General features: G+C 37.7%; 1 protein-coding gene across 2 annotated transcripts; it reads left to right on the top strand.

The window, feature by feature from the left end:
• Positions 1 to 42,770: 42,770 nt before the first annotated feature.
• LOC129449035 (uncharacterized) lies at positions 42,771 to 45,684 on the top strand. 2 transcript variants are annotated; one of them, XM_055211787.2, is made up of 5 exons: positions 42,771 to 42,827; positions 43,051 to 43,110; positions 43,219 to 43,410; positions 43,511 to 43,949; positions 45,433 to 45,684. In XM_055211787.2, the coding sequence occupies exons 1-4, from the start codon at positions 42,809 to 42,811 to the stop codon at positions 43,918 to 43,920; spliced, it is 681 nt and encodes a 226-aa protein (XP_055067762.2). In that variant the 5' UTR covers positions 42,771 to 42,808; the 3' UTR covers positions 43,921 to 43,949; positions 45,433 to 45,684. The 2 variants fall into 2 exon arrangements, with proteins under 2 accessions (XP_055067762.2, XP_055067761.2); XM_055211786.2 differs by having other exon boundaries at positions 43,511 to 45,684.
• Positions 45,685 to 72,089: the final 26,405 nt, after the last annotated feature.

Here is a 72,089-nt window from a genome sequence, read left to right as displayed (position 1 = left end):
ATGTTTTCTCTTCCGCCATTGAAGTCAATGGCAGCCCATAGAACCGTATGTAGGAAAGTTATGAAATTTGGCATACATGTAGAGGACAGTCTCAGAAGTTACTATAGCAACATTGGTGTGTCTGACTCAAACCCTCTAGCGCCACCAACAGTCCAAAAATCCACTTATGTTCATGCTCATAACTTCTGACCCTCGAGTCCTAGAAACTAGATTCTTGTTTCCTCTGAATCCTTTGCTCATGATGATTCAAATGCACACATTGATGCCATTTGTGTCATGCAAATCTTTCCGCCATTTTGAATTTTCCGTAAAACCTACTTTTTCGAACTCCTCCTAGAGCGTTCGTCCGATTTGCATGTCCTTTGGTATATAGCATCTAGAGACACCCCAGACAAAAAGTTATCAAAAGCTTTTTGATAGATCAATGCGTTCTCGTATACAGTAACAACATACAAGGCGGCGAGCACGCAAAAACGGACGTGAGGCCGTATCTTCGCAAAACTTTAATGTATCGACACGAAACTTGGTAAATGTCATTACAGTCATGACCTGAGGGTGCCTGCAACGTTTCGTCACAGCGCCACCTAGTGGTCACGAGATTCGAAAAATGCCTATTTTTGCTTATAACTACTTCAAACTTGAGTCTAAAATCATGAAGGTGGTCTTGTTAGATTCCTTGAGGCATGCCGAGTCAAACGATACCAAACGGTTTTCGGTCGGCCATTTTGGGTGTCGGCCATTTTGAATTTTCTCATTAAGTTCAGTATTTCACAAAGAGAATGGCGTATCGCTACGAAATTTGGCATGGTTCATCAGTGACATGTTCTGAGCGCACCTATAAATCTTTAAGACAGCGCCACCTAGTGGTCAGGATATGTAAATAAATTGTTTAAAATCTTTATTTCATTTGATTAAATTGCCACTATGACAAAAGAATTCACTTTATTGATTCCTGGGCTCATGCTGAGTCCGACTGTACCAAATATGTCTGAGTCAAACCTACTTCCTGTCGGCCATTTTGAATTATATTGAACACCTACTTTTTCGAACTCCTCCTAGAGCGCTCGTGTGATTGGCTTGATTTTTGGTAAGCATCGTCTAGAGACATTCTAGACAAAAAGTTATCAAAAGCTTTTCGGTAGACCTATCCGTTGTCGTATAACGCATCAAAGAATGCGAGGGCGAGCACGCCAATATGTGTTTGAGCCTGTATCTTTGCAAAACTTTTAGGTATTAATATGAGACTTGGTATATGTCATAATAGTGATGACCTGAGGGTGCATGCACCATTTCGTCACACTGCCCCCTACTGGTCACAAGATATAAAAAATGTCTATTTTTGTTTATAACTACTGCAAACTTGAATGTAAAATTATGAGACTGGTCTTGTTAGATTTCTTGAGGCATGCCGAGTCAAACGATACCAAATGGTTTTTGGTCGGCCATTTTGTGTGTCGGCCATTTTGAATTTTTTCTTTAAGTTCAAGTATTTCAGAAACGCAATTGCGTATTGTTATGAAACTTGGTATGGTTCATCAGCAACATGTTCTGGGAGGACTTGTAAACTTTTCGGTGCCCCCTAGTGGTCAAGAGATTTGAAGCTAAATCTCTGCATCTCTTTATCGTATTTACACCAAATTTGGTGGGTGTCATCACAATCAAGACCTGAATCACAATTTATTTTTTGGTCAGTGCCCCCTAGTGGTCAAGTCATTTAAGGCTATATCTCTGCATCTCTTTATTGTATTTACACCAAATTTGGTGGGTGTCATCACAATCAAGACCTGAGTCACAATTTATTGTTTGGTTAGTGCCCCCTAGTGGTCAAGTCATTTAAGGCTATATCTCTGTATTGCTTTATCGTATTTACACTAAATTGAGTATGTGTCATCACAGTCATGACCTGAGGCACCATCTATTGTTTCGGCTCCGCCCCACCTAGTGGTCTCAAGATACAAAAAAATTGCTATTTTTTCATAAAAATATTGCAAACTTAGATGTGAAATCATGACAGTCATCACGTATGAATCATTTTTTGCCATGTTTGGCTTGACCCCGGTATCGCTGCTTGCAGCTATATTTATAATATAAAATGTGTGTGTGAACACCTCATTATGACAACTCCACTACAGAGATAATAAGAGGTAAAAACCAAGGTGTGGATGTGCACAAGCATTTGAATGGAGCTTCAAATCTTCTACCTGCAAAGATGCTCATAATACATACAGGAATTTCTAAAGCAGGGCTTGTAAAAACATAAAGCAGTGAAATTTCTGACCACCTTATCATTCATGCTGCAGGTGTGTAATTGGAAAAAAAAACCATGGCTGTAGGGAAGAGGTAAACAGAGATTGGGGATGAAATAGATTTCAAATTGTGAAACCACCCATATTGCTGTAAATTTCTTTCTAAACTTGTTGCAACAATTGATCATCTGGCTTGCTGAAATCATACACCTTTCTCTATGAATGTTGATCTTGAAATGTTCACTAAAGTGAATCTGTCCGTTCAACGAGTGTTTGAGTTTAGAAAAATTGGTGAATAGCTATACCCAGACTGATTTCACTCACCCCCCAACTTTACTCTGTACTGTAGTTTGTTTGTTGGACAAAATGGCGAATAGCAACTGTCTGGGACGCATAACATCAGTGTTATGATTGGTCAAGTTGCCTGGCGAAGGGTCAGTTGTGGCGTAGTTTTGCATCGGGACAAATTGGGCATTGTTCAATAGATGGCAATGATCATGATGCAATGCATAAGACACTTCCAGTGCAGACAGCTTCATCGATTATAACAGGAGCTATTAGCTCTTGAAAACACTCCTCATGTCTGGAGTAAGCAGAGTGTTTTGGTATTAATGATTTATGAACTTTTTTAATCTGCTCTTAGCATCAAGGGAAGCTTGTCGCCTCCTGTGCATAAGTGAATAAAGTGAAGCTGTTACTAATAAGGTCCACAGTCAAAGTAACAACTGTTTATGCATCTAATTGACACATCAAGGTCTTGGCTCAGAAGGAGCCTTTAGGGCTTTGCATGTCAGTGCAGATTATCTTGAGTGGGAGATCTTTAATTTATCTCTCATAGACTCTCACAGGAACATTCATGTTCTGAGAGAGAATAGCATTATGCAATAGTCATCAGGGGATCATAGCTGAGCTTCTCAATGTAAAGATTTTACTGTGCTCTCAACAATTAATCTTGTTTTTTCAAGTAAAATTAAATAGTGATTAAAAAATGTAATTAATTAGGAATATAAGACTCAAAACAAATTGTCAGCAGATTTCCGTAAAGAAATTGAAAAAAATAAATGTGCAGCATTCAATATATACATAAATATAAATCTATACACTGTCAGAAAAAATGATCCCAAGCTATCAATGGTCCTAATATGTACAATTTAGGTACAGATATGTACATTTGAGGTCCTAATATGCACTTTTTGGTAACAGTAGGCTATGTTCCTTTCAAGTAAGATGAACTTTTTAGGTGCAAATGTGTACAGGTATTCTGACACTGTGCAGGTATGGAAATATTTTTAATTAGACTACGGGTGCGTTGAATGCTTGAATCTGATTGGCTGATGAACGTTCTGAGGTGTGCAATTATTTTCTGGGAAACGCACGGCAAACATAGTTCCAGGCAGCTCTCTTGACCGAATTACAGTTCCATATCACTTTGCATAGCTACTGTAACTGTAATAACGGACTAACAAAAACAACATGACAGACGATTTTCCGAGGCAATAACAGCGCTGTTTAGAGACGCACAGATATAGCCTCATTCACACAATCTCTCTCTCTCTCGCTCGCCTTCTCTCTCTTGCTCGCTCGCTCGCCCTCTCTCTCTCTCTCTCTCTCTCTCTCACTCGCTAGCCTTTTCTTTCTTTCTCTATCTCTCTGTGTCTTTGTCGCTCTCTTTCTAATAACTACATTAGAATGCCATCAATGGCTCAAGCCTTCATTTCCAGATTTAAAATTGCGTTTTGAAACAAGCAAAAGAGCCGTTGGATGCGGAAGAAATAGTCCTACTCACAATAGCGATTTAAGTACAAAACCCGGACGAATCCCTTTAAATATATATTATGTGGTCGATGTCTTGAGGTGTGGTAACCGTAGTATAAGCAGAATAATTGACTCCGGGCCATTGAATTATTGAAAAATTATGCAAACCCGTCATGGCCGCATCACCACTTCGGGTGTGCATTATTTCTCGAATAAGTCAACAGCCCATTGTCAATTATTCCTTACTTATATATTTAAAGACATTTATGGGTGCCAGGTGGAGGTAACAATTAACACATTTAAAGCAAAGAAATGTCTTGCCACTACTTTTTTGATGATTCTGATTCCAAGCCATATTTATTACCTTCAGTTTGAAGCTTTGCAGTAGTGCACTAGTTACTATAACACTTTATATAGCTCTTTGCAACTTCTACTTTAATGAAAGCACTTACATAAACAGCGGCACTTTGGCAGTACTCTATACTGTTTTTTGGAAGTAATGTATATATAAAGAAATATTCACTGGGGTGGAGAAACAAGTAAAACTTGCACTTGGCTTATGGCAACATGTGTTATTGAGCATCTTATCAGTTTGTAAGGTGAATTCTTTAAAGAAAATTGTAAAGAGATACATTGTAAATGGCAACAGGGAATTCTTACAAGCAGACATTACTAAAGTAACTTAAGTAAGTGCTCCAAGCACGAGTCAATAAAGTAAAGTCAATAAACAAAGGCTGATGCGATTCAAAGGTGGTCGGTGCCGAAGTTCTGTGAACTCAATTCCAATGTGGTGGCCTGCACATCAAAGGCAAAACTAGGACTTTCATCTATAGTTAAACATGAATCATTCATAGCAAGTTGTCATTCCTCCCCTCCGGCTGGCTCATCCCTACCACCTCTGCTCAGTCTCATTTTTTTAAATGCTATGAAAATAACTCTTTAAACTCTTTTCTTTTTCAAAAATGATTGCTTCGGGTGTTTCCGGTGGATATTTTCTTATTAGTTAAATTTTCAAGACTGCCTGCCACACTAAGCCGTCAGTTTCAGCGTGTATTTTTTAAACTTTTGTGCTTTAACCAGATATTGGCTTGTCAACAAGGGAAGCTTTTTACACTCAGTGTAAATAGGCACTCCAATTTGTTTCAGTGGTCCGTTTAACCACTAGGCAGACCAATTAATAAACACAGACTTTAAAGAGCAACTATGGTCTGATTCACGATTTTACATTTCCTTTGGTGTGTATATTGTTAACAATATGCAAAATGTACATACCCCAAAGTAAACAATGACGCGAGATAACGCTTCCAACATAAATCTCTTTTCTTGGACTACAACAAACACACGGATTGTAGGCAACAGTTTACTTCCTGTGCCTGTTGACGTAGACAAAACTGACATTATTATAATTCCTTACGCTTTCCCTGCTGAAAAAAACAGCATCAAACCAGCATGGACCAGCATGGGAATTATGCTGGTCTATGCTGGTTTAGCTGGTGGTCACAGCATACCAGCACCAAAACACAACATATGCTGGTATGACCAGCATGGGATGCTGGTGCTAATGCTGGTTTAGCTGGTGCTAATGCTGGTTTGTTGCTGGTTTAGCTGGTGCTAATGCTGGTGCTGATGCTGGTGCTGATGCTGGTTTGATGCTGGTTTCGCTGGTGTTCACTAGCAAGCCAGCACCAAAACACAACATATGCTGGTCTTGCTGGTATGCTGGTTTTTTCAGCAGGGTTGACTCACAGCCTGTAAGTTAACTTCTGTTAGCACTGCATTGTGACCAAATCTTTCAAACATGGTAAGGAGCACCACATTTCCGGCTGACATCAGAGGTATTCAGGCCAATCACAACGTACAGATTAGCTGGCAAATCAGAGACACAGAGTTTTTCAAATCCATGCGTTTCAAGAGATCTGGAGCTACAAAAATGTACGGTATGTGGACAATAATGTGTTTTTAACCATAAACCACGCAAACACATTGTATTATACCAAATACACAATATAATGTTGTTTTTAAGCAATGAAATGGGTGCACTTTAAGAATAGTTGCATGTTATGCATAATAGTGACTACAACGTATTTTTTTGTGTTGGAGTGGCATGCAGTATTTTAAGTTTTGGTGTTTGGGCTGTGTTATGCAGATCTGGCAACCCTGGCTGATTTTGCCAATCTTAAACATTTTCACATTGTCAATAAATGCAATTTCCATCAGTGCTTCTTTAAACCTCTACCAAAATAGTAGTATATCAGCTAATATCAGCCTCTCTAAAGCCCCTTTAAAACTTTCGTTGTCATGGAAATCATCACTCATCTTTCGTGCTCAAGAATCAACACTCAAGAAGCAGCAGGTACACTGAACTTTTGAATGGTTTCATGCTGTTGTCGTTCCTGTGTAAATGCATTTTTGTTTGACTTAACAGTGTTTTCCCCATGCATCTTGTTCCTAAAATGTTTACACTGGCGCAACAACAGTTGTTTTTTGGCCTTTGTAGGGTCAGCGTGGCACCCCGTTGGCATTGTTTACACTGTCTAAACATGCTCAGTTGGCGTTTGTTGAGTCTTGTAATGTCTAAGCAGGGTGGCATGATTTTAACAAACTCTGACCATGACGCTGACACGATGAGATTGACATCTCTGCCAACTACATGCACACGGCACAGTCACTGCCTTGGAGCGGGAGAAATAAGCACCCAGTTTTACTTTTATAACAATAATTTGTTACTTACACAAACAGAAAGTAGGGTAAATATACAGTATCTAGATTAAGAAACGTTGACATTGAGATGACCGTCAAAAACTGTCCTGACCAACCTGAATTCATCCTACATTCATTTTACATCAATGTAGTCAAAACATCAGACATCCAACTGTGTTTAACATGTTCAAAATATATGCAATACATATTGTCTTTAGCAGAGTAATATTATAATTTTTAGTAGATCAGAGATTGGAGACCTAAAATGGCTTTAAGACCAATAGCTCAGCAGTGTGTTAAAAAATTTGCCTCTGTAGACTCACATCCTTCCCTTAATTCAATGTTTTAACTTATTTTAGCTGTAAAGTAACTTCATTTGATGCATAACGTAACAATGTAATTTTATATTTCAAGTGATTTCATAATTATTAAAATAAAATATATGTAACAGTATACGTGCCCATAATATGAAAACTAAATTGTAACTATTAAAAGCATTGCTGAAAGTAAATTAAACTTAACTGATATTAAAACTGAAGTATAAAATAATATTAAAATAACGATGATTTGGAAATGCAGGACTATAATTTGCTTTGCAGTGTTAGGGCATAGTTTGTTCGAACAAGAACTCATTAGGATTACACAACCCTTCATCTTTCATCTGGATACACCAGAGGACAGAACTTACTTACTCACAGTCACCTGATGTGTGTGTGTGTGTGTGTGTATGTGTGTGTACACACGTGTGTGCATGCGTGAGGGAAGAGAGAGAGAGTTTAGAGAAGTATCTTCATGCATCTGATAGTTGCTCGTGTGGTTATTCTTTCCCAGATGATATGCAAATACTCAATGATTGATTCAGCAGGAAGGCTAAGTACTTTATTTTTTTTACATGTGGGAGGTTGTGGGGAGAAACTAGTGCAGAAAGAGCCTGTGGATCTAGTTAGTAATCACAGCTTGATGTTTCTCTCCTAAACACAAAGCAGGAGATACAGTGCATGCAAAATACCTTTAGGAAGGGAGCCTATCTTTAAATCTTCTGTGAAGTCTATTGCATGTGGGTTTTATCAAACGGATGGCTATTTTTATGCACTTAGCTGCAAAGTTTAAAGGGCACCTATTATGCAGAATTCACTTTTGTTTATGTGTGTTGCAGGGCCGTGCACAGGGGGGTGGCCTGGTGGCTAGACCCACTGCCCCTCTTCCCTCATCGGCTGAGGTGCCCTTCTCACCAATCGCCAAGCTCGCTCAAAGTGTTACCCCTCTGCTAAAAATTCACTGATTCAGATAATCCACTTCATGTGAGAATATCTCTCAGGGGATTTTATTTTTTACACCTCGTCACTTAATGCCTTTTCTCTGATCGGATAGCTATCCGATCGTAAAAAGACCAGGTGTAAATGCCATTCGAAACGTTTTTGGAGATGGATTTAAATCTGATCACTTAAACCACTTCACAAGGTGGTCTGGGATGCATTTCAGATGAAACTGGACAAGTGTAAATACATCTGGTTGATGAAACCACATATGCCAGCGCATAACTCCTCTCAAACGTGACCACGCCACCCGGAATTTAGCCGGCAAAGAGGCAAACAAACAAAGACGACACACTTGTTGCTTTATGGAGTGACAAAAAAGATTTCTAGAACCAATAAAAGAGTCAAATGACATGCCAGTTTGATTGTGTTGTTAATGTGATGTCACACTGTTGAAGCCCTGTCCACAGCCAATGACTGTGGTCCTGTATTACCATATTTCCACCCTCAGCAATTTTAGGCTCATTAAAGTGAAAATCCATTCAGCTGATCTCTGGGTCTGGCGCTACCACTTTTAGCAGCTTAGCATAATCCATTGAATCTGATTAGATCATTAGCACTGTGCTAAAAAATAACCAAACAGTTTTCATATTTTTCCTATTTGAAACTTTATTCTTCTGTAGTTACATCGTCTGACAGAAAATTAAAAGTTGCTATTTTCTAGGCAGATACGGCCTCGTGCCGGAGGCATTCACAGCCGTGATGATATAGAGCTATATCACACGACTCCGAGAGCGATATTGCTTTTATACAACAGTTCGACGGCACATGTTTGAAAAACGAAAACTAGAAAACAACAACGGAGTTATTTTAAAAGCCTCTTTGTTTGAGAACTACTTCTTCCACCACGGATTTGAGGGCGGCCAGAATGACAGGTAACACTTTCGGCTGCTTTGAATCTCATAATAACTCAATGGACGGATAGGCGTTTCTTTATATTAACGTTTCTTGGTCACAAAGTGTAGTTTTAAGATTAGTTCAGTCGAGAATATCTGAAGAGTTTGGTTCAAAAACGCGATAAACGCCATTTTTGAAAAAAATTAGTTACTGCCAAAATCAGTATTATATCAAGTCAGTAGTTAAAAGTTAATTCTTAATTTTACGCAAAATCCAATATCTGCCGTGTCATTCTGTCATCTTTTCTCCCTTTTTTCCCAAAATGCGATAAACGCCACTCCTCCTTTTTTACAGAACGCAATAAATCCATTCCTGAAATTACAGCCCACCAGTCACGCAATGTAAACAAACAATGGCGCCGCGCTGAGTACACGGAGTCCTAGTTTTCCTCATCTACTTTGAACTTCGTAATCAACAAACAAAACCAAATTATACTTTAATTGCATTGCTAAACCTGTGATGGTTTTCTGTGACGGGAAAGAAACGTAAGCCATCAACATCTAATAATTTCCGCGAGAGGCACTCGGGTGCTTGTTCTCCCGACAGCATCAAGCTTCTCATGCTAAAACATTGACCCCAGAGGATCTTATGAAAACTTTACATTATTTTACTCAAAGTCAACGAAAATCGAGCAGGACCAAAACATTTTACAGCTGATCGCTGTGAAAATGTAAAGAGACGACGTCAAGTATAACCGCAGCAATGACAGTGTTCTTAATATAACAAAGTAAGTGTTTTGGTTAATTCCAATAATGTTTATTTTTTAATCATAGTATACCACTAGTCAACTAAATAAATATAAAATGGTAAAGATGAATGCACATTTATATATTGATTTAATAGATTTATAGCATTTTGAAATAAAAAACTGTCGGGGATTTATTGGATTTTGTGGAAAAAAGAATTCGTTTTTATAACAAATCTTTGAAAATCAATTATGGATTTGAATTATTTTATGTTTTTATAACCTAAAGATGCTATGTGAAAGTTTGTAACAGAAAATAGTGGTTTTCATCTTGTTTCTTTCTTTGTATAGAAAATACGTTTTTACCGAAATTTGTCAAAATGGATTTATTGCATTTTGGAACCAAACTCTTCATATATGTATTATATTTAAATCTATAGTCGATTAGTAAAGATAGCACCTGTTTGAACGTTTGCTTAGTGAGATTCGTTACGTATGAGAACCAAAGCATGAGCGGACGTTAGTGTTCAATCACCCCGCTGACCACCGCCCTCTCTGGGCTACATCTCTGACAGGGATTCCCTGGCTCTCATGTTGGCCTTGAGATCAATGAGATCAAATCAGCAGTATTTGGTGTCATGATAAAACTATTACTTGTTTTCTTATTCATAATTAGTGTCTTTTGTGTTGTTATTGTTTTGGCACGAGGTAAAAGTTAATAAAACTATACTTATATAATGTTACTATTGGTTTACCATTTAATCTTAACGCGATACGAGCACTCGGTTATTATTAGACTTCGTTCTTGTCAGCACTATATAAAACAGTTTTTACTAAGTATGAGAGAGATTTTTTTTGCATGCTGCTTATAAATACCAGTGGCGATATCTCATAACATGTTTTAATAGTCACGTCGCGATTAAATAAATGATCAATGTCCACATTTAAAAGCTGCGGTGCTTACCTGCAGTTCCACGGTGTTTTTGCGTTCTGATAAGAGATATAGTTCCAGTAAAAAATAAGTGTTTACATTCTCTTTCCAAGTGTCCACACGATGTGACAAGACATTACTCCCATTAAGTTTAAGGTAACATCCAAGAGCGCTGATCTTTGATGGAATAATAACTTGGGATTCACATACTGATTTATGAGCTAGTGAACTGAGACACACGGAGAGTGATTCAAAACAGCGCGTTTGTTGTGTCCTTGTGTGCCTGCAGTTTTTCCATTCAAAGATGAGCCTGTTTAAGACCTCCATTCACTAGGTGGCGGAATGATACGAAAGGTGAAGCGGTTACTGTGCTTAGCCATAGCTCTTAGCCAATCAGATTCGAGAACCAGAAAGAACTGTTGTATAATCAAGAGCCGTTTTCCAATGCCAATGATACTTCCTTGGCAGGACTAGTCCTTACAAGTCACTTCTTCAAAGGCTAGGCGAGGCTCCTTTTAAGAATTCAGAGAACACATTAATGGAACAGGCTAGCAAGTGCACGTCATTGCGTCATTGCGCGTTTGAAAGGTGTGCTTTCAGTGCTACGCGCATAGGATTGTGGGTGATTTCAGCGCGTGAAGAGCGCGAAGGATACACATATGCATCCTTTCCTGTATATGGGATATTTCTCGAACGAAGGACTCAGTCCTTGGCTGAAATTTCGAGGATCCTCGACATTGGAACAGTCCTTTGACGGACATCGATGACGTAGCATCCTCGAAATTCCGGCTTCCGAGGATCCTTCCTTGACATTGAGAAACGGCTAAGGACATTGCTGCTGTAACATGGCTGTAGGAGGCGCAATGATATAACGCAGCCAAAAATAGTCCCTTTAGTAACTTTCAATAGCAGGGGACTATTTTCGGGCACTGCATAAATATTGTTTCAGACAGTATTCACAGGAATCAGATGTATTTTAACTGCAAGTGCTCACTGAACCTTTTGGTAATGGTGTGAGGTGCATTTAAAGGTAGAGACACAAAAAAGTGTGTTTACGTTTCCACCAACACAGGGGCTTTTTGGACATGCTATAATAAATGATCTATGGGGTATTTTGAGCTGAATTTTCACAGACACGTTCTGGGCACACCTGATACTTATATTACATCTTGTAAAAATGCGCATAATAGGTGCCCTTTAAAGCCCTTGTTTTTTATTGACAAGTGTCCTTTGATGCTGTTTAGGACAGATAAGACTTTATAAATGCCTAGAAATTGTGCCTGCATGCATTTCTGGCTGTTGTAGAAAGTGGTTGAGTGATTGGATCACAAAACGTTTTGGATCCTGTTTACTCCTGTATTTAGCACTGTCCACTTGTGATGGATCTTTTAAAATAATTGTGCAGTTTCTTGAAATTGTTTATTACTGAATTAGTTTATGATTCAGAAAGAAAACTTTATGTGAATCTCATTGAGTTAAACCATGAATTATTTCAGTTAAATGACACCATGGTGCAAAACTGTATCAACAACAAATCTTGGTAAAGGCTTTTGATTTGTCATTAATTACCATCTGATTAACAAAACAATATTCAGTACTTTTAGAATAATGGTTAATGAATTATGTTATGTTATGTTAATGAATTAGCTTCAATATCATCAATTTAAATAAGACTTGAATAGCAAATCTTTTTCAGTGTCAAATAAAATACTTAATTGTGGTGTGTAATTTATTATTGCTAATTATGATTGATGGTGATTAAAATCAGATTATTATAAGAACAATAAAGGCAGGAAAAGAGACAACAAAAAACAGAAAGAAGAAAATACTTAATGCTGTGTGTGTGAGAGAGAGAGAGAGAGAGAGAGAGAGAGAGAGAGAGAGAGAGAGAGAGAGAGAGAATTGCATGTGATAAAACTGTCATAAAGAGCTAAACCTCACTAGGGGAGATTAGTGACGGTAGAGCGGCAGCAAGAAAATTAGCAGCTGATTTTTAACTTCTAGTATAGTAGCTGCTTGGTTTACAAGCAGTTCAAAAACATGAAAATCTGTATTACACAAACGCTGTTTAAGTTAATCAAGCTTTTTACAGGTTAACTGTGGTGCATCGTACAGTACTCCATCGTGAAATTTGTTCAGTTGAAATATCCACCAGTTGATAAATCTTTCTTCATGTTTCTCTCCATTAACCTCCAGCCAGTGTTGGGGAAGCCACTTTAAAACTGTAGTTAGATAAGCTATAGCTATACTTTCAGTTAAGCTATAGCTATACCTATCTGAAACGTAGTTACAGTTGCTACTAGAAATGCACCGATATATCGTCCAATATTTGGAAGCAGACGGTACCTTTCGGTCGATATTTTAAGTTCTTAAAGTTCCAATACGAAATAACATATATAAGTCACAGTGGACTATACGTCGCATTTATTTAGAAAATAATTTCACAAAATTCAAGCCGAAGAACAGACATTAAATATGGAAAGGCAAGTTTTTCAACTAAACAGAACAGCAGGGCTGAATAGATGTATGTATGTTAAAGTAATATTATCAGTTATTAAAACGATAAACCATAGCATACAGAACTTACCTGGAAGGTGGAATAGGTTAAATTAACCGAACAAGCCAACTAGGGTGAAGTTCGCAGGCTCGTCATTCCACATTACTGAATCTATTGAATTACATGATTACAGAAGCAGCATAGACTCTCGCGGCTGTAGACGGTAATGTTGTCTCTTGCCTCATAAATGTCAAAATTAATTCATACTGACTTACAAGGCGCACCTGACTATAAAACGCATGCAGCACCAGACAAGTTATGAAAAAACGCGGCTTGTGGACTGAAAAATACGGTAGTCTACATGTTTTTTTGCGCTTACAAACAAGTGCTAATCTGCAATGCTTAAAACTCGTGTTTGAATCATCAATAGAAAATATGAAAACACAGACGCGTCACTGCACAAAACTCGCGTTTGAATCGTCATTATAAATTTTTTTAAATATCAAAACACAGACGCGTCACTGCACAAAACTCGCGTTTGAATCGTCATTATAATTTTTTTTTTCAATATGAAAACACAGACGCGTCACTGCACAAAACTCACGTTTGAATCGTCATTATGAATTTTTTTAAATATGAAAACACAGACGCGTCACTGCACAAAACTAACGTTTGAATCGTCAGTATTTCTTTAAATATGAAAACATCGGCTACTTACAGGATGTCAGTTAGAGTGTAGTTGCAAAGTTGGAATTGCTTAATTTTTAGAGGAATCCTTTCTGTACATCCAGCGTTGTACTCCCCCGTGTTTAGAAAGAAGTCCTTTCGTAAAATGTGCAGCACACAATCAAACATTTGGGCTGTACTGTTCTTAAAGAGTATTGTAAATAAATGGTTTCTTAATGCTTACTCTTTTGGAAGGCCAAACTAATTTTTGCAACAAAATACAGCATCTGCTCGACATGGCAGAAACAACAATACTACAGAGTGATTGAAAGTTAAACCTGTACATGTACTTTAGGGCAGTGTTATTCAAATGTTCAAACCAGAATGATGTCTAACTGCATGGGCGTGTTTGAATGAGCTATTTTAGGGAGGCGTGAATGAGGCTTCACTTTTTAAAAAGAAAATCTCTTTGGATGTGAAACTTTGATTTTTGCAACTTTACAGATCTTTTAAAACTCTAAAAACAAAGGAACACATGAAATAGGGTCAACACCAAAATATTGGTATCGGCATAGGTGCACCAACAAGTTACTTTCAAAAAGTAACAAGCTACATGAAAGTTATATTCAATTTTTTTACCTATGATAAATATGTAACATACATTAATTACCCAAAAATTTTTTGCAATTTAAACTTAAAATCTTGGCTGAAAAGTTTAAGGAGCACATAGCACCTTCAGTGAGGATGGGCATCTCACTTTCCGTAATGCTAATAAAATCGAATAACGAAAGACACAGTGGGATTCACAGTTTACTAATCAAGTTGCAAATGAGAAAATGGAGGGAGTAAAATGTCTAGAGTAGGGGTTGAGAGCGGGGAATGCAAATAAATGGTGTGTCATACAGGGAATAGAAATTGGAGGCTATGCAGATCTTCTTTCTCATATTGCACTGCAAGTTAAACCATATCAAATCTCTTGTCCAAACAAACTATAAGCGCGTTTTTCCTGTTTGGACTTGGTTGAGGAAAAACCACAGAGATGAAATTTAGACTACTTCGGGGAAAACTCTGATGACAGGAAATAACTTTGCGGAGGGGAATTTGGTGGGCGATGTTATTAAAAATGTTGTGTTCAGAGTTCTTTTGTTGGATTATTTAAAATCCTCTGTAATATAGTTTGATATCAGCAGCTATAAACCGCTCTCTTTTATTCTCTTTCATATTTTGTTGTCAGACTCTCAGGTGTTTTGGATCAGTGAGATGCTGTGAAGAATGAACACAGACACAGATGGTTTAGTTGAAATACTTCGCAGAGGTTTTTACCTTTGAATAAATATTAGAAACAAATAAATTTGATATTTTGGGCCATCTGCCTTGGCAGTAAAATAAGCTTGAAACAAAAAAGGCTTGATTATCAATGTAAAATATATACACTGAGTGCACTCTGGGTTTTTTTCTGGTTAGTGTGCCAAGTGAAAGATCGATGGATATAGAGAATGTTGATCAATGGGTATAAGGCTAGGTGGATGTCTATAAGTGGCTTTCTTCTTGCACCTTATGTAATGCAATTCGACTACTTATATGTCCTAGAAATGTAATGTTCTTTGTGATGGAAAAGTACAGTATATACACTCACCTAAAGGATTATTAGGAACACCTGTTTAATTTCTCATTAATGCAATTATCTAATCAACCGATCACATGGCAGTTGCTTCAATGCATTTAGGGGTGTGGTCCTGGTCAAGACAATCTCCTGAACTCCAAACTGAATGTCAGAATGGGAAAGAAAAGTGATTTAAGCCATTTTGAGCCAGACGGCTGGTCTGAGTATTTCAGAATCACAGTAAATGGGATTTTCATGCACAACCATTTCTAGGGTTTACAAAGAATAGTGTGAAAAGGGAAAAACATCCAGTATGCGGCAGTCCTGTGGGAGAAAATGCCTTGTTGATGCTAGAGGTCAGAAGAGAATTGGTCGACTGATTCAAGCTGATAGAATAGCAACTTTGACTGAAATAACCACTTGTTACAACCGATGTATGCAGCAAAGCATTTGTGAAGCAACAACACGCACAACCTTGAGGTGGATGGGCTACAACAGCAGAAGACCCCACCGGTACCACTCATCTCCACTACAAATAGGAAAAAGAGGCTACAATTTGTACGAGATCACCAAAATTGAACAGTTATAGACTGGAAAAATATTGCCTGGTCTGATGAGTCTCGATTTCTGTCCGAATTTGGCGTAAACAGAATGAGAACATGGATCCATCATGCCTTGTTCCCACTGTGCAGGCTGGTGGTGTAATGGTGTGGGGGGTGCCAATTAGTGCCAATTGGGCATCTTTTAAATCCCACGGCCTACCTGAGCATTGTTTCTGACCATGTCGATCCCTTTATGACCACCATCTTTGGGATGTGGTGGAACGGGAGGTTCGTGCCCTGGATGTACATCCCACAAATCTCCATCAACTGCAAGATGCTATCCTATCAATATAGGCCAGCATTTCTAAAAAATGCTTTCAGCACCTTGTTGAATCAATGCCACGTAGAATTAAGGCAGTTCTGAAGGGGGTCAAACACAGTATTAGTATGATGTTCCTAATAATCCTTTAGGCGAGTGTACATTTTAGTGCATAGCAAAAGAGTATGCAAGTACGAGATCATATAGTACTAACACATAACAGAAGTGACTGTTATTCCCTAGACACTCACACATCAAAACTCCTCTCATTTCAGCTTTTCCTCATTCATTATGTCTTATGCTTATTCTACATTTTATTTGATTTATTAAATCAGTGTAGTGTCACTGCATGGATCTGCGATTAGAATTTTCACTGAAAATAGTAGACCATCCGGGTACTTAAAGGATAAAAATAAAGTAGAAAGGTTCATGTCAGTAGTGATGAGGTAGCAGGTGGATCTGATCACACCTTACCAGCAGCGTTCCATTTTTGTGCCCCCTGTTGGTAACACTCTTCCATCAGGAGCCAGCATGTAGCCCGCTGTTATAATGTTTGCACAGAGGTGGCTTATATGTCAGAAACAAAGTTGGATTTAGGAAACTTTTTCACCGAAACGATAATAATTTCAAACGCTAGACAGTTTAGTCGGAAGACGGTTCGCCACTAAACACATCTTAGATATTAGACACATTACAGATAAGACATGCTTTGCCAGAATACACCCGGAATTCCAGATAAACCCCAGCGCTGAAACTACACAGGTTTTGTGCCATCTGTTTTCTGCAGTCTGTACTAAAAATAACATGAGACGTATTTTATGTCTTCAGCTGTCTGTGCAAAGGCTCAGGTGCATCACGCAAGAGGTATCAATCACTGTGCTAGCTCTGTATCTTTAGATGTGCTTGCTTTTAAGATAAATAGCTGTCACTTTTCACTATGTGTTAATATTGAACTAAAAGACAAACAAAAAACGTTTGAGCTTGAGATGGCACTCTTCAAATTCAAATTAAACATACTTTGTCCTTCTCTGTCTCTTATATTAATAATGTTTATGTGGTAGCCTATCATTTTCTAAACGCAAAAGAGACTTCTTGTCTTATCATGCAAAGGCAGAGCTTCCCCCGTGGATCATTTATGTATGCTCATGTTCCTCCAATCTTAGCCCACATTAGTAATCATCTTCATGCAGCATTTCTGCACTGCTCCAGTAACCAATTACTTACAGGGAAATATGACCGCTTTGCAGAGATCACAGCCTTTGGTGTAATCGTGCTAAATATTGCCCAGCGTGTATACAGTATCTCTCGCTCTGGCCCTCTATTGTCATTGATTCAGTTTATTGATAAGGCCTAGTATAATATTAGCCTGGCTAACACCAGATAGAGAATGAGATGTGGTCTGGGAACCACATGCTCATTTTTTCGTATTTGAGGCATGTTTTACGAATGCCCAGAGCCGTTTATTGGGCGCTACTAATGTCTATCAAATGTGTTTGTACGTAGCTCATAGCCAATTGTTTTAAGTATACCAGATGATGTATGTAGAGCGACATAAATTGAATGTTGAAAACTGAAAGCTATGCAACTAAACTAGTAGCTGTATATTGATACAGAAAAGCAACACAACTTAGTGGCACTGTGACAACAACAGTACAGGCATAATGACAATATGATATTAATAAATACCACTTACCATTTATAAGTTAATTGTACTTCGTCGACGACGATGCCTAGCAAGTTAGTTCTATAAAACTCTGTGGCTATCATGTCTTGCCATATCCAAACATCCTTCTTGGATATGAAATTGTTTAACGCCAAAAGTTGCTCTTATTTTAAATAAACTTGCACTGAAAAAACAAACTTTTTGGTGTAGTAATATTTATTAGATGAACTCTCATAATTTCTACATAATAAAATTAACATTTATTGAGAACTAGATTTTCCTAAGTAAAATGAAGATAAATACACAATTAATTCATGTAAAAAATGAACTGTGTGGGAATAGTAAGTCTTATTACATTTTAATCAAAAACTTTAGCAGATTCAAGTAAAAAATCTTAGTTCATTTTACTTAAAAATATTAAATCCATTAAACTAAAAAATCTAAGTAAAATTTACTTACATTTATTTGCACATGTTGTAAGGAATACCCACAATTCTTTGCGCCTGAATATTTTTATTTTTTAAGCTTTATCACAGAATAAGAACTGATAAGAACTTTAACTACTTAAATATTTGTTAGCAAAATGTCATAAAGGTTTAAACTCTTATATTATTGATGTTGTTTTGTTGTAAATAATAATTCTGTGCAGTCACCGTTCAGGTGATCAGTGTTTCTTTACATGAACCCTGTTCAGAACATTGTATTGTAATTCTCTCCACAGTGCTGATAATGCATGTCAGAAACACAGTTTGTGTGCGTTTCTGTTCCTGAATCAAGTTTATTCAAAGACTGACTTGTTGTCAGTCATGAATTTTGTGTTATAATGCCATTTATAACACTAAAAATAACTAGGTCCATAGGAATATGTTAAAGAAAATAACAAACAGAAAATGTGATTTATTTAATATTACTAGGACAGCAATGCTTCAATTTTCAAAAAAAACCTAATAGACTTTACCTAAACGATTAAAATAAATCTAACTTCTAAATAAAATAATTAAGTAACATTTAATTAATTATTTAACATATGTTTTATCATGCAATTTTAAGTCAATTTGATTTGATTTTTGTAGGTAAGTTTTACTTATAAAAAAAATCAGTAAATTTTACTTAAAAAAAGTTCGTAAATTTTACAAGTTGTTTTTTTCAGTGTGCGTTCAAAACTACTTAGAACACTATCTAAGGCTGTATCGAAAAGTAACTTTGCGTCTGCTGCCGTGTTGGATAAACAAACCTGCTTCGGTGTGTCGCATAGACGTCGTCATCGTCTTGCTGCCCCCTCCCCGTTCTGTGATTAGTTCCCTATTTCAGGGGAAAAGTTGGTCCATAGTTTCCATGCTAGACTTGCAAGGCAGCATGGGGAAACCCAGGCTAGTATATAGCATTTTTATGTATCTGTGTTTACACAGACATTTTGTTTTTAAATGTACAGTATCCCACACTTCACAATGACATACTGTCTCAATAGTGTAGAGAAATCTCTTTTTCAAATAATTGGTTCCCAGGAACCAATTTTGCCTTTAAAATATGTCTAATAGCTGCCCAAACACTGCCTAGATGTCTACCCTACTGAAAAATCCAGCTAAGACCAGCATAAGCTGGTGAGCTGGTTTTAGCTGGTCCCCAGCTTGGTTTTAGCTGGTTTTGCTGGGTAGGAAGTTGGTTTTGCTGGTGTAGCAAGCTGGTCAAGGTGTGTTTTGGTCACATTTTAAGCTGGTCTAGCTGGACTTAGCTGGTCTTGCTGGAATACCAGCTGGCCCACCAGCATAACCAGCTTTGTCAGGCTGGGAGGACCAGCATAAACCACCTTAAACCAGCTAAAACCAGCTACCAGCGTATGCTGGTTTTAGCTGTATTTTTCAGTAGAGTAGGCTAAAACAAGGAAAAATTGGTCTGTGAAAATGTAATAGATGGCCCCAAAATAAATGAAATTAAATAAATAATTAAAGGAACAGTATGTAAGAAATTAATATCAGTTAATCATAAAATGGCCCTAATGCGTCACTAGACATTAAGAAATCATTTTCATTTCAAATACTTATATCACTGACAACAGTGGTCCGGCCAGGATATTGACTTTTAAAAAGTGGAGTTGCAGCCCTCAACTGATGTTTATGTTGTCATGTTGTGTATTGGCCACCAGTTGTGTGATTGCAGTACCAGTTTTAGCCACAAGTTTTGTGATTGCAATACCAGTTTGGGCCACAATCCTACATACTGTTCCTTTAACTGTTAAATAAATAATTAACACTGTTGACTTTGCTTACATGATGGGAAATCGTGCATATTGCATGTTATTTAGGCAAAAACGACACTTAACCAAATAAAAGTGGGTTACTTACAGCCAGACTGTATCAGGTCTATAGTTAACCTAGATGGCTATTGCTTGCTGGAATCTATTTTTATAAAGAGACACAAAGGATGTGCTAGTGCTGCTTAATGGGTAGCCACAACCTAATATTTTACACAGTACATAGTGTGAAAGAGTTTATGGAGTTGGTTTTCACATCCAGTCCTAGGAGTCCATCTAAGCTCGTGTTCGAGAAGCTCAGCCCATCAGAAGGCAGAAAATAAGCCTCAAAGTGCAGTTAATACAGTGGCTATCTTGTGAACTTTCATGAGGCTGAAAATGCACTCAGAACTCAGTCTCAGTTTTGACTTCTCCAAAACCCAGGTGCGAACAATAATCTTTCTGAAGAAGAGCCAAAGAACTGAGAGGCGGTACTACACTATAAATAGTTGCACCCAAAAACTGAACCGCCACTGTATGAGCGCATCCGAGAGTGACAGATCTGAAGAGAGAGAGAGAGTTAGTAAAAAAGCCTTTTAAATGTGATTGAACATTTCTTTGCATCAGCAGGAGAAATCATCAAGTGTCAATTTTCCTGTCCTTGTTCCCTTACTAACACAGTCGGTTGAGCTCGGCTGATATGCTTGCGCTCCGTCTCTCTTTATTTTCATGAATTTTTAAACAGGCACATCGACTCGAGCTGCAAAGTCATTTACAAAGGCCTAGCCACGTTGTAATGAGAGAGAGTAATAATGCTTGTTCGACATACCTTCCCTGCTTTTCTCATTCATTATGAAATAAGGCCATGGCAATGACAAAAAAATATACTAAAAAAATAGGATGGAAAGCGTAACATTACACGTAGTACGGTATAACGTTTTTATTTGCATTTTTTTTACAGATAACAAACTTGCGAGTGTAAAATATGATTAACATATATCTTCACAAAAGACTTCATCAAACCTAATCTTTGATATATGCAGTGAAGATGAAACTTTTCGTGAGCTTGTGTTTCTGCATGATCAAACTTTAATGCATTATAGTCAGAATCATTTTTGTCTCGCTGACATTTGTAAGAGCTGTGGTTATCTTGGTGGTTTTGATCTGTAGAAAGCATGTAGAATGATATGTATTAATGTAGTCTATTAAATGGATTTATAAAAATCACAATTTGAAGAAATGTATATTGAAAAATCATAATTTGCATGAATACTGTTAAAGGGACACTGCACTTAAAAAAAATGCTCATTTTCCAGCTCCCCTAGAGTTAAACATTTGATTTTCACAGTTTTGGAATCCATTCGGCTGATCTCCGGGTCTGGCGGTACCACTTTTGGCATGGCTTGGCGTAGTCCATTGAATCTGATTAGACCAGTGGTTCTCAAACTGGGGTCCGCAAGATGGTGCCAGGGGGGCCCAGTTTTATAACATTTTATAAAATACATTAATTTATCGTGAATTCTGTGAAATTAAACCTAAAAAAAAATAAGGCTACTAACCAACAGCAAAACTTTGTATAATTTAATGTTTTTTTTAATTAAAATGTGAAGTTTCAGAACTGTTTTTAGTCATAAATTTTCTTTGGGGGGGCCGCGAAGGAATGCACTGTACACAAGGGGGGCCCCATGCTGAAAAAGTTTGAGAACCACTGGATTATTAGACCATTAGCATCTTGCATTTATATCGTTCCTAGCCATATCTGGCTAGAAAATCGCAACTTTTAAATTTCCGTCTGACTTAGTACACAATGTAACTACAGAACAGTCAAGTTTTAAATAGGAAAAATATCAAAACTCTTTGGTTATTTTGAGCGCGTTGCTAATGGTCTAATCAGATTCAATGGATTATGCTAAGCTATGCTAAAAGTACTATCGCCAGACGTGGAGATCGGCTCAATGGATTCCAAAACTGTAAAAATCAAATGGAAAATGAGCATATTTTCAAAAAGTGGAGTGTCCTTTTAAATAATACATGGATACTGTTAAATTGATGAACAATTGATAAAAGTGGTGATAGGATTCATTAGGCTAAAAGAGATGCTAAAAGTGACATTAAAAGAGACGCTCACATTAACAAAATACACGCAAGACACTCACTTAACAGTAAACTCTGATTACGCATGAGAATATGCGAGTATCTGGCAAACGTGAGCGTCTCTTTTATCATAAACCCCTTAGACGCGTCTGCAGCAGGCACTTATTTTGACAAGACACGTGATGCACATAAGATCACTCGACGCGCAAAACACATATTTTGAAATCACAAACCACACACATGACGGGCTACATACATGTTGTGACAAATTTCACATCGAGCGCCCTCGAAAAAAGAAGTCACCAGCCGCCACTGGATGACACAATTTTCATTTTGGGTGAACTATCTCTTTAACTCTTACCACCAAACATACTGTATGTCCACAATGTACAGTATATCTTCAGACAACAGCAGTTCTGCTTATGCAGTAGTTCTTTCTCTGGTGCGTTATTGTTTCTTTACAGCTTTTAACTGCAATAGCTTTTATTTTATATAAAGGATTAGGATGTTTAGTAGCATTTGTTATTACATTTTACAGCATATACATAATTTAAAAGATGTCACCAATGTAATAGAGTGCATGCTTGGTTACATTAAGCAGGTTCACAGTAAATGTCTATATTTAGTCAAAACTGACACATAGAGACAGAGCGCCGTTATGCAAATTTGAAAACCACGCCCACCGGGGGGGAAATCAATCCAACCGTCTCCATTGAGTTTGTATTGCGAGAAGCCGCCTTCTTGTCATTTCTGGCTTATAACAAAAAACTGAACAATGCCCAAAAGCTGCCCTGGGACAACATGCACAGCCAACAAGCCAAAGAACACAGAAATAAGTCCCTACAAGCTGTCGAGCCGTAAAACCCAGCCTCCAAGGAGAACAAAGTGGACCGCCGACCACGCCTCCCCCCATTGGACGCAGCTCCACCAATAGAAGCACCACGAAAAGTTGCCCGCATCCACCCCCGTGTCTTTAAACGCTCGCCCCTTGGGGTCGACAGCTTATAAAAACTTATTTACAGATTAAACTTAAAAACAGAATAATACCTAAAAGCTGCTGTGTGACAAGGTGTACATCTAACACGCCAAAAAAATAAATAAATAATTTTTTATAAGCTGTCGACCTCAAAAAACGAGCGTCCAGACACAGAAATGGAAACAGGCAACCCCCCACAGCACCCCTATTAGTAAAACTGCGCCCAATAGGGGGAAACGTAATCGGCGATCCACTTTATTCTCCCTAAAGGCTGGGCTTTACGGCTCGACAGCTTATAAAAACTTATTTCTGTGTTCTTTGGCTTGTTAGCTGTACATATTGTCACACAAGCAGCTTTTAGGCATTATTCAGTTTTTTGTTATAAGCCAGAAATGACAAGGAGGCGGCCTTTTGCAATACAAAGTCAATGGAGACTGTTGGATTGCTTTCCCCCCCGGTGGGCGTGGTTTTCAGGTTGTGACGCGCTGCGCTCTGTCTCTATAAGAAAGCATAACTGCCTACTTTTTTTAAACAACATAAAGCAAAGAACTGTTTCTCTGTAGGATTGGTGTTGTTTATGGGTATGTACTATATTTGAAAAAGGAATTGTTTGTGTAAGTGTAGAAAACATAAAACACTATATTCCCAACTGACCCCTGAAGCAGAAAACACAATAACAAGTTTTAACTGAGCAAAAGCCCACATTCACATCTGGATTCATTTCTGAAATAAACAATTCTGCTAGCTTCTCTCTGGAATGACCCTTTTCAGTCAAATAATTCAAGATAATTGATTCAATTCAGAAGTACAAGTACAAAATGCAAAGGTTACAGGTAAGGCAAAAAGTAAACTGAGCCAGGCTGTAAACATTTAAATACATCATATAAAAATATGGTCACGGGACTACAGCATTATACATGTTGGTAAGAGACCACAGTGATAAAAATCCTTACTGACCTTGTCTGTAAGTTATACCAATCCCTTTAACTTTGTTGTCATGGCAACAAACTTTTTACTGTATGTGCAACGATACAAGAACGTGACCTGACTGTAAAAAGTAGTATTACTAAAAAACGGCCATTTACTCAACATTAGGAAAGCAACAATAATGATCCTTAAAAAATAATTTGAATTTATTTATTTTTTTCACCAAATGAGCATTGTACAGTATATGTAACTATTAAGTATAATACATTTTTCTCACTTTTTCAATTTCATGTCACTTTCATTTCTTTCGGGATAAACGAATGAATTCAAGTCTTTTAAATCCAGTTTGCAGCGCATAGCCCCTAAATTTAGCAATCAGCTGCACATTATAAACTTTACATTTAACATACAACATTCAACAACACTTTAAGATTTTTTTGAGAATCTGAATATTGAATATTTTGTGTATTTTTTGCGGCAATCATATAGGCTACAGTCGGTGTCAGTTCACTTGACATGTCGTCATAGGAATAAAAATCATTCAAAAATTACAGCAATGTTAAATATATTCCTGCCTTTCAAATTAATATAAAGTTGATATGATTATTAATACTGATATGCTAATTTGGGCATAGAGCACTAATGACTTGTTTAGAATTTGAAGCTTAAAGTTGATAACTTGCAACTCAACTTGGACTTGCCGGTCTTGTCTCGGGACTTGACTTGGGTCTTGTCCGTTTTGACTCGGGACTTGAATTGGGACTTGTCCGTTTTGACTCAGGACATGACTTGGGACTTGTCCGTTTTGACTAGGGACTTGACTTGGGACTTGTCCGTTTTGACTTGGGACTTGACTTGGGACTCGTCCGTTTTGACTCGGGACTTGACTTGGGACTTGTCCGTTTTGTCTCGGGACTTGACTTGGGACTTGTCCGTTTTGACTCGGGACTTGACTTGGGACTTGTCCGTTTTGTCTCGGGACTTGACTTGGGACTTTTCGTTTTGACTCGGGACTTGACTTGGGAGTTGTCTGTTTTGACTCGGGACTTGACTTGGGACTTGTTCGTTTTGACTCGGGACTTGACTGGGACTTGTTCGTTTTGACTCGGGACTTGACTTGGGACTTGTCCGTTTTGTCTCGGGACTTGACTTGGGACTTTTCCGTTTTGACTCGGGACTTGACTTGGAAGTTGTCTGTTTTGACTCGGGACTTGACTGGGACTTGTTCGTTTTGACTCGGGACTTGACTGTTTTGATTCAGGACAAGCTTGACTTGGGACTTGTCCGTTTTGACTCAGCACTTGACTTCAGAAAGCACATCATAGCGCGTGGTACATTTTGAATTTAGTTGGCGCGATGGCGGAGTGAATATGTCCATAAACGGCAGAGAGAGAATGTCTAAAGTTTGAGATCATTACATTCAGCATCTGAACCGATAACATCCACTGCTGTTTCACCAAGCGTCGCTGAATCAAGGTAACGTAGCTTCCGCTGATTTTAATCCCATACTGTATTTGTAGCGATGTCGATATGCGGTTTGACTAGATATGATGTTTAGCTTTGATGTTTTTAAGTAGTAAACGTATTCACGTTCAATTGCAGGAGAGTATAGCTTAAAAAAGAACCCCTTCACACACACACACACATGCACTTTACAGGTGTGTGTACCAAAAAACGGCACCACAGTGCAATCATATATGGGCAACTTGTAATCTGACATATTTTGTTCAATAATAATAATCTTATTGGAGTTTAGCATAAGGAAGTTATTCTCTCTCACGCGAGTCAGACCGATCGCGCAATGCATCACATATGCTTAAACTTTTATACAGCGGGACGTGATGTTGTGATTTTTCGAACGGATTCTTAACCTAAAATGCACCGCAATGCAAGTGATGCAAACCAAATGCAGCGTTCGATTGAAAATGAATGTATGTATTTCTGCCGTACCAAAATGCAATGAAGCAACTGAACGTCTGACTGGGGTGTCACTCTTCCTTACGCACAGCACGCGTGCACAGACAAACACAAACACAGGTGCACGTGCGCGCACATACACAGGTTGTTACCATAGCCAATAGGCTCACCCCAGAAATGATATATTATATGTTAGTAGCCCAATGGTAAATGTAGCATTGTAGGTGTAGAAATGTACATAAACCAGATATTTACTTTGATGTCAGGGCTAGATTACAGCATGAAACCTGTTGTGCATATTAATAAATTAAAGTGTTTAATTGTTGGCACTGGCACTTATAAACACTAAATGGGTAAAAATTTAAATAAATAGGCTTATTTTTTTGGAGCCAAATACCTCTGTTTTTTTTAGAAATAAAAGCCAAATGCTTGAACGTCATTTTCGTTATGCATTATTTGTTTTGGTTGTTTAAAAACACACTTAAATTTTTTTCCGATTACTCGATTAATCAATCGATACAGTGCTAGATTAATCGATTACAAAAAAAATCGATAGCTGCAGCCCTAATGATGATGAAAACAAAGCTCACTTTTACATGAAAGGAAGCTGAAATACATAAACAATAACCAGCACAACACTCAAAATTAAAGACATAAATACAGATAACTGAAAAGTGAACTAAACAGGGCATATATGTCTATAAAATAATATATGTAAGTGTAATGTAATAGGACCAAGAAATGTATTCAACTTATCAATGTAAACAATAGATTATGCAATGATCTCAATTCTTTAAAGCCACCGACCTAGAAGCCTGAGCCTACATTAGCTAAGCCTTCCCAAAAAAATTCGTTCAAATGCATAAAAATGAAGCATCATTACTGGGCACATGGATGCCAGTTTTATTAATTAATCACCTGATCTCAACAAATTATAATTCACTTTGAAGACATGGCACGTCATTAAAAACCCAGTATGAAGGAACGGTTGTATAAATGAGACATGATATTCCCCATGAGAACTATCAAAGGGTCAGAAAACAACATAGCAATAAAAACCGAGCCAAATGTAATGGTTAATAAAGTAATATTAGACCCTGCTCAGAATGGAGACTGGGAATTCATTTAAAGAGGGCAGCCATTTTAGAAAACAACAACAGAACTCCAAAGTACTCCTTTATCTTCATCTGTGGAGCAGATGAGTCCCAGAGCGTGACAGGTAGAGATGAGGGGGCTATCCGAGTGTGCGTCCTAATGAGAGTAGGGAATGAACATTAAGGATTTAATCTCACCCTGAGAGCCAGAGAGGCATTAGTGGACGTCATCCATGATGGAAAGTAATGAGATGTTTTAATGAAGTGACACAAAGTGATATTAATGGCGAGTTTACCATGAGGAAAGGAAGACGGGAACGCATGAAAGCTGTGATTGGCAGGGAACTGCAGGGCACAGGCATTGATCCAGCGACATGTGAGGGGAATAGGGCGCGAGCTGCATAGTATTTGTTATTGTAAAAAAACGCTGGCTGCTTGGTTTTGACAGATGTTTGTTGACAGAGCGATGGTCAAATGTAGCGTCCCAGCCTCGACTGACAGAATCAAAGCGAGTCGGACTCGTAGCCCCAGGGGATGATGGGATTTTGACAGCTGTGCCAGGTTTTTTGAATATGTTTGGTTTTACGAAACACCACAGTCATGCCTTCAGTTGCTGGTCATTGTAGATCATAGGAAAGAAGTTCTCTTATCAAATTGAGAGTGTTTGTCAAAATGGAAAAAGTGACCAAAGTGATCATGTTTAATGTTTGCACCCAATTAAACGCTCATATACATTTACATTTATGCATTAGGCCGAGACTTGTCCAACAGTGTATTTGATACATTTTATCAGTATGTGCATTCAATGGGATCAAACCTGTTAACGCAATGTGCTACCATGATCGCATACAAATAATAATTTTGCATTTTTACATCTGCTGCTTTTCTTTTCTACAGTCAATGCTCCTTGGTATATTGAAACAAGCTTATTTTAACACTGAATTTGCATGTAAAGCTTTGATATGTTTAGATTTGTAGCTCTGTGTATTCTGCTGTTGACAGTCTGTTGCTGAAGTTTCGACAGTTAACACATCATTAGTGCACTAGCTGTGGCCAGATCCATCAAAGGCTCAGCTGTCTAAAGCAGAAGAAATAACAAGCATTGTTTGTGTGCGCATTCATCTGATGGCTCCTGTTGCTGGCCAACCACATGATGGAGAAAAGAAATATGAGATTATAATCGGCAAAACTTCAAAAAAATCGTTCAGACGCTTTGTTGTATTCATTAGTGAAAAATGCGTATTCATTCGCTGTTGTTTACGATAGTAAACAGCATTTAAAATCATTTTAGATCTCTCTTTGTTCATTTATACATGAGTGATAAAAACATGGTATTGTTTTGGAGAGATTAATGCAGTGATTTTGGGCGAAAGCCTGCGGAATGGATTATAATGTAATAAAATGTGTTATATTGAGATTAATGGAGTAATATACGTTTGTTGGTTGCTAAAAGCATAATTAAATGAGGCAAAATGTTTAATAAACACACGAGCACTATAGGGAGTGTGACACTGTAGAAAAAGTGAATGAGATTTTTTAGCTCTGTAGAAATCTACAACTGGGTTCAGATTTAAGGGATCCTAAAAGCTTCTTTGTCAGAGTCTATAGTTCTGTAAAGAACTTTTATGGGTGATTGACATATTGCCTCTTTGGCGCACTTAAGTTCGTTATTTCAAATGTAGGCGCGCGGTTTGCACGCTCATAATGGAAGTGACGCGGTCGCAACACGCTCTTTTTTTAAACATTTCAACTTTTCAGAAGGCCGCAAGCGCACCGCAGGTCATGCGACAAAACCTTCCACAAGTTTTAGGCGCAACATGTGAACGACCCCTTAACATGCACCTTTCTGTTGCATAAAAGGTTCTTTGGTAACACTTTACAATAAGGTTCATTAGTTAACATTTGTTAATGTATTAACTAACATGAATAAACCATGAGCAATACATTTGTTACAGTATTTATTAATCTTTGTTAATGTTAGTTAATAGAAATAAAGCTGTTCATTGTTTGTTCATGTTAGTTTACAGTGCATTAACTAACGTTAACAAGATTTTAACAAAGTATTGGTAATGGCTGAAATTAACATAAAAAAATATTAATAAATGCTGTATAAGTGCATTTCATTATTAGTTCATGTTAACTAATGTAGTTAACCAATGAATCTTAAAGTGTTACCGGTTCTTTATAGTGAAAAAAAACTCTTTGACTATGAAAAGCTAAGAAAGAAACCTCTAACTGAAATGTTCTGGGGAAACAGAAATGGTTCCTCCGCTCTCCTAAAGGTCTCTAAAACACAACAACCATAGGAGAACCATTGTCCAAATCAAAATGATTCTCCAAATAACCATTTCTCTTTTTACCTTTGTATAATCTGTAGAACCTTTTATCACTACAACCTTCCATTTGTGCAGCAGAAAGGCATTGTGGATTCTTAAAAATAAAGGTTCCGAAAATGGTCTTGGGCTGTATGGTTCCATAAAGAACCTTTAACATTCACAGAACCACTGCAGGTTCTTGTAGTGGACTATGATCAGGTAAGAAGTCATTATCTTAATAACATTTGAAATCTTTGACTTAAATGGTTATTTGGAGAGCCAAAAAATGTTGAGTTGTTTCAACACATATTTAGATCAAATATGCATAAACCCAACAGTTGGATTATTTCAGCCCAAATAAAAGGTTTCACTATGCAAAATTAAAAATGCTTGGTTATTTCAAACCATAGTTTGGTCAGTCATGAGTAAAGACTGCTTCACTACACCTGGGAAACTAAGACTTTGTTCACACTGGCGCATATCCGATTGGAAGTACATATTTTTTGTTTTCTTGTCAAAAATGACAATCATTTCGCTAGATAAATCCCTTATGCCTCGTTTGGGATTGTTTATAGTCCTTTGAAACTCAGTTGAAACAGTTGAAAAAAACTGTTAAGTGTTGAGTTAAGTATTAAATGTTGGGCTCTATTAAAGTCCATTAAAATTAGATCCTGCAATGTTTTCCTCAAAAAACATAATTTCTTCTCGACTGAACAAAGAAAGACATCAACATTTTGGATGACATGGTGGTGAGTAAATTATCTGGATTTTTCTTTTAAGGGAATTGACTAATCCTTTAAGAGCTTCAAAAAATTGACAAGTCCAACTGTTGGGTTATAAATTATACTATGCTGGGTTGTTGTTAACCAACTATGGGTTGAAACAACCTAGCATTTTTTTAAAGTGTGCCATTAAAGAACCCCTGTAGAACCTTCATTTTTAAGAATGTACTTTATCTCCAAGCAGCCCATATTCATTTGCTTATGTTTCTTTACAGCAAATAGTAATTTACATTATGCTATTACCATTTGGTCTTTATTTATTGATATAGACTTCCTAGGCACAGTGATAACTCAATAAATATGAAGTCAACTAATACATAAAACACCATAACAACAATTTGTCTTTAATGCTGGAGGGCATGTATTTTCCATTTCAGCGGTTCCTCCCCACCCTTTCCCAGACAGCAGCTTATTGGTAGGAGTGAAAAATGTTTTCCACCCTCCGATATATTCTTGTCACTTTCTAACGCTCGTTCATGTTTATATTTACACTAAGCACGCATTGCTCTATCGACCGCGTGCCCATAACACGTCTCGTATGACAAACCTCACGTGCGGGGCTGATTCAGAATGGAAATATATGACTGTGTGTCATTATTGTATTAGCATGCACAAGCTCGTTTCTCCAAAAGATGCGAGTTGGGAATTTCACAGGAGAGAAATCAAGTGGGGAGGGAACAGGAGCTGGCGATAGTCTCCCCCGCAGTCTCTGACAAGTTCATTTGTATATAATTACTTACACTACCCGCGCACAAGAACAGACATTTGTCACCGTCAGCGTGACGCTTGGATTTCAGATGGAGATGAATGCGTTGGAGTATTCTTTATATAGTTGTAGTTATTAATCCCTCAGTTGGCCTCATTTTAGTGTGCCTTAAACCTTACTTATAAGGGCATTGGTCTTACCGTGGGTCTCATAGGAACAATTTATCAGGCGATAAGTGTGGGTGTAATGCTTCGCTCTTCTTAGGGTCTCGTAGGTTCTTGATACCGCATTACAGTTGCTGTTTAAGTACAGGAGGCGTTTTTCAGAGGCGTTCATGCACAAGCTGATTTAAAAAAGACTTTAGAGGCTGGAATAAATAGATGTTAAGTTACCATTTAATGACTTTTTGCTGGAACTAATGTTCATCTTGAACAAAGAGACTACTTGAGCGAGTGCTGATACATTTTCGGATGTATGATTTATTCCACCTATAGCAATTCGTTAAACTTTACTGAGCCGAGAAACTTCATTAACATACAATATTCGACGGAAAATTGTAGTTATTCATGTGACAGGTTAAGAACTTTTGATCTGAACTTTTTTATTTCAGATTTAACACTAAATGGACACAAATGGAGTTTTATAATAAGGTACACTTACTTTGAAATTGTCAGTGTAAATGGGGGTATATGAGTGCTGTCATCATACTTCCCTGCCAAATGCTTTTTCTCCACTGAAAAGATCATGATGGATATGATAACTGACTTATATGAATAACCACCAGTGGCATTTAGATTCAGCGGGTGCGCAAATGTCTTTTATGACTGATGTGTTCAGATCATTTAAGAAAGTGCTCTTTAAGTGCTTTTTATGGCTTGATACTTTGTGATTTCGCTAAGATCTTAAGAACTATAGGTTTAGCAGAACTATAGGTTGATCATTAAGGAAATCATAAACCTATTTCTTGAGATCAGGACATTATTGATTCATAAAGTGGTTCTGATTTACTCTGTATGGTGGTTTGAACTTTCGGGACTATATGATGATTACATATATGTGGTTCTAACAAAGAGAAAAAATATATAGATGGTTTTGTTGCGCTTCTGCGGTTATGCGCCTGGCCCGAACTCTGGCTAGTGACTAAACTGAACCCTGGAACAAATTTCTTTGCATAAAATAATGTTTTGGTTTCCAAAGATGAGGTGAGACAGTGAGCATGGATCACGGCTGTGTGGGTTTGGCAGCCAGGCAACAATTTAGGGATCTGTAGCTAACATAATTTTACAAAGTAACATTAGCTCAGTGTAATAGTTGCTACGCTTTTGCTACAATTGCTATTAGAAAATTGGTCATTATTATTTTCAAGTGAATTTGATTGGACAAATGTCTGTGTATGGTGCAGGATGACTCATCAATATTTTAGTAGAAAGCTATTACAAATCCCAGGAATCTCTTTTTTTCCCTTTCTTGAACGTCCTTAAAAGCATCAACCTGCTATGCATTATGAATTAAATTTATATTAATGGATGCCTGTGCAACAAATCACTTGCTCATAGCTAAATGTATGCAATAAACTTTAATGACCTTGACTTTATCAAACAAAGTAGTCATCTGTATATAGATTATTTATTTTATTTTTAGCTAGAAATAAAGCCACACAATTTAAGGTTTTATAATGCATAAAATGTATTTTGGCACATCTCATAGAAAAATTTTCTTTGAAGTAGGGGAGAATGGTGGCGAAAGTAACTTGGGACGAACCGGCTAATCTAACTCATATGTTCTGGACTTGTCCTGCTTTATCTCGTTTCTGGGAGTCAGTTTTTGACTCACTTTCCGCTATTACTTCTGTCATCCATCCCTTTCCGCTAATTGGCTTGTTTGGAGTTTTACCTCCTAATTACTCATTGCCGTCTCATTTCGCTGGTAGCTTTTCTTACACTTCGAGACGTTGCATTTTGATGAACTGGAAGGGTGCTCGAGTCCCTTTTCATACTCGGTGGATAAAAGATGCCTTATTTTTTTGTCAAATTGGAAAAAAATTAAACACTGCCTTCGTGGTTCCATGATTCAATTTTCAATAATTTGGTTACCCTTTTTTGAGTATGTTAAATCTCTGCAGCTGGATGCAGTCTCAATTGAATGACTGAACACCCAACCCTGCACTTTCAGTGGTTTTGCAGTTTTCAACTGGTATCATCGTTATTTTTCCCTTTTTTGTATTATGATATAAAGCTCTGTTATATGTATGTGAGGGATTTTGTGTTGGTGTTAATGTTGTTTTTTGTCTGTTTCTTTTTTATTTTGTGCTTTTTATTATATTATTATTTAAAAAAATCTTATATAGATTTTTTATCTTTGTTGTTGTGAAAAATTCAATAAATAAATCATAATAAAAAAGAAAGTAATGTGGGACGAAAGTAACAAATCGAGCCCTGATAACATTTGCATACCAAACTATGACAGCATCGTTAGCACACAAATCCTTGACAGACCTGACAAATATCATATTATTTACTTACCGTTGTAGATCCAGAAAGGTGCTTTCAACCATGATAAGTAAATTCCAAAAGCGGCAATTTTTTCTTATAACGCATTGTGTTTCTGGTTTCATGTGTTAAAGTACTGATCAATCTACAGGTTATTTAGTGCTCTAACACATCCTAAAGTTAAATGTCAGGAGTTCCTGTTGGGACAAAAGTAACGTAGTAACTACTTTTGGCCCTGTTGCTAATACTGTTGTATAGACGGTTTCATCAGACGCACGTGCAGTGACGCGATACGCATCTGGTCCGAACTTTACTTCCGGTTTAAGGTTTTTTAACGGTCTGACTAGTTGCTAAACTGAACTCTTGAACAAATACCTCGTCGAAAATAACAAATGTTTTGGTTTTCAAGGTAATCTACATGTTGTTTATTTTGCTTGTTAAATAAACTATGTTTAAAGTACTGTGTTGTTATTTATTCTTAGCCGAGTTTACCGGAAGTTACGTGTTGACCACGGACACCGCTTGTTTATGTTGTTATTGCTGAAACCGTCTATATGTTGAAAATTTTTATTATTCTAATTTGATTTAATTTCATTTTCATAGTGTTCAAACTGTTGAAAAATGTTTTATTCTCAACAATTTAAGTTTGTACTGTTGGTTGCTTTTGAAACATTTGATAAAACTGAAATTTTAAATAAAATGTATTTTTAATAATTTTTTACTAAGATAAATGACAAAATATGTTTGCAGTTACATATTAATGAGTCATAGTCATGTATTTTTAATAAAAACAAGTGTAACACAAAAAACTTTCTTGTTTTGTTGTGTTACTTTTGACCCATGTGTGTTACTTTTGTTACTTTCTGTCAGGGTCAAAAGTAGCAATGCGCTACTTACTGTATTTTCAAAGTGAAATTATACAGAAGTCGTTTTACATTTTTTCAAAACTCCACCTGGTATTGATAGACCACACTTGTGAGTTACTGACCATAGCAAAAATATATCTCTGTCTATAACATTATCTTTTAAAATTGAGTTTTACTTAAAAATGGTACTCTCGTCCCTGCTCTCCCCTGCTTACACTTTAAAAAGTTTCTGAATTTCAGGCCCTTAATTTTGTAGAGTACTTGTGGAAAGTTGCATTTTTTATAAGCAGAGGAATCTCAACAAGGAATGGTTTTTAAAAATAAAACACGCATGTGAGAGAACTCCAAGCATGTCTGGTCCAGTGTGCTTTTCAATTCAGATTCGTAAACATAGTTCAACTCTTCGAGAAGTACCTTATTAACTTATGCTAAGTAATAACCCAGCAGTGTAAAACACATCAAACAACAAACAGCTGGCTTTTAGCTATCGGTGACGGTCCCGTAAAGCAAAAGTTAACCCCCTCCCCTTGAACGTGAGCCAGCTATCCAAAGGAACACATCCAAGTCATAAAGGACTAAATGAGCTTTTCAAGTCTACAGAAAAGAGAGCAGATCTTCACTGCTTCATTAATTTGACGCACCCCTATCAGGCCGTGTTCAGAGGAGGCAGCACATGCTGGTGTGTTAATGTGACGGTAAGTGATGCTGAAGCAATCAGTGTAGTGCAGCGATCGCTGACGAGAGAGCCATTGGCGAAGCTTCAAAGAGTACCCATTAGCCTCTTTTTAATGAAACATGCTCGTTCATGATAGCTATCTTTCCTGCTCGCTTCTCCTCAGAGAAAAATGAAGGCGAGTTTGGAACTTGTGAAAATATTTAACATGCGTAGTAGGGTGCGGTAAGGGACCTACAAAAGCCTCTAGCCTCTAGTTTCCCACCTGCAGTCCTGCTCAATTCGGCGGGGTGACCATGTGTTTACTTTCATAGGAAGTGAGCTTGTTTAACAATAGAGTGATTGTGATGTGATATTGCCCTAATTGTGAATTGGGACGCAGGGAAAGAGATCGTTATAGATGACATCAATGTGTTTTCATCACAGGAAGTATCAGTTTCTGCAGTTTTAGTCATTTTTCTGCACTACTAGCTAGACAGAATTTGGGCTCTATCATACACCTGGCGCAATGCAGCGCAATGCGCAACGCAATTCTCTTTTGCCACTTTTAACCCAGCGCAATTATAATTTTCATGTTTAGCGCCATGTTGTTTAAATAGCAAATGCATTTGCGCCCAATTTTGCGCCCATGGGCGTTCTGGTCTGAAAACGAGGTGTGTTCAGGCGCATTGTTGGGGCGTTGCTATTTTGAGGCAACTAAAATAGACTAGGAATAGACTAGCGTTAGGAATATGCGCCTATAAACGTGACGACAACGCGCGTTTGCTTATCACACACATGGATGCGGAGCAGCGCAAAAAAGCCTTTAAATATACAAAATTAAAGGATTAAAATGTAAAAAAATATTATTTGGTCATTATCATTTTTGAGTGTATTTGATTGGTCAAATATCTGTGTATAGTGCAGAATGACTCATCAATATTTTGGTGTTTTTCCAGAAACGACTACAAATCCCAGGAATCCCTTTTTTTCTCTTTCTTGAACTTCCTTTAAAGCATCAAACCTGCTATGCATTATGAATTACATTAATATTAATGGATGCCTGTACAACAAATCACTTGCTCATAGCTAAATGTGTTTGCAATAAACTTTAACAACCCTGACTTTATCAAACAAAGTAATCGTCTGCGGTGTAACACAATGATAATGCGTTGTAGTGCTTCATCTCTAAATTGGAAACATTGTATTAATTTGTTCAACTGCACCTGATCATTCAGCAACAATATATCAACCAGCTCAGCTGGGACCAATTTACCAGAGCAAGACAAGATCTTGGAGTCCTTAATTTTTTCCCTGTTTAGATACACGGTTTAGTTTTGTTGTTTGCTTAAACAGTTCATAACATCAACATCCAAAGCTTTGTAAACCCTGACATATTTAAATATGGTTTATTCTCAGATATATCTGTATGAACTAGCAGACTCTAAGAAATATTGAGAGCAGGTGTAAATTGCATCCCTGCATTTATAATATGGGAGTTGTAAGTTGTCCGAGAGCAGGTGGCAAATCCAGGAAAGATTGTTAGAGAAAATCATGCAAATATGAATGATGTTACAATATGAATGAATAATAAAAGATTTGTTCTGACATTTATAGTGAAAACATGGGATATTAGATGTTAAACTAGCTGTGAAATCTTTGTTTCCTGCTACCTGTCAAACTGATCCATGATCATTTTTCTCGCAGGCTTTCAGCTTTCAAGATTTTTACTGTAGTAAGTCCCAGTGTCTTTAAAATGTTTCTTAAAAGATAGAGTTGTCTTTCCATCAGTCCTGCTCTTTGTTTTTTTGGTATTATATCTATATATTACATCTGGCTTATATCTATCAGTGAAGATACTTGGGTTGATCGATCATGGCTTTGAATTGTCTATTTCTTAGACAGATCTAGCTGTTACTGTGGGTTCACATAAGACACGATTTCAATGATTTGCGCAAGTAGAATACACACAAAGTCAATGCAAAGACGCGTCCTCGCGTGGGGCGATGCAAATGACGCGATATGGGTGGCGCATTTGCTGCCAAAACAAACGCTATTCGCCTCAAGCGCGTCTTCGCCCAAGTTGAAAATATTCAACTCGAGCGAAAAATTCGCATGACACGAAGTTAAATCCTGCGAGTAATCTAGAGCGAGTAACACAATGCCACGCGTGTGGTGTGTCTCTGGATGTCTTTGTAGATGCAACATGATTAAGTTGTCACCTGTCCATGTTTCTGGTCAGGGGCGTCATGCACCAATTGTTTTTAAGGGGGCACAGTGTCAACAGCTCACAGAAATTTGTGCATACAGTACACAGACACCAAACGAAATATTATAGAGCTTTCAGTCTTTTTTCACCCCTGCTTTCATGCAAAAACCTCCAAAATAAAAGTGATGACTAACTTTCATATCAAGTACTATTCAATCGGAATAATGACACATTTGCATCATATTTACATCTGAAACGGCATGTTTTATTTATTTAAGTTTTAATGGCTTATTTAATTGTGTCATTATGCATTTTGCACAACAACTGCATCATATAAAATTAATGTAATTTTTAATCCATAAAAAATAAAAACAACGAAAATGACATAAGCTATAGCCACGTGATTGATTTTAATGTTCAATAATAATTTTAAAAAATATGTTTAGATAAAATTATTAGAGGAACGGATTTTTGCATTAAATTTTACCTTATATGTGAGCATGTGAGATTCCGCGCCCGCGTGAACTCTGGCGAACTTTGGCGTTTTGCCAAGAAGATGAATCTCTACTAATATAACGTTGAGACGGTCATATTTAAAACCATACATTTTCTACACAGAGGAGGTTAACTGCACATTACCGTACTGGGGTTTGGAAATGTTGTGAGCGTTTCTAACACGTTTTAATTCCTCAGATAGCCAAATGCAGCAGCAAGCCAGCAACAGCAGAGAGCTCGTGAGCGCGCCCATACGCTGATGACGTCTGCGCCTGCGCTGACTGCAGCGCCAGCTGCCGCCAGAATAAAAGTAATGTAACATGATCAAAACACTATCAAAACGGCGAAAATCTCAGAAAAGTGACAAGGATGCAGCACAGAATGTATAATATTGTGCATATTAAACAGATTAAAAGTCAAATAACAGATTAATGGACGCTTATTTGATTTTGAGGTCGGATGCAAAATCCATTGGCTCAAAAAACCAAGGGGGCAGGTGCCCCCTCAGCTTGAATGGGCATGACGCCTCTGCTTGAGGGTGAGTAAATGATGACATCATTTTCATTTTGGGGTGAACTATCCCTTTAAGTGTTATTTCAGTCTTCAGAAATTTCTACTTCACCTGTTCAGGTACCAAGAAAAATATTTAGCTGTGTCTAGAAACTTGTTATTTTTACAGAATGGCCGGAACAGACCTAACCCCTGCTTCGTTGTTTTAACTTGCCCTGAAATTTATCTGTGTCACTTGACTGTGGCCTTTTAAAGGGCATCAGCTCCAAAACATCACCAAAATGCTCCGGTGGGTAGGTCTTCCACAATACCCCGAGGCATAGGAGGGCTAAAATTTACCCCACTGAAACTGCATTCAGTTGAACTTGATTTCTGGCTCTCTTGCTCCCCCAACTGCCACTGGGTGAAAATGACTAAGATCTTGCAAAGAAGCCATTTGAATTCAGGAGATGAATTGATGGCGCCATAAAATAAGCTATTATCATTAATGGAAGACAAAGTGGCCCATTGAGAGAAGTTCTTCTGTATGTGTGTTAGACATTTTTGTTGAAAAGTTTAGTTTGAATGATTTTGAACTTGTTGCATTTAAAGAACTTTAACTCTTGGTATCAATATATTTAAAATCCAATTAAACTTTTTATCAATGAAAGACTTTTAATAGGGGCATATGTCTCAATATCTGCAAAAAAATAATGCTTTATTTTTCCACTTTCTTATTTTTGTAAAATAGACATCACATATACGTAGAAGGTTTGTGTGTGTGACATGGATGCTGATATTCACCCTAAGGCAGCAGTCATTTCCCATTTTCCTGTCAAACGATCCATGTTACAACCTACTGTTCTCCAGCACTGCTTTGACACAGATCACACTTTTTAAAAATAAACATTATATTATGTTTTTTATTGCAAAGGCCATCATCGGACACCACAGTCAGCCCTAAACCTTTTCTCCACCTGTTGCAAAATTCCTATGCCTCCTCCACTACGATACACGCATGTACCTCTTATCATCCTACAGTACAGTGATGAAACCGTATGATCAGCATAAGTACCACCTACTTACCCATGCCATTGCTTTGTATGTGCCCACCGCACCATCAGCGTTGGTAAAATTCTCAGCTTTACAGGCCACATGCTGGGGAAGTGAGTGCTGAGGCTATTGTTCTGTGTGTGGGTGCATGGCTTGGCACCGCTAGATGCTTTGTCTCTTTGTTTGGCGGCTTGACTTTCGCTTCAATGAGCTTACGCTTGAGCTGAGCCGGTCTGCTCACAGAGTGATAGCGGGAGACGAGAGGTAAGAAGGGAGAGAGAGAGAGAGATAACGTGAAGGTTGAAAAAGAGAGGCTCTTAAAGAAGATGACTGGTGCTAACAAGCTTGGGGAGATCTTTATTCAAGGTTATGGAGCGTTGCCCTGATGCTACTTTTTTGCAAGAATGCACACACAAAATGTTTGAACATGTTTTTATATGGAGTTGTAAAAGGTTATTGTGGTTATCATGAGGTGGGTTGACTTCTTGTAACGCATACTAATAGGCATATGACATCTTCAAAGTGATTTGAGAGCACACGACTATAACTAATCATGTGCAGACCATTCGGCAAATTAAATTGACATGATTATTCAGATGAAAGGCGGTGTCTAGGTTTGAGCGCTCATAAGGAAAGATGCTCAGATACTTCTGAGGAGTCCTTCAGCAGTTGAGCAAGATGTGTGACAAATGTGTCAAATGTGTCAAATAAATAACAAATTAGTGAATAAGATAATCATCTACTATATTACAAAATTTTCCTTTACATCTGGCCTTCAGCAGAAAATGATCATGTGAAGCAGAAGAAGTTTGGTCTATTAAACCAATGATGGTATCTGTCTCCATCCACAGCCTGCTCTCTTCCCCCAAAGACTCTTTAGTTTGACAGCATATTTTAATGCTCTAATGTGCTGTGTGATGAGTTCCACACATTGACTGAGCAAAGTGGTCTATTGAGAGACCATTGTTTGTAATATATTACATTTGCATTGCACTGCATATAAAAGTCATTCCAAAATGCAGAGATTTGATCTTTGTGAATTTTAAGCATTGGCCAGATACACTTTCACTTCTTTTGCTGAGTCACAAGACTATGGCTGCGTCCGAAAACTCTAAATTGCAGCATTCCAAGGCAGGAAGGCATCAAGGCATGTCCGAATCCAATGTTAGGTTTACTTCCTGACTCCTAAGATCTTGTCCTACAATTCTATGTGTGTGTGTGCATGGGGAATGTGATTGGTCGAGCCTGGTCGAGTTCGAAAAAATAAAATGCCGGTCAAGAAAGCAGCTGGAGCACAAATTTAGGAGCACTTTTTACACCTTTTAATTGCATTTCTAGCGTGATTGGTTATCACAAAGGAACTTTCTGTTTATATTTCAAACACTCTGCCTTTGAAGTGTGTCCGAAAGTGTTTCTCTGACCTGCCTTCATGCCTTCGAAGTCATTGCCTCATAAGGCAGCGAGGCATCAAGTCAGCAGCCTAAGTTTTCGGATGCAGACCATATTTTTTGTTCGCATAACCATGTCCCCTATTTATGCTGTAAACCATAAGAATATCTTTACTGAGATCACTTTCTGTTAAAGGCGGAGGGCACAATGTTTGAAAGCCAATGTTGATATTTGAAATCACCTTAAGACACGCCCCTTACTGCTAATTGGCAGTAAAAGTGTGTTTTGGTAGGTTCTAAAGCATTTGTCAAACATTGTGCACTCCGCCTTTAATGTGAGAGAAATGGTCAGCACAATTATGGCTTTCATTGTTGCTAATTTTGGCTTTACCCGGCGTGGACACTGACAGAAAATGAGAAACTCTTTCATGCGATGATCATAGCTCGTAAAATATAGAGTACATGGATAAATGGTTTCCTGAGGTATGACTCCTTTAGGAAAATAAGAACAACTGTTTATCGTCCTGTGGTCGTGATTAAATAATTGCAGATGCATTTGGTGTTCAAAGTATTTTTTTGCTTTTTTAAATGGTTATATTTTTTTATAATTGGGTACTCATTGTCATGGATCACAAGAAGAAAATAAGATATACCATTTGTCAAAATATGACTTATGACCCCTTGATTTACAACCTAACACCTAGGTGTGAAATGATTAAAAGAAATTAGAAGACTTGATGAAGAAATAATGTTAAATAAAATAAGTTGTAATAGTATTTAGGTTAGGTTTAAAAGAGGTCCAGCTTAGGAGCTCAATTGAATAAGCTGTTGTCTTCATGTCTTCAGAGTTGTAATGTAAATCTTTCCTTCCAAGCCAGTCATCGGCATCTTTCCGGGTCACACCCCGAAACCTCTGATACGTCGGTACAGATCAATAGATGTAAGCTTTAGGAACTCTGTTAGCTGGTAAATATTCTTCCTGTAGACATGCAGTCTCTGTCCCCTGTTTGATCTTTTAAATATCGAACAGCTTCCTTCCAGTCCCTGCCATCTTCAGCCGATATTGTGCCATGGTTTTACAATAGGTTAGATCAATAGATGTAAGCTTTAGGAACTTTGCTAGGTGTTAAGAATTCTGCCTGTAGACATGCAGTCTCTGCCCTTGCATGATGCCTAAATATTGCTTCCTTCCAGTCTCTGCCATCTCCAGCCAAAATGGTGCCATGGTTTTACAATGGTCTAGATCGTTAGATCAATGTTTCGCAACAATGCTAGGTGTCCAGGTCTTCAAACTTAGTGGCTACTCATGCCAAACAGCCCCTGCTTGATATTTAAATTCAACCAATACAGTCGTCTTCATCCAATATGGAGCCAAGGAGTTACAATAGAGGTGTCAATGCCTTCAGACTTACTGGCAACTCTTGCCAAACGGCTCTCTGCTTGATATTTTAAATCACCCTTTATTAAACATACACTTTTTCTTGGGGAAAACAGATATTTTGATTTTGTGATGTTTAAATGCACTGTAAAACATTTCTGTAGAAATTACAGTATTACTGGGTATTACTGGCAACTAGCTGCCAGTAACTTACTGCAGATTTTACATTTATGTTATTTATTGGCAACAGTTTGTTCAAAGTTAAATGAACATGAAACATTTTCAGTATTTATCTTCTACAGTAAGTTACTGGCAACCAGCTGCATAATTACAGCTAATTTTTTACAGTGTGTAATTTAATTTAAAAAAAGTAGATGTAAGCATAGCACTGCTTATACTTTTGTATTTTAGAAGTTTATACAAATAAAGTCATACACATTTCGCTATAAGCTTGCGTGGAAGGAATGTTCTACCATTTGACTTTTTACATTGTTATAATAGTAAACAATGTGTGTTTAAAATGTTAATATAGTATGATTTTAAATAAAATTATATATTATTCTTTTAACAGTGATTAGTAATTACAACCTTTTAACTACAGACTTGTCTAAAAAGTTACATGTTCATTCTTTTCCCCACCGGTTTTGATGAAAATATATTCTTTACATTATAATTGTATAAGTATTTATAATTTACTATAAAAGCTTATATTTTTGGTTGATAATCTTATTTGTTAAACTTAAAAAAATAACATAATAAAATATAGGGAGTGAACTATGCCATGCAAATATGTGGGGTACGGCCACTGAGTCTGGCAAGCCCCGCCTCCGTAGTTCAAAAGATCGGGGTCTCATTTGGGCCCTTACAGCAGTTACTGATTTTTAACATCTCTCTCGGTTATATTAAAGCAGCCTTGTTTTTTCAAACAATGGACTCAGGACTTACTGGTAAGTTATTTTTGTTTTATATGTTTATTTATCAAGTTTGATATACCAAGTTATCTTCATTTGTAAAAACAGTCTTATTTTGTTTTTATTTTTAACATTTAACAGGATTTTAAATATATATATATATATATATTCTGCAAGATAATACGGTGTTATTTTAATTATACATTCTGTTTTTTCTCAAAATGCGATACTTACATTTTACCATTTTTATACCAAATAGTAAATGCCCCAGCAATAAATGAGGGCTCTCAAAGCGTTAATGGTGCCTGTGAACTGCAAGGTAACTATAATATGTGATTTTTTTACTTCTCTTTAATCTGTATTTTTGAATGCTACATGTGTCTAAATTCTGTCTGAAAAACTTTTCTTTCTGTTTCTTTATACTTAGGTGCAGCATTACTAGTTACACAGCCAGGGTTTGCACCACAGAATACCTCTACAAAATCTTCAAGACTTAGTCTTAGTCGGAAACGAAAGCAGGCCGGTTCTATTCTCCATGATAAAAGGACATGTCCGGACAATACACTAGTCCCTGAAGCGGAACCTCAATATACTGCCACAGATTTAAAAAAAACAGTTGGTAAGTGTGATTATGTAGCTAAATATTCGATTTACTATGTTTAAATACTGCTATGCCGTAGTGTACTAATCTTACTGTATTTAAACTGATTTCTATACAGAAAACCTGCTAGGAGCTGGCACAAATTCCTGGTCTGCTGCGCTGGCAAAGGTCTCAGAAGCTAACAGTGATGCGATAGTACCGGATAATACTACCGTCCTGACATCGTCTTTGGACCCACATACATCTGCGGTGGTTAATCTGCCACAAGTGGTTGGAGCCGATGTTGAGGATGAGCCTTCTGTGACTTTTGAACAATCTCTACCTGCAAATCAGGATAATCTTAACAATGAGTTGTTGCTGGGTTTGACTGCGCAAGTTAAAAGACAGACTGAAGGTATCGCTGCAGTAATTCAGAGGTCTACAGATCAAGAAGCATTGAGCAGACTAATATTTGATGCGCTCCAGAAGATGTCTGAAAAACAAAATTTGATAAACAGAGTATTGATTGACCGATTGACAAAACCCTGAGAGAATATCTCGACATCCATAGAAGTGTGGTAATTCTGCTTCAAAATCTTAATCATGCTATTTCACACGTTGCTGGTTTATAGTTAAAATACGTGTTGTTGTTGGTTTTTTTTCTATATTTTGTGATGCTGTTTTAAATGTGTTTTTAAATATGTTTTGGATATTTTGTGATTCTGCTTTAAATGGTTTTTAAAATAGGTTTTTGGACATCTTGTGATGCTGGTTTAAATGTGTTTTAAATATGTTTTTGGATAGCTAATTTTGTTGTGGTTAAGAGTAATGTAAGTGTTTTTGTTTGGCTATATTGGCATTGGCCAACGTTAATTTGGAATGCTATTTTGGGTATAATCAGAGAAAAATCTGTGTAATCCTGGAGAAGATCTAAATAATTTTGAAAATGGCTGGTAAAAGAGTGCGTTCAGATGATGATTTACATAGATGTCAAGAAATGCGTACTGTAAGGGCTAGGCATGAGCCTGAGACTGAAATGATAGGCCCCTTACGACTCCAAGTACGTGAAACAATAAACGAAATGAACCAGATCCATAACCAAAACTTTCAAGAAGTTATAGAACATGTGTCTGTAATGGTAGAGCGCTCACGTCCTCAAATACGTGAAATACAGAATGAAATGATTCAGTCAAATGAACTAAAATTTGGAACAAATGTGACCAGTCACGAAAAGTAGGGACACACGTCGGATCTGGGGCATTTTGAGTTATTCACAGATTCTGAAAGTGTTTCTAAGCTTTCCAACGATGTGTAACACATGGACATCTGATAAGATTTAGAGAAGTTGTGGCCATTTGAATACAAAACATTCAAGAAAGAGAATGCCGAGAAATTTGAGAAAGAAGAGTTAACACTTTTCCCTGCCTGGAGAGACAATAGGGCTCATTTACAATCCAGCCTGGATCCTCGACCCCTTCTCTGTGGTTCTTGGTTCTGGCACCCCTATATCAGTTCCTGGTTTGTTCTTTGCTTAGTTCTTCCCCTCTGTGTCATAATCATCTGATAAATCAGGCAACTGTGAGTTTGGACAGCTATTACCACAACTTTCGGCACAATATCGGCTGAAGATAGCAGGGACTGGAAGGAAGCTGTTTGATATTTAAAAGATCAAACAGGGGATAGAGACTGCATGTCTACAGGAAGAATAGTTACCAGCTAACAGAGTTCCTAAAGCTTACATCTACTGATCTGTACCGACGTATCAGAGGTTTTGGGGTGTGACCTGGAAAGACGCAGATGACTGGCTTGGAAGGAAAGATTTACATTACAACTTTGAAGACATGAAGACAACAGCTTATTCAATTGAGCTCCTAACCTGGACCTCTTTTAAACCTAACCTAAATACTATTACAACTTATTTTACAACATTATTTCTTCATCAAGTCTTCTTGTTTCTTTAATCATTTGTATTGATTTATTCACTAACATACTGGCAAACAAAAAATTCTAACTTCTAACTATCTTTTTACTGACTTCTGATTTCTTTTTACATCCCTGCAGGGGGCATGAAATAACAGAGACACCTGGAAGCAAACAACTCATTAGCCACAAGGAGCCCCAAATCCATTGGCATCACGTTTTGAGTGACCAGAGCGTCAATCAGAAAGTTGAAAGAAGCTCAACTTTATGGTAATGAGCTATGACGCGGTTCAGCGGCAAGCAGCAGCTAAACGCCAGTAACCAATCGGAATATAGCCTAGACGTTCTTCGCTGGCTAATTGCGGAGAAACATACAATGCAGACTTTTAAGTCACAAATAATGTAAATAAAATAACTTAGAATTGACATATACTGTATAGTAACAACATACATGTTAGACTAAAATATTTAACAATAATTCGGATTTGTTAAGGCTTTGCTGGCGTCCAGCTTGCATTGCAGCATGAATAAATTATGCGGTTAAAGTTATAGGATTATTGTTTTGTCTTTATTGTAATTTGTTATGAGTTATTGTTATTGCCTTTGTTGCTTTGTAGGCGCAGTTTTTTTTCTTCGTTATACTTAATGATGTTTGTTAATTGTCACTATAAAACAAACTGTCTAAGCAAAGAAATGTTACTGAGTTGAATTATTAAGGTAGTAGTTGAAAATATTCAACAACCATAATGCATCATGTTCCTTTGTTCTTCATCATGGAAAGTCTTTTTATGTGTGTGTCTTTAAGATTGAGATGTTCACAAATACTTTTGCTCTAGACCTGTTGGATCTTTAGAGTTGTAATTGAATCTGAACACATACACATCATTCTCCTTTATGATCCAAAACATTTAGCTGAACATTTATGCTATTTTAAGTGTTATCGTAGTGTAAAAACGTGTTGTTGATATTAACAGGACGACACAACACCAGCCACAAGACAATTGTTTTAGCTTTTGTTCATGCTCCATCTCCCTGTTTTGTTTGTATTTTGAAGACAAAAGTGCTTTGTGGCCACATTGACTACATATCTCCTCCTGCACAGCCCAAGACAGATATGGCTGCTTGCCCAGCGAGCAACAAATCCAGAAGAATAGAAATGGTTCTCCCGAGGGCCGTAATGTAATTGCCATTTGGAAGTTTACTTTTGCATCCGTTCACAACCACCCGAGTCAGCAGCTGTCAGCACTAATTCCACATTCATCTCAGCCCTTTAGTTTTCATGTTGAAAGCAAGGTGAAGGGGCTGGGAAATAAAATTCTCCAGACTAATTGTGGATGTTTAAGTTGGCAAGCTTAAGAAGAACTATTGAAAAACAACACCTCGAACGTGCCATTGCATTATCTGGATTTTACTTTCTTTTAATGAGTTTCTTTTAATAAGTGTGCTTGAAAGTTAGGTGACCTTGTTAGGTGGAAGTTTAACTTGGAAAAGTAATCTTTTTCTGACCCTGTGGAAAGCCTGACGGTCCTGTTTGGCATAGCCTGGACCTGGGGGAAAGGTATCCCACCGGTGATTAATTGATTTGAGCCCTCTAATGTTAAGTAGTGAGTTTAATACAATACTTGATTTAACATGAAGATCTTGAGTTTAGTCACTGCTTTGATGTTCAGTGTTCCTGCAGCCCACCTGAGCATTGCATTGGCAGCGCCGCCAAAGTCATGGGTCGATCCCAGGGATCCAATACTCTAAAAAATTGGTTGGATTTACTTAATATATATATGCACCATTTATGCGTCACACTTTTTAAGTAATCTCAATCTCAGTTTTATGTACTTACATTTTTAAGTAAAGAATGTTACATGAACTCAAATTTTTATGTTCATATAACACATATTTTCTTGTTAATTTTAAGTAAAATTATTCCAAGTTGGGATTACTTAAAGGATTGTCCCAGATAATTTACTCACCACCATGTCATCCAAAATGTTGATGTCTTTCTTTGTTCAGTCGAGAAGAAATTATGTTTTTTGAGGAAAATATTTCAGGATTTTTCTCATTTTAAAGGACTTTAATGGACCCCAAAATGTAACAGTTTTAATGCAGTTTAAAATTGCAGTTTCAACGGAGTTTCAAAGGACTCTAAACAATCCCAAGCGAGGCATAAGGGTCTTATCTAGCTAAACGATTGTCATTTTTGACAAATAAAAAATATGCACTTTTAAACCACAACTTCTCGTCTATCTCCGGTCTATCTGTGATGCTCCAGCGCGAGAAAATGGACTAATCCTTTAAAAAGTGTGATGCAAAAATTATGCATATACACTGAAAAAAAATGATTCATTCAATTTACTCAATTTTTTAAAGATAAGTGGTTGCAATCAATTTATTGCTACATTTAAACAAAAAAATTTGAAAAAGAAAACAAAAAACTTTTGTTTAAATGTAGCTTAAATAAATTGATTGCAACCACTTACCTTAAAAAGATTAAGTAAATTGAATGAATCATTTTTTTCAGTATATTTTAAGTAAATCCAACACATTGCAGGCCATGTGAGATCCAAACAAATTTTAGTTGTGTTAAGTTAACATTTAAGCTCATTTATATAAAATATAAGACAATTCTTCACCCTCTAACACATTAAACAAGTGTTTATTAATGCTAAAACAGCAAAATCTAACATTTAACATAGTTTAATGAAAAAAAATGATTCATTGAATTTAATCATTTTTTTAAGGTAAGAGGTTGCAATCAATTTATTTAAGCTAAACAAAAAAGATTAGTAACGTAAAATAAAATATAAAACTTTTGTTTAAATGCAGCTTAAATAAATTGATTGCAACCACTTACCTTAAAAAATTTATTAAATTCAATGAATCATTTTTTTCAGTGTACCGTTTTCACAAGTTCACATGTGCTTCACAACAGATGTCAGAATTTTTGGCTGGAGAGGCATCATGGGAAATTTGCATATCACTTGGCTCTATAGTTACTTAAAATGATTTGCTAGATTTACTTAATTTTGATGCAATATAGTAGTTGGCATTACTTATGTTTTTTTTTTTTTCATTTTTTTTTTGCATACAAGTTCACCTGGTAACTTACATTTTTGTGTTGCATATACTAAATATGTTAAGTAGAGGTTGAAATCTAATATGTTTAATCTAATTACTTTAATAAGTAATGGTTGTTCAGCCAACAAATCGTTTTTTATTTAAGTCAGTTTGGATAAAAGCATCTGCTCCTGTAGATGCATTAATGTAAATGTAATAATTCTTAAATGTATGCACATGAATGCAAAAGTAGGGATTTTACTCTTAAACCAACCTGTTTTGTCTGTATTTACAATGCTTTTATAAAACAAAATGTTTTGTTTTAGCTAACAAATGTACTCTTTACTTTGTTTCTCTGTCCTTTTGTACTACATTCCCAATTCCCAAACAACCCCTATAACACACGAAAGCCCCAGCCAACTGCACAGTAACAAAAAAATAACATCTCCATCATGCTCTGTCTCTGCATTTTACTTTGGAGGGAAGCCACAGCTAGAGGATGTAATACCTGTTTGGCTCACGTTACACGGGCCCATGGAGAGCCACGGATCAAGATTAAGTCACATTTGCATTTTAATATGCTATCTAGCACCGAGACTTTCCCATTCTTTCCTATTTTGTGCTTGTTTAATGGTCTTCTGTGGAATTAATGCATACGTTTATAATAAACAGAGGACTTCATTATGTAAATGTGGGGTCTGCATAACACACCGGAGTGGGTAAATATCTCAGGGGATAGATATAATATGTCCCGTGAAATTCGACATAAAACAGGGCTATGGAAAGCCAGGTTGTTGTTCTTGTTATTGGATTAGATGGGATACTGGGCTTGCTGAAGAATTGGACATAAATTCGATGTTGCACCGGATTTCTGTTTGCATTATTGTTCATGATTGGGCGGAATAAATGAAATATTAGCTTGAGTTCAGCCGATTGTAAAAGCAGCACATTCACGCGTGTGTAAATATGCATTTGCTCATGCGAGTGCTTCGGAAATACTTTTAGTATTCCTGCTTATCAGTCAATCCGAGGCAAGCAAGAGTTTTTACTTACAAGATTTATTGTGCAAAAGGGAGCGATAATTAGAATTAAACGACTCGTAATTGGCATTTACATCCAGGCACATTACGCATGGCTCCTTTGGGAAATATCTTACAAGCGCAAAACAGAGAAAATTCAATCTCCCCTTTGCTGTGACCTTGTATGTGTCATCAGTTCCGATACCGTTCGAGTTATAAAACATAAAATATTGCCAGTCCCTTGAAGCGATAAAACAAATGTTACTACACGTGAATATGTGATTACTTTGATCAAAATCATTCATATTTAATTGACCACAACACGGATGAATGCAGAGTTTCTCTGTGCTCCTAACAGCATGGCATACTTATCTTCTACCACCCGGTTTCTTTATCTTTGGTCGGCATAAATGTGTCATATTTTCTTTGAGATCTGTTTTTAGTTCAGCAACAAAACGTAATTGGACGTGGAGAGGATTCTGTGCGAGTCCCACATCTTTATATTATATAAAAAATGGTACTTGATCATTGAGTGTTAAAGTAAGGCCTGTACAGTAATAGTGCTGTTTATTTGCATGTGTTGTCTGCATTGGTTTAGGGTTCAGTAAATAAATGATGCAATTTGGATAATGGTGCAAACCTGCCCACAGTAATAGTGCTAAATGTAAATTTTGTAATACTTTAACATCATGCCCTGAATATATAATTGAAAGAATATAATTAAAAGTGAATTAATGCTTCCGTTGACATTAGAAAATGTATGTGAACATTTTCTCTCAAATAAAAATATGTAAATAAAAACACTACTTTCCCCAGGTGGTAGTTCTGAATTATTTGGTGTGTAATGCATATAGTGTAGCTCTTTTAGTCTAAAAGGCACGACCTAAAATAGTTCTCACATTTTATATGAAAGTATAGCAGTGACAAGAACGAATGTGTTTACACATAATCAAAGTGTCGAAAATCGAAAGTGACATTGCACTTTCCACCTGATCGTTACCAAAACTAATATCTTTTTGAGATGGTGATATGGGACACTGATGTAGTATGAATATGGTAATGGATCATTGTTTTCAGTTACTCTTGATTAAAGTTAAATTAAAAAGAAAGCGCAGGGCTGCTGCACAGACTGATCGTTTTTTCATAATGAAAGTTTCCAAATGGAGTTTTTAAACAGAAGTAAGGCTTTAATGGCCTAACAGAGCTCCACTGAATGCAATATATTTTAGTGTTCGCTTTGGTTGGCATAAAATTAGCCAATCATGCATCACACTCATTTTGATGTGTTTTTCCAACTCTCATGCTTGAGATAATTTTCCATTTAAGACATAACACAAAACAGCATCCAATAATACAAACAAAGTCACGACTAGATGTAGATATATGCAATATATAGATCATAAGAGGAAGAGTACATAAAACAAAAACTTTTGATTACAAAACATTTTGTGCAGTGAAAATTAAAGGATGTATAATATATTTATATGTATAATTAGGGGATTTCTAAGGGGCTATTGACACAAGATTTCCATCAGATGTAGCCATCAGGCAAAATATTGAGTTCATGCAAAGAAGTCGGGGCATTTGGGTATACAAGTTGAGTCATGGTGGATAGAGTGAGGTGACACAGGGAATAAGTATTGAACACATGAAGAGAACAAGGTGCAAAATGGCACAGAAATCCAGGAGATCACATGAAATCTGTCAGTATTAAGAGAGAAACCCTGCCCCCTATCAGTACTAATTGATATCAGCTGCTTTAGTCCTAATTGATGGCCTATAAAGGCTTCTCATTACCTAGGAGGCACACAGGAAAGACTTCATGATGGGTAAAAGCAAAAAACTTTCTCAAGATCTTCGGAATCTTATCGTTGAAAAGCATTTTGATGGGAATGGTTATATGTGCATTTCCAGAATGCTGAATGTACCTGTGTGCACTGTGGGGGCTATTATCCGGAAATGGAAAGAGCATCATTTCACCATAAACCGGCCACAATCAGGTGCTCCACGTAAGATCCCTGTCCAAAGAATAATCAGGAGAGCCAAGAACCACTTGGGCAGAACTTCAGGAAGACCTTGCATGCATCAGCAGGGACTGTTGTTTCAAAGAAAACTATAAGCAATGCACTGAACCGCCATGGCATCCATGCCAGCTCACCACGCAAGACTCCATTGCTGAACAAAAAGCATGTTGAGGCTCGGTTAAAGTTTGCGAAAGAGCATTTGGAGAAGCCTGTGAATTATTGGGAGACTATAGTATGGTCAGATGAAAGCAAAATTGAACTTTTTGGCAGTGTTTGGAGAAGAAATGGCACTGCCCACCACCCCAAGGGGGTGAAAGCATCATGGTTTGGGGCTGCTTTTCAGCAAGGGGTACTGGCAGACTTCATGTTATTGAAGGCAGGATGAATGGAGAAATGTACTGGGACATTCTGGATAATAATCTGCTGCCATCTACCAGAAAGCTGAAAATGAAAAGAGGGTGGACATTTCAGCAAGGCAATGATTCCAAACACAAGGCCAAGGAAACAATGAAGTGGTCAAATCTATTGAGAGAGCTGAAGATCAAAGTTCAAGGAACCTTCAAGGTTTGAAGACCATTTGTGTGGAAGAATGGGCCAAAATCACTTCTGAGCAATGCAGACAACTGGTCTCTCCATACAAGAAGTGTCTAGAAGCTTTGATCACCAACAAAGGCTTTTCTACAAAGTATTAAATAAAGTGTGTTCAATACTTATTCCCTGTGTCATTTCACTTTATGTATTATGACTCAACTTGTATACTTAAATGTTCTGATTTTTTTTGTATGAATTCAATATTTGGCTTCATGGCTACATCAGGTGGAAATTTTGTGTCAATAGAGTTTGTGATGCTTTTAAGCGTTAAGAGAGAAATTTATATGATTACAGAAGTTGTTTACAAGGTAACCTTTAGAGAAAGTTGAGCTTTGTGAGAACAGAGTAAGTATGCTTATATACATGCATATGATATGTTCTTTTAAGTGTACTGTAGATATTACTACTGTAGGCCAAAATGATCGAAGTAAGACCCTATTCAGCTGTTATTAGGCTGGACTATTATTGTCTGATAATAGAACCTATAAAGTATACATTACAAAATGAAACAAACTGTGATTAGTTGACTTATTAGTGAAATAGATCTTTCGCTGTAAATCGTTTTTTTTTTTTTTTTGCAGGCTACGCAAAAGTAGCAAGGATGCACTTCGGTGGCTCTTCCGCTCTGTGATCGATTCCTGCAGTGCTTTGGAAAACTGTAAGGGGCATTGTTCATGTGCTGAAGCAGCACACAAACTGATTTAAATGTTTTAAAGGACAGATGAAATCTTTCCAGCTCTTGCTCACTTCTCATTCTCTGTCCAGGCTCGGCCAATCTTTCCTGTCCGCATGCTTTAGATAAGTTCTACGCTAGTGATTTGTCTCTGTCCATACCACCTGCCTTATTATTCAATGTTGAATATTAAGGGACAGCTTAACCTATGCCGCTTGTCAATTCGTCAACATTTAATAGCATCCTGTGTTGATGCACAGCCAAAAATGAGGATAAGTCTCCTTCAAGATTTTGTTTGGTAAAACTAGTTAACAATTAATAATTCATTTACAGTATTTATTCATGTTAATATAAAGTATAAAGTGCATCTGTTCACATTAGTTAATGCACAATTAATGAAAATAAACAATGACCAGTTGTACTGCTATTTGCAAACATTAATTATATTTGTATTAAAGCAACACTATGTAGTTTCCATGTAAACATGATTTACAGCTCCCCCATGTGGTTGAAAAGCGCAACAGTGCCTGGTATCAGACACTCTTCTGCAGGCAGGGCGAGGGGCGGGGCTGTGTGCTCTACCCTCCACCGCCACTTTCAGAGTGTGCTTGTAGCAGCTAGGAGGCTGCTCAGGTTGCAGCAACAGTACAATTTGTCCAGTTAAAAGTTTTTCTATCACTGAAATAATTTTAGAGACATTATTTAAAGGTAAAAAAACTACATAGTTTTGCTTTAACAAAGATTAATAAATGCTGCAGAAATATGTTGCTCATTGTTAGTTCCTGTTAGGCAATGCATTGCATCCATACTGCATATTACCTAATGTAATAGCTAAATTGAAATGATAGACGGACCGATAGATAGATCAGGTGAATTAAAGCAAACTCATTCAAGTGTTTGCCTTGTGGCTTAGCACAGATTTTATTGTACTATATCTCATGGGGAATTAAGCAAAAAGTCTTATAACCTTAATTGGATGGTAACTTGATAAGTAAATATATGATCATGCTTGCAGAAATGTTATATAGGAGAGGACTTCTGTAGTTTGGAGAGAGTATATGACCCCCAAAAGCCTTTTAAAGCAAGCTTGGTTAAAGGCTATTATCTAACACTGTCATTAAGAATAATTACCTCCCTCAAGGGCAAGTAAACACAGGATACGGGAGATTAGATCTTGTTTGCACAACTGATCAGCCCTAACAAACACCTTATTTCAAGGAGATGTAGGTAACCAGGGGGACCTGAACATCAGAGCACAACTGGTGTTTGTCTTGTTTTGATGGAGTCAATGAAATAGCCTGTGTGTGGTCATGAATGGATGATTATTTCATCAACGCCTCTTATCCAACACAGAGATTTGTCCTGTGCATATGTCTTCAGTAGAAAAAACATCTGCAAAATGACTGAATCAATAAAAGCCATTACACTGAGATCCACGTGTCAAATATATGCCATGAAGCAGTATTATATTGATTTCTCCAGAACTAAGATGAATGCTGGGGATACAGGATTTGAATGGTTAGCAATGTCAGCTTATCTCTCTTTTTTTCTATGTATGATCTCACAAACAGCATTGCAACATAAGAAGTCAATATCCATCACAAAGCATTTATTGAAGTGCTAATGATCATGCTGGGTTACCATACAGTATGACTGCTTTTATGATCTGCTGCTTGAATGGTGTTGATATGTGTGTATATATATATATATATATATATATATATATATATATATATATATATATATATATATATATATCAACACCATTCAAGCAGCAGATCATAAAAGCAGTCATACTGTATGGTAACCCAGCATGATCATTAGCACTTCAATAAATGCTCCGCTTGTCAATGTCAGTTCTCACACGGCCGTCCAATCACAGTGGAGGAAGGGCAGGACAAATATCACAACAACCAACCAGCGCATTGAACAATGACTGATTTTTTTTGGTAATATTACAGCTACCAAAGCGCTAGGGTTGCCAACTGTCCCGGATTAGCCAGGACGTCCCGTATTTTAAGCCTAGTTTATTTGTCCCGTACAGGATGTCCCGCGTCCCGTTTTTTGACTGCTGCGCTTGATCTAACCAGTGACTGATACAACGGGCTTCGACAACGACAGGCAAATAACATCAATATCCCGCGAGAGGGATTCGAGAAATCCTACAGAAGCCACTACAGAAATGCTCTCGCGGTACTTTGATGTCATCCACTGTCAGTCCTTGCGGTGCCACAAGCAGCAGCAGTGCTGATTACAACACCTTTTATCCAATCACAGATCCCCAGCACATTCAGTACACGTTTAAGACAGGCCGTTGCTGCGACAGGCCACATTTTGTCCCGTATTTCAGAGTGAGAAAGTTGGCAACCCTACAAAGCGCTCAGCTGAAGAAAGCTGGCGCTCAGCTGAAAAATAGCTGGCATTCGGCATCCTCCAGGCATTTTTAGACGCTTTTAGAAGTTTTGACTGACACTGACACTAAGGTGGCATGCACACCAAAGCTTTTATGCCCGCAACAGGCATATGTTTTAAATTGTTTCCAATGGAAGCGCTGCGTTTTTTTAAAAACCCAGCAGCTAGCATTTTTTTCCACGCTGAAAGCTGGCGCTCTGCGATTTTTCCACGCTCAATACTGAGCGCAAAGAGTTGAAAATGATTCAACTTTGGATGAAAAGCTCAGCTCGTCAATGTCAGTTCTCACACTGCCATCCAATCACAGTGGAGGAGGGGCAGGATGAGTATCACAACAACCAACCGGCTCACAGCTGAAGTATCACAGCTTCCAAAGTGTTCAGCTGAAGAAAGCTTGCACTCAGCTGATAAAACAGCTGGCATTCGGCATCCTCCAGGCATTTTTAGACGCTTTTAAAAGTTTTTGTGTGCACCCCCCCCAAGACTGCTTACCCACTGACACTAAGGGGGCGTGCACACCAAAGCTTTTATGCCCACAACCGGCGTATGTTTTCAATTGTTTCCAATGGAAGCACTGCGTTTTTCAAAAAAGCCAGCAGCTAGCATTTTTTTAAACAATGAAAGCCGGCGCTCTGTGGTTTTTCCGTGCTCAGCGCTGAGCACCGAGAGTTGAAAGAGATTCAACTTTGGGTGAAAAGCTCCGCTCGTCAATGTCAGTTCTCAAATGGCCGTCCAATCAGAGTGGAGGAAGTGCGGGACAAATATCACAACAACCAACTGGCGCATCGTACAACAACTGATAAACAAAGCAGAAGTATCACAGCTGCCAAAGTGCTCAGCCGAAAGAAAGCTGGCATTCGGCATCCAGCGGGCATTTCTAGCCGCATAAAAAAGCTGGCATTCGGTGCAATTAAATTTTTATGCCCGCAACCAGTGTATGTTTTCAATTGTTCCAATGGAAGCGCTGCTTTTTTCAAAGAAGCCAGCAGCTAGCGTTTAATTTTCCACGCTGAAAGCCGGCGCTCTGCGGTTTTTCCACGCTCAGCACTAAGCGCAGAGAGTTGAAAGAGATTCAACTTTGGGTGAAAAGCTCCTCTTGTCAATGTCAGTTCTTAAACGGCCGTCCAATCAGAGTGGAGGAAGTGCGGGACAAATATCACAACAACCAACTGGCGCATCGTACAACAACTGATAAACAAAGCAGAAGTATCACAGCTACCAAAGCGCTAAGCTGAAGAAAGCTAGCGTTCAGCTGAAAAACAGCTGGCATTCGGCATCCTCCAGGTGTTTTCAGACGCTTTTAAAAAGTTCTGGCTTGCCAACCCCCAAGACTGTTTACCCAGTGACGCTAAGGGGACGTGCACACCAAAAGCTTTTATGCCCGTAACTGGTGTATTTTCCAATGGAAGCGCAACGTTTTTTAAAAAAGCTAGCTTTTTTTCTATGCTGAAAGCCGGCGCATTGCGTTTTTCCAAGATCAGTGCTGAGTGCCAAGAGTTGAAAAAGATTCAACTTTGGGTGAAAAGCTCAGCTCGTTCTCACATGGCCATCCAATCACAGTGTAGAAAGGGTGGGATAAATATCACAACAACCAGCCTGATAAACAAAGCAGAAGTATCACAGCTACCAAAGCGTTGGTGTGCACATCCCCACAAGTAAGGTTGATGATGGTGAGTACTAAGATGATGGACTGAGGGAACTAAAGTTACTGTTCACCGGCCTGGATAGATGCAGATGGCTCAACAGTGGCGGCTCGTGATTGCTTATCCGAGGGGTGCAAATTCAAAACATGTGTTTGTTGCGTCATGTGAACCATGTGCATCACATGTTTTGTCAAAATAAGTGCCAATATTTGATTGACAAGAAAGCTGACTTGGTGGTTGCCTAGCAATATAAAAAGCCGCACCGCACTGCTCTTTATTAAAGTGAACAAAAAAGGCAGTGCGTCGTGCCTTGCGTTACCAAGCGTCAGTGTTGGGGGTAACGCATTACAAGTAACTTGAGTTACGTAATAATATTACTTTTCTGAAGTAACGAGTAAAGTAACGCATTACTTTTTAAATGTACACATTAATATTTGAGTTACTTTTTCAAAAAAGTAACTCAAGTTACTTTTTTAGTTTAATTAATTTGATTAAAAGATATGTACTGAATTAAACTAAACGTATGCACTCTCTGTGCTTGTGTGGAAACATTTGGAGTCAGAAACTGAGATGGCAGGCCAGAGCTAAACATTTTTGTGATGAAATATGCAATTTCTGAATGCAGAACTTTTCAGTCATAAAAACACCTGCAAGGCCTGAAAGAGATCAAGCTTTAGCCAAAAAAAAGTAACGCAAAAGTAACTAAAGTAACGTAAGCATTACTTTCCATGAAAAGTAACTAAGTAATGCAATTAGTTACTTTTTTGGGGAGTAACTTAATATTGTAATGCATTACTTTTAAAAGTAACTTTCCCCAACACTGCCAAGCGTTTAAAACACGTTTGGTGTGATTAGCCCCTAAAAGGACTTTCTTGTTATTGATTCTTTGCGGAGTTCACCGGAAGTTATGTTTGTTCCACGAAAGCCGTTTTTTATGTTGTTACTGCTTAAAACTGTCTATACAGGAGAATTTCAGTTGTTTTTTATCCGTGTGAATGGAAATCATTTTGACAACGTTTTTGTCCATATGTGGAAAAACAAAGAAAAACTTTTCATTTTTTAGTACACTGTTGTCATGTAAACATAGCCATAGATCAAGCGTTGGTATAGGTAAGCTCTTCTGAAACACCTGGCTTTGGTTGGATCTGTCTTTTCAAGGCTTTCCTTTATCACCCTTGCGCCTGTTTCACTTTCTCCAGCCATCTGCCGGTGAGACAGAGGGGACTCCATATCACTGGCAGTGCCTGTGAGGAGCCTTAAGGCCCGCTGCTCTCTGCTGGTGTCTCTTTCCTGGCAAGTTTTTTCCCATTCCATATGTCTGATTTGCAGGGCCGAGAAACTGCCATGGGAGGATGAGTAAGACAGAGTATGTCAGGGGGTGAGTCGAGACAAGCTGTTCCTTCACTTTCATGCAGAACATGGATAGTCAGTGAGAAGTTAGGTCACACGGCAAAAGTTTTTACTGCTGAGAGTGTTCCTCTAATGTTCGGAGAAACTTCACAGCAAGGACACTGTTGGAAAGACATTGCTTAATTACTGTACTCCAACAAAATGAGGAGAAATAGTGGGAGCTGAGGTCCTTTCTTGATCTTGTTATCTTCTGTCTCTACTTCACTGTCCAGGGCAAAAGGTCCTAAAATGGAACTTAAAGACGAGAATGTTTGACGACATGTTTATTACTATATGGTGCCAACTATCTCAAAAATAACAAGCATGATGCAACATGCAGGTCCCCAAGTTCATGCTGATAGAATGAAGTATAGTATGCAGTGTTTGTTTTTATTTTAAATTTCATGGTCAGTTCACATAATAAATATGTTCTGTTTGCAGGATGTATATTTTCTATAACACTGTGCCCTTCACATAGCTGGGAGACTTTATTTCTGATCAATTTCACTGACATATATATACACGGTTTCATTGGACACACGCGTGTTGTCTTGGTTATGCGCCTGAACTGATGTGAACTTCTGGTCTGTATTTATTTATCGGTCTGGCTGATCTCCTAAACAAATACCTTTGTTTCAGTTTGGTTTGCTAAACACGAGGGAAGACGACGGGCATGGATCACAACTGTGCGGAGAGGTTTGGCAACCAGTCAAGAATTCAAGGACCTGTAGCTAACATTGTATACATTCATTTTACACAGTAACGTTAGCTCAATGTAGTAGTTGATGTGCGTTAGATATGAATGAAGGTAATTTACTTGTCATTTATTTCCCTTGTTATCAGAAATAAACTACTGTAAAAGGACTCTGTTGTTATTGAGTGAGTCTATGTGGAAGTCTACCAGAAGTTGCATTTAGTCTATTTGCAGTATCGTCCGTTCCCACGGGTCCTTGAAAACCTTGAAAGTTTGTGAATCTGGGGAAAAATTCAAGGCCCTGGGAAGTTTTTGAAAATATACATACATAGATACAAATCATTGAAAGTGCTTGAATGTATCTTATGCAAGAAGTTTTTGGGGAAAAAATCCATATTATTCCCTGTGTAGTAGTGTAGGATAATATCATAAAAATTCTAGACGTATTTCTTATATGCGAATGTTGATTCATACCAAAATGCTTTTTTTCATAGTTGTGTTTGAAAACGTCTCAGGTTACGTATGTAACTGTTGTTCCCCGAAGGCGTCCCCAAAGTGTCACCACAGTGATGCAGCGCGAGTTCCCTCAAAAGGGAACTGTAACAATGTATCTTAAAAGGTAACACGATGTACCCTTGCTATCACTTGAAATGTGTCCCCACATTTAGTCCCTGAATTTGAGGGTATTGGACCTGGAAAGTCCTTGAAAGGGGCAGTGGGAACCCAAATGCAGTTTTTAATAACATATTTTATTTTAACCTCACTATTGAGCACAACAAAATCAAGTAGATTCGATATATAATCTACTTATGTCTAACATGTTTAAATGTTTCTCTGGAAAACTTGATTGGGGCAGCGCCCCCTATGACCAGGAGCCATTTGAATCTAATGCAGTAAATCTACATGAGGTTAAAGGAAAACACCATCGTTTTTCAATATTTTACTATGTTCTTACCTCAACTTAGACAAATTAATACATACCCCTCTTTTATCAATGCGTGCACTTAATCTTTGTACAGCGTGTCATGAATGTGTTAGCATTTAGCCTAGCCCCATTCATTCCTTAGGATTGTGTTGATTTTTAAGTCGATAAAAATAAGAACTATATTGAATGCCGGAAGAGCACTTAATGTGCAACAATTTGACCTTGGGCGCAGTAACATCTTCACTCCTGACTACTCCCCCTCTTGCGCAAACTGCCATCAATATTACTGCCCTGAGGTCGAAGTGCTGCAAACTAAGTGCTCTTTCTCCATACAATAAGTTCTCTTTTTTTATCCGCTTAAAAAATCTTTTATTTTGTGCCACCATACTTCTTTAACTACTTGCAACAGTCTTGGAAGTGTTTGATGGGTTCTAAATTCATCCCTGTATGGATCCTAAAGAATGAATGGGGCTAGGCTAAATGCTAACACATTCACGACTCGCTGTACAAAGATTAAGTCCACTCACTGAATAAAGATAGGTATGTTTTAACTAGTCTAAGTTGAGGTAAGAACATTGTAAAATATTGAAAACGGCGGTGTTTTCCTTTAAGATATACTATTTGTGTCAGTGAATTTATTTATTTATTTTTTGACACATTTTTTGGAATTTTGTTTGCATGTTACAAATAGTCGCTTTATACATTCTGTAACTTACATGGACCCAGATACGCATGACATTCCATTAAATGCCCTGTCTCAAAATCATTGCCGTTATCATCAATAGGACACCACTTCTTATCGCCCTTTTCCAGTCTTCTTCGTATATATTTACAGCTGAGCTCACCGGACCTGGGGAATACTAACACAAAGCCAAGGGCCTTTAAACAGCATGGGAGGAGTGTGTAGCGGGCCATCAAGTAGTGCTTTAACATGACAGTGATTAATACTACAAATACTGCCTCGAGCACATTCTCCAACCTCTTTTAATGAGTTTGTTTAGGCTTGAGTGAAAGTGAATCACACCAGTGGGTGGAGCTTTGGTAGAGGTTGTCTGCATACTAGACATCTAAAGGGCATGAATTGAAAGTGGCTTTTAGCATAAAAAGGCATAGACTGCTTTTCAGTCTGCTAATCGAAGGAGATTCAGAAGAGTTTTTGAGAGACAGAAATAGAAAAAACATATAGAGTGTGTTTTGGTTTTAATGCCGAACAGAGAATTGAAATGTCTTAAGGATAGTTTTACCTTTCAGAGGCATATTGAGTTATTAGATTACATAAAAATAATGTTAGTTTTTAATGGTGCTCTATATTTATTGCCCAATTTCAATAACTATCAGTTTTATTATATAAACAATCATTTTCAGTGCATATTATTTCAAAGACCAAACAGCAAAAACTGTATTTAAAACTCTGTGGTTATTGTATAAAACACATGACGCATGGTGTAAAAAGGCATGTCCGCTTCCATTTTTGCAAATTTTACGACAGGAAAAATGATTTGTGCGGCAAGCGCAGAGTCTAATGGCACCTGGCGCAATGCGGCGCAATGCCCGACGCAAGTGTCTTTTGCTAGTTTCAACACGCCGCAATGATCATTTTCACGCTTAGGGCCACATTGTTTAAATAGCAAGTGCATTTGTGCCCAATTTAGTGCTCATTGGCGTTCTGGTCTGAAAACAAGGTGTGTTCAGGCGCATTGTTGGCCCGATGCTATTTTGAGGCAACTAAAATAGACTACCCCATTGACCAAATAAAACCTGGTCTAAAGTCTTATGTCAATGGCGCAATATTGTTTTTGTTATTTAATGAGCGAGTAATATGTGCCTATAAACGGGACGACAATGCGCGTTTGCTTATCACACACATGGATGCGCAGCAGCACACAAATGTTTTAAAATATAAAAAATCAAAGGATTAAAATGTAAAAGATTATTATTGAGTCTCTTGGGCATAATCCGTTTAATCCTTTTTATTTTTGTATATTTTAAAACGTTTATGTGTTGCTGTGCATCCATGTGTGTGATAAGCAAACGCGCGTTGTTGTCCCGTTTATAGGCGCATATTACTAATGCACTCATTAAATAACACAAACAATATTGCGCCATTGACTTTAGACCAGGTTTTAGTTGGTCAATGGTGTAGCCTATTTTAGTTGCCTCAAAATAGCAACGCACCAACAATGCGCCTCAACAGACCTCGTTTTCAAACTAGAACGCCCATGGACACAAAATTATTTAAACAACGTGGCGCTAAACATAAATTATAATTGCGCTGGGTTGAAACTAGCAAAAGACACTTGCGTCGCTCATTGTGCTGCATTGCGCCGGGTGTATGATAGGGCCCTTTGTCTAATCTTAGTGCATAACATACATTCCACACCAATAACAAAATATTTAATTTTAGCTTTGTTGAAATGTTAGTTTATATTTAGTTCACTGGTTAGGTCATTGAGGAAATCAGCATTTAACAATTCAACTCCATTGTTATCAGCTTGTTTCAGTCCTGCCTCTCTCAATGATTTGTGTACGGTACCAAAGTGTCAAGCCTGTCTGGATCTATCTCTCCTTCTGTCAATCCAAAGAGCTGATCCCAAACTTTAGCCTTTGGACTCCTCAATGTCCTTGTTTTGCCACAGACACTTTCATTTAGATTTTGTCAAGATACATTCTGCACATTTCATGCTTTGTTTCTCAGAGATTGTGAAACGATTGCCTCCTTCATTTGCTTCTGTGTGACAATATCAGGTAATGGGAGAATTGAGGACCCTGGAGAGGCTCAATAGTTCATATCTGATAAGGGCATTTTATTGGATATGAAACCCCTGTTGCTACTGTCATTAATGACAGTGAATGGAGGAGTGGTGTTAGTAGTCCAATTTACAAATAGAAATGATATTTGAATCATTTACAAGGACTTAAAGGAAACAAAAAAAACTTACATAAAATAAATTACCCTGATTACAAAGCTTTTTGACATACTTTGTTCAGATTGGTCAACAGTGATTGCAGTTGATTGCCAATTATCTTTTATAATGTGGTCTCTAGTGTACTTACTTATTTTTAAACAAGTATGATGTTATTTGTGCATGTGTAGTGTGCGTTATATGCAATACTTTAAGATGAAATATGAAACAGATTACTTGTAAACAACAAGACTTCCAGTTGTACTCTCTCTGGCATGTTTTAATGTATTTTTGATGAGTAACTCAACAAAAGCCCATTAAAAGCGTGTTTATATAATTGTCTTTGAGCTCCATTCCAAATGATTGATCCAACCATTATATTTTATGTTTTTCATAATACCATAACCTATGCTGAGGCAACCATGATAAAGCATCACATTAAATGTGTGTGAAAGCGCGACCTAAAGAGGATTTGAAAATAATTGAGATTGAAGAATCAAGAACTCTTCAAATGTCTTTGCAGAATGTATTTGGTGCTTTGTTGACCTTCAAATTGAAATGATTGTGTGACATCTTATCCTCTATCAAGGTCTCATCGTTCCCATGATGGATCGGCCCAACAAAGAGGCGGAGCTGCTGAGTTTAGACCCAGTGAGTAAATAGCTGAAGACCAATACAGAACTGATGGTTCAGGTTTGATTATTTAGATTTTCAAGCATAATTTTGAGCATTTCAAGTGTTTTTTTTGCCATCTGTGCAGTCTCATTGAAGTGATTGAGATTTAATATGTGCCAATATAAACACAGATGAAACCCCTGTGGTGTGCCACGTGACTTAAAAACAGATATCAGCTCCTGTCAGCGTACCTTAGAGCACTGCTTCTATGAATTTATACCTGACAAGAGGCTGATTATAGCGGGCCATGCATAAATAAAAGTTACCGGAGAGCAAAGGCTGCCCGCGGTTCTGTTTAGTATGATAATTCTTTAAATCCTTTCGCAATCCTCCCTCCCAATCTATTGGTTTGATTTAGGTTTACCCTAAAAATGTATCCCAATGTATTTTGATGTTGCTCTTAAAACTGGCAATGTATCTCGTATCTTGAGTGGGCCAGTGTCCTACTTTCTAAGTGCTTTAATTAATCTTGAGTTAAAGGCAAGGCAAGATCACTTTATGGTGGGCAGAGAGATGAGGTTCATGTTCTCATATTTGTTGAGTTTATAACTGCAAACCTCTCCGGGCTCTCTTGAGGTCTAGAATATACGATTAGTAAACACCTTATTCATGAATCACCCTGTTAATATCATCGTCTCAAGCATTTTGAGATATAAGACCCTGTATTTTAACCAATGATTCATACTTAACTGCAAAAATCATTTTCTTAATCAGTAGCCTAAAATCATCTAAACATAGTTAGCCTATATGAGAAGCAAAATTGCATAAGATATTAAAACTTGTTATTGGGAAAAAGTAAGTTTATTTATTTTTTTTATTTTGCAGTATTTCTTCTTTGAAGTATAAAACTAAACAATTTTAGTGAAGTAAACTGAAAAATCTAATTATCTGAAAGTACTATTTATTATCGTACGCAAGTTATTTTGTCTTAAGTGTAGATATTTAACTGGAAAACAGGATTTTTTTGTTTGTTTTTACAAGCCCATTCAAATTTATTGCAATCACATTTATATTACCCGTGAAATTAAAGCATTAAAGGATTTTAGTGTTGTGCAGTGTGGTCAAGCAGAATGAATCAGTGGCTGGAGATGTCTGCTGATGGATGTCTGGAGAGGAAGGAGATCCAAAGCATTAGATAGGAGGCTTTTATGCATTGGGACACCTGGGTGCCATGGTTACCAATTTGGCCAATAAACCCAACAGCCACCTGCAAACAGAGACACACACACACACATACACACCAGCATGAAGTGGACTAAATGGCCCATCACAAAAATGATCCGATAGAGGCTTTCTTTGTGTTTATAGCCTAGCCAGATATTGTTTTTCTTTAATCATTTGACTTGTTTCAGAACAAGTCAATTGAGCCCTTCGGGGTGTTTTTATAGTCTGCAATTTTATTAGTGATTTTCATTATAGGGTTTGACCTGTGAGTTTCTGCCCTTTAGATGAAATATCCTTTGGTGTGCTGTATAATTTCAGTAGCCTTCCTCTATCCCTGCATGCAGAGCTTTACGGCTCAGCTGTTTAAAGAAACATTTTCCTTTGTCGGTTTGTGTTTCAAATATATGCAAAGTGATTAATAGTAGGCTATTAATTGTATTATGTATTATATTAGCATGCAATTCAGTGAGCTCCTAACAAATGAAGTTAAATCTTTAAAAAATTAAGGTGTTGAAATCGGGTATGCCTCCTACATCTTGAAAAGTGAAGCTGCTGGCTCTTTGATCGCCCCCTGGTGGGCTGGCTGCAGTACATTAAGCCATAAACCCCGCCCTCTCCATGCAATGAACGAGACTCGAGTCAAAAAAAAAAAAAATTACATTACTTAAAAATGGCTTTGATTCTTTAATGTAGTTGTTATCACACTGATATATGTTCAAATGTTCATTTTTGTGATAAGTTTTATTTTAGCTAGGAATTTGATGCTAGAGAAATGGGACATGTCGTTATAATTAGGCTCTTTCACACAGTAATTCCAGTAAATTACCATGAATTTACCAGAATGAATTTACCAGTAAATACAAAAATGTGTTGTTCACACACGCCAGTAAGACATCATTCACACATCAGTATCAAAATACCAGTAAATTCGACGAGAAAGCGGAAGTGTTGCATTTGTAAACAATCCATGTCGTTCTTAACCACGGTACGTATTTTGTTGTCTTCACGTCTGTGGTAAACTCTGACAGTTGCGAAGTTCCTCGTGACCAAACAACATTGCATTAGGCGACGTCAAACCGAAAAATGCGTCTTAAACAACAGTACTGTTTGCATATTAGGCTTCACAGAGGTGCTGAGGACGTCGGAAATTCGGCGAGTATATGGTAAGCTGTTTTAAACAACTTTGGTGAAGAAATGTGGATGTAAACTTCAGGTGTGCTCGACTTTCAAGCAGCGTGTGTGTGGACACGTCTGTAAACAGTGCGGGGCTAAACGCGTCGTCTGTATTAAAACGTTAAGATTTGCCCGAAGCTGTCAGCGCGGTCTGACGTCGTCCATTTTAAATGGCAGCACTGATTTACCAGAAAGGTTCTGTTCACACATGACCTGTTAACTGCAATTTACCAGTAAAGACTGTATGTGTGAAAGGGACTATTGACATTTATGATTGACAGCTTCTCTGAGTGGACTCTCAGAGCTTCGAGTCAAATGAGACATTCAAGGGGCGTGGTTGAATTGGGCGCACAAGCATTTGGACGATACTGTGTCTCCACCTGTGTGCTTCTGTGCATGCCCTGTCTCCATACTGACGTCCAAACTGATGGTAGTGTGTAAGAGTTTTGTCCTGTATTATGTTGTGTTTTGTGCTTTGTACTTTTATTTTGACACCCTGTTCTGTTCTGACTTTTATTTTGAAATATCATCATGCCATGCTTCACTTCCCACTTCCTGTTTGTTTTGTATAAAGCCACTTCTAATCTGTTCACTCCCGGCTGATTATTGTTTGTTTATCCTACTTAGCCTGTTTAGCCTGTTAGCCTAGTGTTATTCTGTTCCTGTTTTGACCTATTGCCTGTTTATCTGGATATTGATTGTTTTCTGCACACCCTGACCATTTGCCTGTTTATTTGACTACTCTCTTGGATTGCCCATTTTGGATGTGTTTGCCTGCCCTTTGGGATTTACTTTAATAAACCTTTTTTGCACATGGATTCAACTCTCCTTCGCTTTGTTTAAAGCAACCCTACGTTACAGAGTCCTTCAATTTTGCCTTCAATTCATTACAATGGAAAGAAGCGACGTCCTGTCGTCCATCTATGGTTAAAATACATGATGCCTTGAACCTTAACATCCAAAAAGACGGAAAAAAACATAAAATATCTTTAACATTGACATAGTATGGCCATGTCAAATATTGAGAATAATAATTAGATTATGAGACTTTAACCTAGATTTCACAAATAGGGTTACAATTCAGGTAATTACAAAAATGCAAAACACTTTTGCAGCTTTTCAAGGATGTTCACGTCACATAATCACGTCACTTTATAACATTCCCATGGCAACAAGGGACATGGCTGCGCTTGTGTGAAGTAAATGCAATATTTTTCAACTTTCTGCTATATATTTGATTTTTGCTACGAAAATGCGGGAATTATGAAATCATGCAAGCCCCCCGTATTTTGCGCACGAAAATCTGCAATTTATGCTGCAAAAAGTGTGGCGTATTTGAAATAATGCGGCCCCCGCATAAATATGCGGACTTTGGCTGATTATGCGTTGAATCATGCGATCCCATAATCGCGTTTTTCTGGAGGGACTGAAAACAGACGTTTTCTCGCTATGGCATTTGGACCTCAGTTTGTACTGTATTACATGAACACCACATAAATGGTTCCTCAGCAAACTACAGCAAAGAACAGAGTATGTGTTGAATGCATCATTAGTCCAAAGAAGATCAGTGACCTCCTCATATTAAGAGATTGATCATATCAACTCCCTGCTACACAGAGACACTCTGTCTTTTGATTACCTCCAGAAATGAAACCAAGAGGGAAAAGCCATCTCTAACCTGTCCCTGTTTTCAGAAAGGAATGGTCATTTTTAATACTGTTACTGAAAGCAATAATTGGAAAGAATAACATCTTAGCACATGCCCTCCGCCATGAAACCATTACTCTATCTTAATGAGGCCATCCATGTCATTTAAGTCAAGCTAGACAGAGCGCTTCCCGCTTCCGAGCTAAAATACAACCTCCTCACACAATCATTAGACGACTAAATGCCCGTAATGTTTACACTGATCTTCAGGCTGTGTGGACAACGAAAGCACTTTATCCTCTCTGCATTGATTCTTCCGTGGAACCTGAAAGAACCTCAGGCTGTTAAATGGTTGAAAGCCAAATTGGACGAGTCTTGGGCTTCAAAGGAATAATTCACTGAAATGTGAATATTCTGCCTTCTTCATCTGATTCCCATTACTCTGTGCCAGTAATCACAGCAGCTGTAAAATAATTTGTCATGGTTTTTTTTGGTAATAAGTATATCAGTTATTTTAATACGTAAAGGTCCATTGTGGATTTCTTAACGGCATCTAACGGTGAGATTTGCGAATTGCAACTACCCTTAATTTCGAAACGCAAAGAGAAGCTATGGTAGCTGCCACAGGACAAACATGCCATTGTCTTAAAGCCAAAGTATAGTCCATATTTTATGCATTTTTTTCGTTATCAGATAAGTGCGCCATACTGTCAGCACACCGCAGTGTATGGAGATAAAAACGTCTCATTCTCAGGTAACAAAAACAATACAGTTCATTATGTAAGGTCTATATATACCACTGATAATATACAGGTGCTGGTCATATAATTAGAATATAATGAACAATTTTATTTATTTCACTAATTCCATTCAAAAAGTGAAACTGGTATATTATATTCATTCATTACACACAGACTGATATATTTTAAATGTTTATTTCTTTTAATTTTGATGATTATAACTGGCAACTAAGGAAAATCACAAATTCAGTATCTCAGAAAATTAGAATATTAAATATTGAAGACACCTGGTGCCACACTCTAATCAGCTATAATAATTAACTCAAAACACCTGCAAAGGCCTTTAAATGGTCTCTCAGTCTAGTTCTGTAGGCTACACAATCATGGGGAAGAATGCTTGACTTAACAGTTGTCCAAAAGACGACCATTGACACCTTGTACAAGGAGGACAAGACACAAAAGGTCATTGCAAAAGTGGCTGGCTGTTCACAGAGCTCTGTGTCCAAGCACATTAATAGAAAGGCGAAGGGAAGGAAAAGATGTGGTAGCAAAAAGTGTACAAGCAATAGGGTTAACCGCACCCTGGAGAGGATTGTGAAACAAAACTCATTTAAAAATGTGGGGGAGATTCACAAGAGTGGACTGCAGCTGGAGTCAGCAAGACATGGGTGTCAGTTGTCGCACAAGCCACTCTTGAACAACAGAGAGTGTCAGAAGTGTCTCGTCTGTGCTAAAGACAAAAAGGACTGGACTGCTGCTGAGTGGTCCAAATATATGTTCTATGATGAGAGTAAATTTTGCATCAAATCAGGGTCCCAAAGTCTGGAGGAAGAGAGGAGAGGCACACAATCCACGTTGCTTGAGGTCCAGTGTAAAGTTTCCACAGTCAGTGATGGTTTGGGTTGCCATGTCATCTGCCGGTGTTGGTCCACTGTGTTTTCTGAGGTTCAAGGTCAACGCAGCCGTAAACCAGGAAGTTTTAGAGCACTTCATGCTTCCTGCTGCTGACCAACTTTATGGAGATGCAGATTTAATTTTCTAACAGGACTTGGCACCTGCACACAGTGCCAAAGCTACCAGTACATGGTTTAAGGACCATGGTATCCCTGGTCTTAATTGGCCAGCAAACTTGCCTGACCTTAACCCCGTAGAAAAACTATGGGGTATTGTGAAGAGGAATGAAGAAGAGCTAAAAATCATTATCCGAGCAACCTGGGCTCTCATAACACCTGAGCAGTGCCACAGACTGATCGACTCCATGCCACGCCGCATTGCTGCAGTAATTCAGGCAAAAAGAGCCCCAAATAAGCATTGAGTTCTGTATATGCTCATACTTTTCATGTTCATACTTTTCAGTTGGCCAAGATTTCTAAAAATCCTTTCTTTGTATTGGTCTTAAGTAATATTCTAACTTTCTGAGATAATGAAGTTGGGGTTTTTCTTAATTGTCAGTTATAATCATCAAAATTAAAAGAAATAAACATTTGAAATATACAGTCTTGTTCAAAATAATAGCAGTACAATGTGACTAACCAAAATAATCAAGGTTTTTAGTATATTTTTTTTATTGCTACGTGGCAAACAAGTTACCAGTAGGTTCAGTAGATTCTCAGAAAACAAATGAGACCCAGCATTCATGATATGCACGCTCTTAAGGCTGTGCAATTGGGCAATTAGTTGAATTAGTTGAAAGGGGTGTGTTCAAAAAAATAGCAGCGTGGCATTCAATCACTGACGTCATCAATTTTGTGAAGAAACAGATGTGAATCAGGTGGCCCCTATTTAAAAATGAAGCCAACACTTGGTAAACATGCATTTGAAAGCTGAGGAAAATGGGTCGTTCAAGACATTGTTCAGAAGAACAGCGTACTTTGATTAAAAAGTTGATTGGAGAGGGGAAAACCTATAAAGAGGTGCAAAAAATGATAGGCTGTTCAGCTAAAATGATCTCCAATGCCTTAAAATGGAGAGCAAAACCAGAGAGACGTGGAAGAAAACGGAAGACAACCATCAAAATGGATAGAAGAATAACCAGAATGGCAAAGGCTCAGCCAATGATCACCTCCAGGATGATCAAAGACAGTCTGGAGTTACCTGTAAGTACTGTGACAGTTAGAAGACGTCTGTGTGAAGCTAATCTATTTTCAAGAATCCCCCGCAAAGTCCCTCTGTTAAAAAAAAGGCATGTGCAGAAGAGGTTACAATTTGCCAAAGAACACATCAACTGGCCTAAAGAGAAATGGAGGAACATTTTGTGGACTGATGAGAGTAAAATTGTTCTTTTTGGGTCCAAAGGCCACATGCAGTTTGTGAGACGGCCCCCAAACTCTGAATTCAAGCCACAGTACACAGTGAAGACAGTGAAGCATGGAGGTGCAAGCATCATTATATGGGCATGTTTCTCCTACTATGGTGTTGGGCCTATTTATCGCATACCAGGGATCATGGATCAGTTTGCATATGTTAAAATACTTGAAGAGGTCATGTTACCCTATGCTGAAGAGGACATGCCCTTGAAATGGTTGTTTCAACAAGACAATGACCCAAAACACACTAGTAAACGGGCAAAGTCTTGGATCCAAACCAACAAAATTAATGTTATGGAGTGGCCAGCCAAATCTCCAGACCTTAATCCAATTGAGAACTTGTGGGGTGATATCAAAAATGCTGTTTCTGAAGCAAAACCAAGAAATGTGAATGAATTGTGGAATGTTGTTAAAGAATCATGGAGTGGAATAACAGCTGAGAGGTGCCACAAGTTGGTTGACTCCATGCCACACAGATGTCAAGCAGTTTTAAAAAACTGTGGTCATAAAACTAAATATTAGTTTAGTGATTCACAGGATTGCTAAATCCCAGAAAAATTTTTTTTGTACAAAATAGTTTTGAGTTTGTACAGTCAAAGGTAGACACTGCTATTTTTTTGAACACACCCCTTTCAACTAATTGCCCAATTGCACAGCCTTAAGAGCGTGCATATCATGAATGCTGTGCATTGTTTGTTTTCTGAGAATCCACTGAACCCACTGGCAACCTGCTTGCCACGCAGCAACAAAAAATATACTAAAAACCTTGATCACCCCGGCTAGTCACATTGTACTGCTATTATTTTGAACAATACTGTATCAGTCTGTGTGTAATTAATGAATATAATGTACTGTACAAGTTTCACTTTTTGAATGGAATTAGTGAAATAAATCAACTTTTTTCACGATATTCTAATCATATAACCAGCACCTGTAGTTATGTACATTATATTGCATTTCTGCCAAGAGATCCTTCTAAAAGTCTCACAAATGTCCATCTGTATTCAGTGCGTTGACGTACTTTCCACTGAATTGTTTTTTAAAACATGTTTCCTAAACTTGCCCCATTTTGATTTACCCATACAGTGTGAGTTGGCGTTTAACCACAACATTGCCAAAAATCGTAGTTTACTACATGCTTTGTTTCAAACACAGATACATTCTTGTAATAATGGCAACTTTCATTTGTGGCTGCATTATACCTTTAAAACGTTTTATTTTATTTTTTTGTGGTTTAATGGTGCTTTTCCCTTGCATTGTACTCCACTGGTTGGGTCAGCTTACTTTTGGGGGCTTTTCCACTGGGTACAGTACGTAGTAACCGGTACTTTTTTTTAGTACCACCTCGGTTGGGGTTCCAAGCGAGCTGAGCTGATATTAAAACATGAGATGAAAACGCTGTAGATCACTGATTGGTCGTCACTACCAGCGTCAATGCTAAACACAAGATTACCTTTGTGCTTGCGCTGTCTCGAACAGACCTGTCATCTGTGCTTTGTTGTAAGTGGCCCAAACTTCCTTTTAGCGGTAAAAAACCTCCTCATCAACGAAGCACACATCCAAATGCATTTTTGCAACTTACCAGAGCACGTCGACTGACACCATGGGCGTTGTTACAGAAACAAAGTACAGAGGTAGTGATAAACGCGATGTGCAAACATCTATTTTTGGTGGTCAATTTGGATTTTGTGGTGGACTGACAAATAAAAGAATGTATGGGAAACACTGCATTCCAACGATGCCCGCTCCCACTTTTTTGTGTGATAACA

Source organism: Misgurnus anguillicaudatus, chromosome 10 (genome assembly GCF_027580225.2).
Source record: "Misgurnus anguillicaudatus chromosome 10, ASM2758022v2, whole genome shotgun sequence".
Lineage (NCBI taxonomy): Eukaryota > Metazoa > Chordata > Actinopteri > Cypriniformes > Cobitidae > Misgurnus > Misgurnus anguillicaudatus.
Note: the sequence above shows the minus strand (reverse complement) of the source record. Positions and strands in the feature narration are given on the sequence as shown.

Bases quoted from the DNA above. Each gene is read 5' to 3' on its own strand.
- LOC129449035 (XM_055211787.2), top strand. The intron at 43,111-43,218 runs GTAACTATAATA...CTTTATACTTAG, and splicing joins TGGTGCCTGTGAACTGCAAG to GTGCAGCATTACTAGTTACA. The intron at 43,411-43,510 runs GTAAGTGTGATT...ATTTCTATACAG, and splicing joins AGATTTAAAAAAAACAGTTG to AAAACCTGCTAGGAGCTGGC.